At 45.3% G+C, this 72,089-nt stretch overlaps 1 long non-coding RNA gene across 1 annotated transcript; it reads right to left on the reverse strand.

Annotated features, from left to right (window-relative positions):
- Nucleotides 1-3,382: 3,382 nt before the first annotated feature.
- On the reverse strand, nt 3,383-53,229 carry LOC141165425 (uncharacterized). The gene is made up of 3 exons (XR_012251158.1): nt 53,175-53,229; nt 18,459-18,620; nt 3,383-5,370 (listed from the first exon to the last, which is right to left on the reverse strand). It is a non-coding gene; the product is annotated as an uncharacterized lncRNA (long non-coding RNA).
- Nucleotides 53,230-72,089: the final 18,860 nt, after the last annotated feature.

Below are 72,089 nucleotides of genomic sequence, written 5' to 3' on the forward strand. Positions count from 1 at the left end.
CATAGTTTTTCTCTTTTTCTTTTTAAGATCAGTTCATTGTCCAGTGTCTCCATACTCAGTAACCGAGTACTATACCCATCCTTCTTCAGGACTGTAGCTGTTGATAAGTTAGAATCTAAAGGACTATCTAAGCTTGTTTTGCATTTCGGCTGGACTTGGGTTGGATTGTTAGCTGCGGACAATGATTACGGTCAACAGGGGATTCTACCCATTAGGGAAGAGCTGATTAAATCTGGAGTGTGTGTGGCTTTTCTGGAATACATTCGTTTGGGACAACCAGATCGAAATGCTCCTTACATAGCCAAGATTATTAAAATGTCTTCAGCAAAGGTAATTATTGTATTTTCTACTGGGGTTGATTTTGCTTTTATTTTGAATGAGATGTTGAAACAAGACGTCAAAGGAAGGATGTTTGTTGCCAATTCTGGCTGGGCAATGTACTTACTTTTGCTATCAACCAAATATGTTCAGTTGCTCTCTGGCACAATTGGATCGACCATCTACAATACAATAATTCCAGGATACAATGAATTCCTCAGTAAAATCAATCCCTCCAAGTCCTTGAATAGTCACTGGACAACGTTGTATTGGGAGAAGATATTCAGCTGTAAATTTCCTAATGCCAATAGTACGATAAGTTCTGTATACTCATCTGTTAACACATGCACAGGAGATGAAAACTTTAACTACGTCAAGGACTGCTCCGCCTTCACCGCTACTTTAAAGTTCACATACACAATGCATGCTGCCATTCAATTTGCAGCTAAGTCTTTGCAAGATGTTGGAAGGTGCAGTGTGGGTCCATTCCCTGATGGAAAATGTCCAGATCTTTGGAACATCAAACACTGGCAGGTAACGTTTCTCTTCTTGTCACATATATAACTGCTCCATCAATCAGACAATCAATTCATCAACAACACAGATGAAGGACGCACCTAAGAGATAAGACATTTGGTTGGTGACTGCTTCATTACCAGTGGAAAAACCAAGTACCATTATAGTATGAAATCAGTCTTGTACAAAGTTAGGTTTCCCCAAATTCTTCCATTATCTACATCATAGTATAAAGCTGTAGTGACCAAAGTGTAGATAAAAAAAAAACAACTATTATCTCAACTCACCATTGCTTTGCGTGTTTCAGCAGTTTTTATGTTTGCACCCAATGCATTATTCTTTCTTGAAGTTTATGTTATTTGTGTTCACCTGTTTTGTCCTCCACCCTGGTATATATGTCCCTCATCCTGGCCCCATTCTGGCATATACAGTATATTCCCCCATCCTGGCTTATGCTCTTTTACCTGGGCCCCATCCTGATATATATCTCCCATACTGGTATATATCCCCATTCTACTGTTGTTCTTTCATGTATAGAATAAAATAAGCCATTATGCTTATCATAGAAGTCATGGGGCCCCATAGCAGAAGTATAATGGACGCATTGTCCTCCATATAGTATAATGCAAAGCCCATAGTACTCCCTGTAGTATAATGCACCTCATAGTCATCCATATAATATGATGCACACTGCTTCGTCCTTCATATATAATGCATAGCCCATAGTCCTATATATACTACTAGCTATTGATCCCGTTCTACTCCTGGGTGGCAAGCATTTTTATTGGTATATAGTCTCCCATCCTGGTATTTGTGCTTCCACCATCCTGGTATTTGTGCTCCCCAATCCTTTTCCCCCATCATGTTATGTGCTGCCCTCATCCCTAACCTGGTATGCATGGCACTCCTCACTAGTGATGAGCGAGCATGCTCGCCACTGCTTGGTACTCGCCCGAGCATCTCAGTACTCGAGATGCTCGGAGCTCACCGAGTACTTGTGCGATGCTCGGGTGGGAACTCGGGTCCCCGTCCTGCATGTTTGGCGCTCTTTAGAGCGCATACCATGCAGGGATTGTCTGCCACTCACTTTAACGCCACAGCCATGGTGGTTGTGGCATTACAGTGATTTCCCAAATCAATGGGAACAGTGCTCACAGTGAAACATGAAAAGCCGGCAATTAATCAGCAGCATACACCGGTACCCGACAATTTAGAACAGAAAGAATAGAGCATCGCACATAGATTAGATAGATAGAAACATGTCAGACACATATATAATAAGTACAGTGACAGTGTTGGATACTGTACTTGTCATTTTAGTGTTAAAATAAAGGATTTATTAAAAAAAAATGGCGTGGGGTCCCCAGTAATTTTAGTCTCTAGTGGAGGTTAAGCAGACGGCTGGGGCAGATGTTTGAAGCCTGGGAAGGTGGTAATACCCATGGAGCTTCCCAGGCTACTAATATCAGCCCTAAGCCTAATACGTAGCCTTTACTGGCTATTAAAATGGGGGACCCCAAAAAAAAATGAAGTGGGGTCCCACTATTTTAATAGCTAGCAAAGGCTAGGCAGACAGCTGGGGGCTGATATTAATAACCCAGAAAGGGTGCCATGAATATTGGCCCCCTCCCAGACTAGAAACACCAGCCCTCAGCCGCCCCAGAAATGGCGCATCCATAGGATGTGCCAATTCTGGCACTTAGCCTTCCTCTTCCCACTGCCCTGTAGAGGATCCCTGAAGGGGTAAAGATGAACTCCATAATGTATGTTGAGTTTCTCAAGTAGCACTTCCTGTAATGGTTCAAGAAGAAGAACCGTGCATTTCGCAGCAAGATCATTTTCATGCATGATAATGCACCGTCTCATGCTGCACATAACACATCTGCATCTCTGGCTGATATGGGCATAAAAGGGGACAAACTTATGGTGTGGAACCCATGCTCCCCTGACCTCAACCCCATTGAGAACCTCTGGAGCATCATCAAAAGGAGTGTCTATGATGGCGGGAGGCAGTTCACATCTAAGCAACAGCTCTGGGAGGGTATTCTGTCCTCATGCAAAACAATTGAAGCAGAAACCATCCAAAACCTGACAAATTCAATGGACGAGAGAGTTCAGAAGCTCCTTTCGAACAAGGGGTCCTATGTGCAAATGTAACATAGCCTAGAATAAAGTTTTGGTTTGAAAACTGTTTGATTTCAGTTTGTAATAACCTGCTAATGCTTATAATTTCAAAAATGACCATTTTTGTGTTCTTTATTAAAATGAAAAGGTTGAAAACTCTGCTGTGCATAATAATTTGAAACATGCATTTTGAGTGCAATTTGAGAGTTTTATTTTTAAAAAAATATACTGTTATCATAGGCAGTTTGTACAAAAACCTTTCAATTGTATTCTAATAGTTATTTGACTGTAAAATTACAATGACTGCAATTCATATAGGTAATTTGGGAAAATTTGAGAAAATATTACTTGCATAATAATTTGGAACACAGTGTAGTCCTCCATAAAGTATAATGCAGCTCCCATAGTCTTCCATATAGTATAATGCACTCCCCTTAGTCCTCCCTATAACATAATGCACCCTACAGTCCTCCATATAGTATAATGCAGCTCCCATAGTCCTCCATATATAATGCATAGCCCATAGTCTTCTGTTGAGGGAGGACAATAACCCTTCACGGTTGACCAAGTGAGTGTCAAATTATTATGTTGATTGCAATCCACAGGAAACCAAATGGAAACAATGTTCTGTATTGGGAGGATTCAAAGAATCTCTGATCCCGTTTATTTTGCTTAGCATTTTATATTGTTTTGAGTATTTTAATAGTCAATCAACTCTGCAGCCATACTACAGTACTATAGGCTAACTAATGTTAGTACAATTATTACGTTAACACATATATGGTCATATTATCATCGTTAGTTCGAAGCACTATGGAAATTTTACAAGGTCAAACCTGGCCAAAACAAGTTAGATAACAGAGTGTCTGACAAAATGTTCTCTTGAGAAAAAGTTAGTGTGAGAGAAGTTCCATGGGAAGAGAAATAAAGAATGTATGTTATGCAAGGAGTGATAATAACATGATTTTAAAGCAAGCAGACAAAATGGAGTTGGTCTAGCATGAGTATCAATATGTCCTTTACATTCCCCCCTAAAAATTATGCTATTATCAACAATAGAGGTGCTTTCGAAGGGTCATATTTTGAGCCTGAGGGACATTGGTCTTCACCCAATTAGTGCCTTGTTACCAATTGGGGCTGTCGCGGCATGTCCATCCCCCCTTGTTAGTTGATATAATCATAAGCTCAGATCTGAGGTTGGTTGGGGCAAGCGGGTAAAGGTCATCATTCCCTTGTCATCCAGGTCCTCAATGCTGGTTACATCTGGGAGGTCCGTGTACAGTAGCACTGGATGTCGGTTAACAGCGTCCTCCTTGCTCTCTATTGACTGACAGGTTTTCCTCATGCAAAATGGGATACAATAAAAGACTAGTTTTAGTAAAACATATATTAACAAGCAAGCAACAATATGCAACACTTTTTGGTCAATTCGTTATGTTTGTTATACTCTTCCCTGAGTTTCCTAATGTCTTCCATTTTAGTATTTAACCGTATGGTAGAGTCGGGATGAATATAGTGACAACAGGCTGGGCCAATAACCTGACACATCCCTTCTTGAGCTGCTGTCAAATAGTCCAGCACTAAAGTATTTTGATTAGCCACTATGATAAGCTGATTCTGCACTGCAACAGTAGTATTAATTACTTTCAAAATATTCCAAATCTGGTCATCTAAGTAGTCAGTGACTTCTTCACTAACTTGTCCCACATTTATGTAACCATAGGGTAGAGGAAGACAGTACTGGCTATCTTATCGGGTATACTCATTTGAACTAAATGAGGTCTTCCTGATGGGCGTGGGGTTTTGTCTTTGGCATGTTAAAAAATGGTATAAAGAGGGATGGCTCTCATATCTACTTTACTATGGGGAATAAGATAAGTGGCTGAAGTTAGCCGGGCCAATGTACAAGTCCCCCCTACTCCGACTGTGAGCGATTTATATGCATTATTCCCACAGACCCAATATGTGGCTGATGGTAGATCCCATAAAGCCAAATGCTGTAATACTAATTTATGCACCAAATCAATAAAAACGGTGTTATTTGATGACATACACCATGAGTGATTATGAATGTATCTTTCCAATAATGACGGTCTGGGACCGCCAGAAAGGGTGAGTGAGTACATATCCAACAGTCACTGATCTGGTTGTTTTCTAATTGTCTTAATTCTTGCACCAAAATCTGATGGTGAGTAATGAACTTATTATTAAAGTACTCTGTTGTAGGCTATTCCAGGTATTGACTAGTTTAACCATATATATTATCATAAAACAACTCAGCTGCTGGGATTGTCAGGAGCACTGGGTATGGTCCGTCATACAATGGTTTTAGTCCGTGTTTCCGAACATGCCTCTTCACATACACATAATCTCCAGGCCTGAGGGTATGACAACCTTCTGCATCAGCTGGATCTGGAATAGAAGATGATACTAATGCATGGGTGTTAGTTAGGGCTTTGGCAAGCTGAATCACATATTGCACAACATAATCTGTTTCTTCTGATAATTGTTGTGGGATAAATCTAGCTATGACTGGTTGTGACCCAAATAATATCTCATAGGGTGACAGTTTGTGTTTCCCTATGGGGATGGTGTGTATGTGATATAGTGCAATGGGAAGGAGCTCAGGCCACTGGGCCGTAGTCTCCTGCATCATTTTGGTTCATTGACCTTTTAGTGTGCCATTCAATCTCTCCACCTTGCCACTGGATGGTAACGAGTATGTAACGTCACTGTTGATCTGATCATGGTAAGTATTTCTTGATATACGCATGAGGAAAAGGCAGGCTTGTCCTTGATCACTTTTGATAACTTCTGGGACTCTATACCGGCAAACAACTTGAGAGACCAGCTTCTTGGCGGTAGTCTCGGCAGTCGTGTTTGGAATGGCGAATGCTTCTGGCCAACTGGAAAACATATCCACTACCACTAAGCAGTATTCATATCGTCCTGCTTTAGGGAGAGTGATGTGATCAACTTGCAAGGTTTGGCAAGGTGTTTTGTCAGTACATTCTGTAATCTACAGGTTTGGCATATTGTGCAACCTTTGTTCTGTGCACTCAACACGGTGGAAATTCCTGGAGCCCAATATAGTTTCTGTACCAGTAACAAAGCTTGATTCTTCCCTCGATGTACTGGTCCATGGGCCCAGGCTGTAACGGCTGGATACAGGAGTCGAGGCAAACAGTACAGTTGTTTCTTCTTCCATAGCCCATCTATCAACTTAGCACCCGCCTCCTTCCACGACTGGCGTTCTTCTTTAGAGACTTTTTGCTGTGTGGAGCGTAGCTTTGTGATTGGAGGGACCGGTTGATGCTCTTCTGCAGGTTGATCCTGGGTTGGCACGGAATTTAGCTGTTTGGCCTGTTGCCACGTAAGAGCCATGGACATGGATGTCAGAAGAAGAGCTGCTCACTTAGCATGGAGATCAGCAAGTGCATTACCTCTTGCTTCAGGGGCATCTGGTCGGGTATGAGCTTTTACCTTTACGACAGCCTACTGTCTTGGTAGTTGCACCGCTTCCATCAATTGTCTGACGCTTTCAGTATTTTTCACAGGAGAACCTGCAGTCAGAGCTTTGAGCTCTGTTTCCTGTGCTGACATACTGGGAGGTAAGACTGCAGCCTCTACCAATGTATCTTCAGTTGTGACAGCATACCCAGTATGAAACCTGCCAGAGGTGTCAACATATCTGGATCCATCCGTATGTAACGTAAGTTCTGGGTCATCCAAGGGTACTTCCCCCACTAGAACAAGTGGAGTTGACTCCGCAGTAACTTGTTCCAGACAATCATGCGGTGGAGCCTCTTTCCCCTCTCCTTCAGGTGCTGGTAGCAGGGTGGCTGGGCTGATGGTGGTGCACCGGTGTAATTTCACATTTTCTGGCAAAATCAACGAACACTGCAGCCGCAGGTGTCTCTGTGTAGACAGATGTTTAAGTTGCTGTGTGGCGTGAACCGCTCGTAGACAGCTGGGGGAGGCCTAGGCTACTGGGTCCAGATGCGCTGAGTAATACCTGACTGGGCGCTGCTTTGTACAGTGTCTCTGAGTGAGTACTCACTCCGGCTGCATGCCCTCCTGTCTCAGAGACATACAAATGGAAAGGTTGAGCATAGTCCGGATTTCCAAGGGCAGGGGCTGTCATTATCCTTGACTTTAGTTGCTCAAAGGCTTGTTACAGCAGTTCTTGGTGCTCCTTGTTGTTTACATCAGCCAGAGTGTCTTCTTTTAATGCATCATATAAGGGCTGCATCAGACGTGAGGCGTCTGTGTTCCATTGTCTGCAATATGTACATAGTCCGAGGAACCGTTGCAGCTCTATGAGATTCTTTTGGGAATGGTAGTGCGTAGATGGCTGTCTTCCTTTCTTCTGTGAGATGTCTGGCACCCTGAATAAGGCAATGGCCTAAGTAGACCACTTGACCAAGGCAAAACTGAAGTTTCGAGGCTGAGACTCGACCATTCAGTTTTGCTAGATGCTTGAGGAGGCTAACACTCACCCTGATGGACATTTGCTCCGTGGGGGCACACAAAAGAATATCATCCACGTATTGTAAAAGTACTACCTCAGAGTTGTCCAGCTGCCACGGCAGCAGACAGCTAGACATGTTCTTTGCAAACTGATTAGGGCTATTCTGCGCACCCTGCGGCATCACCGTCCAAGTCATTTGCCTGCCCTGATATGTAAATGCAAACAGAAACTGACAGTCTTTGTGTAGTGGAATGCTAATAAAAAAAAAAAGTTTGCTAAATCAATTACTTTAAACCAAACAACGGGTATGTGCATCTATTAGAAACTTAAGGATATATGACCATCTAGAAAATTAGTTCACATAAACACATATAATGCTCTGTCATACACTGATCATGATAATCTTCCTCATACACATTCTAGGATTCTGGGTGTAGTGTTTATTGCGGCCTGTATTCCGGGTTTGCTAAGATGGCTACCACCAGAAGGAAGCATACTACAGGAAGGGTGCACCAAGATGGCCACCACCAAAGGGACATGTGGTCAGAGGCTGGAGGTGATGCAATGGGTGTAGCAACATGGCTGCTACAGGAAGGGTTGGAACTTTGGGCGGACATAGGTATAACAGATGAGGATGGGGCACTAGGAGTGACTTGGGTAGTGGCAAGGGGTGTGTCTCCTGGACGGGGCACGTGACATGCAACACAATAATCTGCTGACAATGGATTCTGCTGGCCACAATTAGAACATTTCCATCAATTCATTACTCCGCCATTGTCGGAAAGCAGTATCTTTGTAATACACATAACATAGCGTTTTTCCCTGATTGTCTGAATTTTCTTCCTCCATTCACCCTTTTTTTTCTCTGCTCTGTATCAAGCCAAGGCCGTTTTGCTATGCTAGCAGCTGTAACTGGGTGCTTATCTGGCAGCGCGCATATTTCAGTTAACCATTTAAGTTCTTCCACATATCCACATACTTTTTCCTTCTGTCAAGGAAAGCACAACCTTCAGCGCAACTTTTCCCTCACATGCATTCACTTTTCAACATTTCAACATTCCATTATCTTCCTTGCTGCATTTAACATCTTGTACTGTAATCTTACACAATGACATTACTCTTTTTGGTTTTCTCTACATGTATAACAAACTGACATGATAGCTGTCCTGCTCTTGTAGCTATCACCTCTCCTTCTCTTAAAGGACCATGGTCATAGATGTAATCATTAGATGCAACATGTATTGTAGGTCCCCCAATACGACATATCTCTGCAGCTAGCCCCCACCAATGCAGCAGTTTTGCATTTGCGTTTACAATGCTCCCAACCTGCTGTTGTGGTATACTTCCCATACCTATTCTCAGTATAGTGGAGAAATTTTAAGGACTATTCAGTAAAACAGACGCCACCTCCTGATACTCGTGTCCATGTTCTATTTCCCCAGTTTGAGAGAAGGTGAATAGGGAAGAGTTCAGAGGACCCTGGGTCTCTCTGAATGGAGTATGGACCATGGTAAGGGCAGGTGGGGGTAGTGGTTTATAATGCCCGCCGTCAGAGTTAAGTAATGGGCAGGTTGGTGCTACAACACCAGGTTTACGTGCTCCACAATTATAGCACGTCTTGCACCATCCTGGATTAGTGACCCAACACACATTACAGAGCCAACCGTCTGGGTTATGTGATGGTGGCTGGCTCTCAGTGGGAAGTGCAGGGTATTTAATCTCATAAGGTATAAATTGCTCAGTTTCTGGATTCAGGGGTCTGGGGTACAGCTACATTTGTGGGGGTAGGGGATGCTTTTTTAGGGGCTTTAGATTCGGGTTGTGGACACATAAGTTGGGAAGGGGAATCTACTTCCTCCTGTACCTTTTCCCCATCAGATTCATTTTGTAACACAAAACAAACAGTTTTTGTCACAGTGCTAGATAATTTTCATTTCTTGACATAAAAGTAATTGAAATAACCAGGCTTCATCTCCTCCTCTATTTCAACATATCCTTCATCACAAATCTCATGTGCCACTTTCCTAAAGTTTTCAGCATCTTCCAACAATCCACAGCGGTCAACTAATCTACCCTTTTGCTGCCGGATGCCTTCATCCCACAACACAGGCTGAAGCCTCCCCTCCACAGGAAAATTTAACACCTTAAACACCTTTGGCACATTCTTAAAAGATCTTTTCCCTTCCCTACTGATCATGATATTCATCACATCCTCCCTCTCCTGCAGGGGAGACAAAATTCTTTCTGCTCCACGGAAAAATTGATTAATCACTACTGCCGCTTCACAACCAACAAAGATTATTAATTCTTGTGCACAGCGGAGTCTGGCAACAGCTCCCAGTTGTTCCACTACTACCTACCTACCTACTTCCTGCTAACTGCTACCTGCTAACTGCTAACTGCTAACTGCTAATTAACCCCACCCTTCGGGGGAATCTCACAGACGGCTGATGAAAGGGGGAGCACTTTTGCAGCTTCGCAGTGTTCCGGACACTCGATATATGTATATCTACGTGCATGCCCTACCCAGTCTTCGATCACCTGCCGCGACTGAAACTAACAATGTCCAGTCTTTTCTAAGAATCTTTGTTGGAAGTTAAGGAAGGGAAGATTCACACAATATTCACTTGTCAATCCGAGGAGATACTGCTTTGAAGTTAAATAATATCAGACCCCTAATGGGACTACACCCCTTATAGTCTCACCTTTGACTATATCCAACCAGGACATCCAAAGACACTGCAAACAACCACACACCACGTGGAAACCACGCCAAACGGTCAGTGTCACTAGTAAAGAACTGGTGCACTTACCGTGGCTTTTTGTGGGGGATGATCAGTCACAATTCCAGTGGGGGAGGCTGAAAGCAGGTCTCTCTTTGTGGACGTCCAGAGGTGGAGGGGCGTAGCTGGTTAGGGATCCGAGTCATGGCACCAACTGTTGAGGGAGGGCAATAACCCTTCACGGTTGACCAAGTGAGTGTCAAATTATTATGTTGATTGCAATCCGCAGGAAACCAAACGGTAACAATGTTCTGTATTGGTAGGATTCAAAGAATCTCTGATCCCGTTTATTTTGCTTAGCATTTTATATTGTTTTGAGTATTTTAATAGCCAATCAACTCTGCAGCCATACTACAGTACTATAGGCTAAATAATGTTAGTACAATTATTACGGAAACACATATATGGTCATATTATCATCGTTAGTTCGAAGCACTATGGAAATTTTACAAGGTCAAACCTGGCCAAAACAAGTTAGATAACAGAGTGTCTGACAAAATGTTCTCTTGAGAAAAAGTTAGTGTGAGAGAAGTTCCATGGGAAGAGAAAGAAAGAATATATTTTATGCAAGGAGTGATAACAACATGATTTTAAAGCAAGCAGACAAAATGGAGTTGCTCTAGCATGAGTATCAATATGTCCTTTACACCTCCATTGTAGTATAATGCACTCCCCATAGTCCTCCATATAGTATAATGCACAGCCCATAGTACTCCATATAGTACAATGCACCCTATAGTCCTCCATGTAGTATAATGCAGCTTCCATAGTCCTCCATTACAGTATAATGCACTCCCCATAGTCCTCCATATAGTATAATGCACAGCCCATATTCCCCCATATAGTAGAATGCACAGCCCATAGTTCTCCACATAGTATAATGCACTCCCCATAGTCCTCCATATAGTAAAATGCACAGCCCATAGTCATCCATATAGTGTAATGCACTCCCCATAGTCCTCAATATAGTATAATATACCCCATATTCATCCATGTAGTATAATGCACTACCCATAGTCCTCCATATAGTATAATGCACAGCCCATAGTCCTCCATATAGTATAATGCACTCCCCATAGTCCTCAATATAGTAAAATGCACCCCATAGTCATCCATGTAGTATAATGCACTCCCCATAGTCCTCCATATAGTATAATGCACAGCTCATAGTCCTCCATATATTACAATGCACAGCCCATAGTCCTCCATATAGTAGAATGCACAGCCCATAGTCTTTCATACAGTATAATGCACAGCCAATAGTCGTCAATATAGTAAAATGCACAGCCGATAGTCATCCAAGTATTAATATGGCCACTGGCACAGTGTACTCACTGATTTTAAAAAAATAAACCATTATACTCACCTCCCCTCCGCTCCCCCACCGCTTCTGAAGCCGGCTGCTGACTTCAGTGTGCAAGTGATGGAAGCGCATGTCATGACTGCCATGCGCCCCCAGTCATGTGGACGCCGACGTCAGCTGCTGGCCTCTGATTGGCGCTCATGGACCGATGGGTCTGTGCACGGTAATACCATTCAACTGAATGTGCGTCTGAGGATGAACATCCAGCTGAAGTATTTGCTGGTATTGGCGAGTGAGGAACCCCTCACCATGTATAGATGAAAAACCTAGATGGAATGTTTATGTAATTTATGACTCTTCTAGTCACTGTCTGATGGTAAAAACAAACATTTTTTCTTGATTTTGATATTTTTGCAGCTTACACACTACATGAAGAATGTCCGTCTTACTCTGAGCAATGGCAATGAAAACTACTTTAATGTTAATAGAGACCCACCAGCATTGTACAGCATTGTGAATTGGCAGAATAACCTAGAAGGATCCATGACACAGGTCAAGATTGGAAGCTATAATGCGGGAGCTCCTTCAGGCTCAGCTTTATCCATCAATTCAAGCCTGTTGCGCTGGTTCATGGGAGATCAACAGGTGATATTTTGTAGGATTTAATATGCATCTTACTCATACTGTATGAAAAACAAAACCCAAATTCATGGTTGCTGAAGGCACGTCAATACCAATTGGTAAGAACGTGCCGGGACAGCAGCATAGCTCCAAGATACATATAATAACAGGAGACAACAAGAGCTTTTAAATGAAAATACGAAAATTCTTAAGAATTTTCGTATTTGTATTTGCATTTAAAAGCTCTTGTTGTCTCCTGTTATTATATTACTAATACTGTATGTAGTAATCCTAACAAAATAAGATCCTTTCCCTCAAAAAAAATTGACCAAATTTTCAAATATAAAAAGAAATATTATAACGAGGCGCTATTGGTGATTCAAAAATATTCTTTTTTTTGTACATGAAAATTAATTTGCCGAGAAGTTACTATTTGCAAATTTAATTTCAATAGTTTTGTTCTGTAGTCTCTTCAGACCACAAAGTATAACAAACATAAGATGTGAAAGAAAAATAATGTATACTCACCTTCGGCTCAACTTTCTTGCCTCTCTGCTCCTCATTGTCACCCTTTTGGTTCTCGCCACATCTTCTCATCACCACCGTGAGCACTAAAATCCTTGTGTGTTCATGTGCAGAACTATCCTGGGCCTCGTTAGAGATGGAATTTTCGGCCTTGGGTGGGAAGCCCATCTATTACCAAAGTGGCCATTCGGAGAACTCATGCAAATTAGCCGGAAGAGATTATTATTGGTAGAAAGATCTCACCACCTTACTGAAGGACTTCATTTACAATGTGGTGAACAGGATCTTTCTTGCATACATTCTTTAAAACTGAAGGCCAAACAAGAACACTACAGATACTAGGCGAAGAAGATGAAGTCTCTTTGGCATTAACTCTATCTTCCATTAAAGACAAACTGCTCGTGCTGATGTTCATTTATTTCAACTCCTATGTGTTCATGGGACAAGCTTTCATTGATTCCGGAGTTCAGAAAAAACGTTATCAACTTCTCTCTGGCTGAATATTCCTTCTCTTTCTTTGCCGACACATCTAAATCAGATCTCAAGAAATGGCTCTGCAATTCCAGGTGGTCATATCAAATTCCAAACAGAAAAGTTGGCACTTCAGATTGGAGCGCTATATTTTGAGGTCATTTCTTTTTAAATTTGGCCATGCTCTTATGCCCCAATGCTTTTTTGTCTTCCATAGCTAAGACTAAATGCTTCAGTCATCGATTGGTTGTCCAACCAGATCACCCAGTCAGTATTATCTTGCTTTTGTATTTGCCTTTAAAGCCCTACTTCAACCCGTTTTCTGAAACTGTGCTCTGCCTCCATCTGTCTTCTTTATTATGGAAAAGAAAGATGGGTCTCTGAGACAATGCAAAGAATATTAGGATCTGAAGAATAATCAAACTGAAAGTTGCCTCTCATATCTGTATTAATTGACAGGGTTAAGGGTGCCACCATATTCATCAAATCAAACCTGTGTAGAGCTTATAACCTAGTCTGCACCAAGGAGGGCAATCAATAGAAGACACCCATGATGGTCACTATGAATATCTAGTAATGTCTTTCAGATCATGTAATGCATCAGCTGTGTTCCATAGCTTTGTGAATGAGATATTTCACAATATCCTGTATCAGTATGTTCTAATCTATCTGGATGCCATCATAATCTTCTTCAGAGACTTACATATCGCTGGCTTCATGTTTGCTTTGTCCGGATGAGTCTAATGAAACAATCTTAGTCTAAAGTTGGAGAAATGTCTCTGAGCTTGGATACAACACTTCTGAAATTCTTTGCACTGATCCTGAAACAGTTTATGCTATTTTGTATTGGCAACAAACTGTTGGCCTCAAAGCCCTCCAAAGCTTCCTCAGCTTTGCAATTTTTTACTACATTACTTCATGAAAAACTACTCTTAAGTGGTTGTTCTTCTTACCTCCCTAGCTTTAGAACATGCCACCTATTCTCACTGTGTTTTGATGTTGAACCAACTTCTTCATCAAGAGACCCACAATATTAAAATAGAGCATACCATGGCCAAACTTAATTAGTTTACAAGGTTGTAAACGATTTACGTTTGTCCATGGTATTTTCTATTTTAATATTGTGGTTCTCCTGATGAAGAAGTTGATTCAACTTCAAAACGCAGTGAGAATAAACCACATAGGGGATTAGACTATCACATCCTCTGGATTTCTTGAATCTAGCACAGCAGCGACGACTACTTCTTCTTTCCTCCACCAATTGTTTTACACAGCGGGATCTCCCGACTAGAGGGTACTGCAGCAGCTGTCATACCTCGATTCCTCAGTTGTAACAGCAATTATTATACATCTCACCTAGACAAATTTCTCCACTGGATAAAACCCTATTGCACTTTGTGTCTCCCCCTCTTTCCAGACTTAACTTTGGAAGAGCACTCATTTTTTAAACTAATCAAATCCCACCCTTCAAGCCTTTGAAGAACTTAAATCTTGTTTTTCCACTGCTCCTGTCCTACATTGTCCTGATTTTGATAGACCATTTTTACCTAGAAGTTAATGCCTGTGCTCTCAGTGTAGAAATTGTTCTCTCACAAAATTTTTCTGAAATCATTCTTGTGAATTCCTCTCATCCTTGATCATCTGCAAAAGGACTTGAAGTTGTTGGATGTAAATAATGTATTGAGGCAAAACAGCACAGCTCCATTCACTGTTACATTGGTGCTCCTAGGTTTTTACAAGTGAATAGGAGATAAGTTGCGGTAGCAGGCCAGCAGACACGTAACGAGTTACGGATCTATACTGATTTGGATCCATGTACTGTTCACAGTTGCACACACCAGACCACAATATTGGGTCACAAATGATTGGTTGTGGAGTCATTTGTCAGACCACCAATGATTTGCAATCTATGATCCTAGGGATAGGTCATTAATATCAAAGTAATGAATACTTTAAAAGATAACTTCATCCAAAATAGCAAAAAAAAAAAATTGGGGGAAATAGGTTGAGGAAAATACAGCTTTAACATAGTATTTTCTTTCCAGTGGACTTACAATCAAGACTTAAAAAAGAAGAGGGCTGTTACTGGAAAAATATATCTTTGCACCATGTTAGTCTGTAGATAGAGAAATAATCATAATTGAGCATCCAAATAACAACTAGCAAGCTTTCGAGGCTATCCAAGTCATTTCATCAGGCATAGTTGCTTTACCTGATGAAGAGAACTCGAAAGTTTGCTATTTGTTTTCATCTTTCATATAGCATATAAAATGTATTAACTATTAAGAAATCTCAATTTTGGCTATTTTTCTGAAGGAAAGGGGTGAAAATTCAATAAGAAGTAACCATTTAAGCAGTTTCTTCACGTATGCATGTTTCAATGCAGGTCTTGGTGGCTCAAGCTATCATTGGATACTGGTAGCATGAGAGTAATAATGCTAGGCTGGTTATTGCTAATACTGGATTTTGAATATACCTAGAAAAGTAAAAAATTATAGATTTAATATACCTGGACACTGCAGACATGATTTGATGCCTTGACATTGTTTTATGTGTGTCTTTAAGATTGATATATGAAAAGTAAAGTTAAAGTAGGCAAATTTGTATTATAAATATTTATTAATTCATTTGATTGATAAATAGTATTCATAATCATCAGGTCCCTCGTTCGGTCTGCAGTGAGAACTGTCCACTTGGGTTCAGGAAGGCCGTTCTACAAGGACAACCTGCTTGCTGCTTTGAATGTGTCCAGTGTCTTCAAGGAGAGATATCCAACCAGACAGGCAAGTATTATATACTGTTTTTATCTAAAAGAGATGTAATGTTCAGAACTCTATAGAATACTAAAAAGATCAAAAATTATTTGGTTTTAATGTACATATTGTGTTTACAAAATAGAAAATACTCAGTAAATAGTAACCTTTGTTTCAATAGAATGAGTGTAAGTCAGCACAATGGTTCTGGTTGAAATCCAAGTACTGTTTCAAACATATAGATATTAGTTGTCAAAATTCATTTGTATGTAAAGTTAATAAACTACAGTATATTATTTTTTATTTCCATTGTGATCATTGCATTCATAGGTCATATAGCTAAATATAGTAGGGATCCACTGCTCCAACAATGGGCCAACCAAGACTCACATAGGCATTATGTGGTTGCATACAGTATACAGTCTCTGGAGTAGTTGATAAAAGACATGTTCATCAAGTTCAACAATATTCCTTTTAAGGTTGGAAGGTGCCTTAAATTCAGCACCAAAAAGACATCGCAAAAAAACAGGCCAAGAGTCACATTGATGCCATGTTTCATAGAAAAATTTAGGGCACCAATCTTAGCTGCAATGGCTTAAATACATCACCAATAAGGCATCTAATAGAACATCTTACTTAAAGAAACTCGTCTTGATAATAATGAAAGGATATAACTAAAGTGCCTTAAGTTCTGTAAAAATGCATAGAAATATTCAGATATTAGTAACATTATTCATTTTTCAGATTCAATCCAATGTATAAAATGTCCTTGGGATCAGTGGCCAAATGATGAACAATCCAGATGCCTTCCAAAGTCAGTCGAGTTCTTCACATTTGAAGATGATCTTGGAAAGATCTTAGCAGCCACCAGTATCTTGTCCTCATTTGATCCTCTTTTTATATTGAGACTCTTCTATAACTACAAACAAAGTCCTATAGTTAAGGCCAACAATTATTCTGTAAGTTGTCTTCTTCTGCTGTCCTTAACCTTTTGCTTCCTCTGCTCCATAGTCTTCATTGGATATCCCCAACCGGAGAAATGTCTTTTTCGTCAAGCCGCTTTCAACATGTCATTTACTCTTTGTGTTTCTTGTGTTTTATCAAAGACCATCATGGTGGTGTTTGCTTTCCGAGCCACAAGACCTGGTAGCAATTTAAAAAAATGGACAAGCCCTCTAGTGTCCTTCTTTATAATTCTTTTCTGCTTGCTGTTACAGCTGATATTGTGTGTGGCTTGTCTGTCAACCTTTCCACCTTTCCCACAGTATAACACTCAAAGTAAACCTGGAGTCATCATTGTCGAATGTAATGAGGGTTCAGCCTTCACATTGTGGACCATGTTGGGTTACTTGTTTCTTCTGGCGACCATCAGTTTCATAGTGGCCTTCCTGGCTCGAATACTTCCCGACAGCTTTAATGAAGCCCAGTTTATCACATTCAGCATGTTGGCCTTCCTTAGTGTCTGGATATCTTTTATTCCAGCGTCACTCAGTGCCCAGGGTATATATGTTATAGCTATGGAGATTTTTGCTATCTTGGCATCTAGTTGGGCTTTGGTTATCTGTATGTTTCTTCCTAAATGTTTCATCATATTATTCAGACCAGATATGAACTCAAGGAATTATCTCATGCGAAGAGAGTGACTAGAAGAATGAAAAATGATGACCTTATTTATATGAACGCAAATATAAAAAAAGAAACCATACACTATATTAGAGATGAGAGAATATGTTAGAGGCAAATTGAATTCACCTCAAATAATACAAAAATTAAATTTCCATAGAATTAGAATTTTATTGTGATCTGCATTGCTCAAATTCAGAAATATCATAATTTCGCTGAATTGTAGTGAGTAAATTGGCAAAAAAAATAATAAGTAAATAATTTTCTCACCCTTTGCCGGCACACTGCCGCAACTCACCAGCAACTGTTCTATGCCTCCTCTTAGGTCTACTTCTTTGGTCTTCACTTGATGTTGGACTTCTTCAACTGAGAAGGCCTCATCAACGCACTCTGTGAGTTGCATCACCCAAGGCTCAAGTAATTGCCTTGGGTGACACGCATGGTGATGTCATGACAGAAGCTGTGATGCCACAATGACCAATATTATGTTATGCCAAAGTGATGCATTAGTTCTATTTTTAAGCATTGAAAACACTGACAGCCACTGAAGATCAAGGAAGAAAATGCAAGAGTTCACATGGAGCACTAAACAGTGGGTTGCATCAGCGGAAGATATAAATAGTAATGTTTTTGCTTTCTTAAGCTAATGATTTTCATGTTGTGGGGCATCAAATTGTTTAATTTTCAAAAGTCGTTTCATTGTCATATCTACTTTGTATGTTTGGATTAGATGTGAGCTAATTTTTAAAAATGAATCTCGGGCCCGATTTGTTTAAATTAGCTGAAAAATTTGATTCAGGCAGACTCTATTTTGACATGAATAAAAAGTTCACCCGCAAAAAGACCCCAAATCATAATAAATTATGGAAGGGAAGTGATTAAAAAATAATATAAGATAATACTCTCTTATTCTCCCTCTGCAACTACTCAACTGTTTCTCGGGCACTTACTTCCAATCTTCTGGACTCTGTAATGTTCTTGTCTTCTGCCACTGAGTAGAACTTGTCATGTAGGGAGTAGTCAGCATTAGAAGACCCAAAGATCGGAGAGCTGCTGCTGGCAGGACAGGCTGGTGAGCATAATATATTATTATTTTAATCCCCTTCTTGTCCCTAGGAAGAATCCAGGAAAATAGCATTCAACAAGTTTCCAATTTGATGGATTTATATTGATTGAATCATGAAAAAGTTGCATTCCCGTGAAATGAGTGAATAATGATAATATAAATTAATAGTGATAAAAAAAGTTCAATGTAACGCTGAGTCAACACTCACGGGCAAGCCGTGAGACAGAATAGTCAGAACGTCCCAGGCCAGATACCAAGAGGGCTCATAGTACAGAGGGGTAAGTCAAAAGCGTGGTCAGGAAACAGACCGGGGTCAAATACCAGGAGGGTACATCAAAATCATGGAGTTAAACAAATGGATAGTCTAAGGCCAAGTCCGTGGTCAGATACCTGAAGTCAGAGATCATCAAAAGCAGAAGGGAAGATTCACAAGAACAGGCACAACAAATCCTAGGTTTAGCTACAAGGTCAGAGGAAAGAGACACAGGGGTAAGCAAACAAATCTACCTTAAAGGGGTTGTCCAGTTCTATTAATAATTTTCCAATCTATTTTATGGTAAAAAGAAGCTTCTTTGTAATTACCTTATGTTGCTGTTACTGCCTGTGAGCGGCGCTACTGTAGCACCCCGAGGACTCGGCTGCTACAGGGGTATTGCACCTCGAACCAGAGGTGCGGTATTCCACTCCCGGGTAAGGAAGGAGTGTGGAATGGGGCTCAGTTAGCTGCATACACTACACTCACCCCATTTCCGGGGGACAGATCAACGGTACTCCCACCAGATAGATGTGCAGGTACGACAGCGTCTGTCCCTGGCTGGAGTGGGGAGGGGGGAGGAATATCCCAGTGGTGTAGGAGCAGACAGGGGAGGGACTCTGGGCATAGGTAGGAGCCCATTGGGTGCTGGTCACCTGGGCTCGGGTGTCAGAAGGGAGTATAAAAGGTGGGCACCATGATATAACGAGGGAGAGGTGCAGAGGAGTGCAGTCTGAGAGAGTTCAGCCAGAGAGGGCTGACAGGGAGCTGTGGCTCAGTCCGGGCCCAGCTCCAGAGCCAGGCCTGAAGTGGAGGCCTGAAGCAGAGAGAGAGAGAGAAGTAAGAGGAAGAAGGAACATAAACACCAGGAAAGGCCCAGAGACGCAAGAAAAGAGGGAACCGTAAGATCCCACAGAATAACGGGTGAAGGGTTGGCAGAACAGGGTACCGGATCCCAAACTGGTGGAGGCCAATTATCCTTAGCCAGGAACTGGAGGTCGTGGTCAAGTCTTGGCGCGACCCCTCACCATATCCACCAGGAAGGCATACTGTATAGGGTCAGGGAAACCGGGAAAGGCTTCGCCACCAGAAGGCCCGAGGGAGCCGGACAAAGGTGGGTCCCTGGTGGGGACGGCCAGTAGGAAGGAAGAGAGGGGAGCTCTGGACCACGCTCTGGAATTGCCTGGGAGTTGGCCGCGTCCCTGACCTGGTGGACGCAGCATGACTCGGGCGGTCTTGACTGTGCACAAGGGACCTGATAAAGAACTGTGAGTAAAGCATTGAAAACTGCAGCTGTACGTCTCACTGATTCCTTGTCACATTAGCACTATTAGGACGGGGACTACTATAACATCACTACCATCATCCCCTCTTCGCCTGCTGCCCTGGGGCCATACCCCTCCCGTTGGGGGTTATACTATCCACGCTGCACACCCGTACCACCGGCCTCAGCAGTCTGCCCTGCAGCGGCGGCTTCATAGCCGCAATCAACGGGTGGCGTAGTCGAACAATATAACATCTTATTCTAAGTTCTGCCACTTGGTTTGACACCCTGGGCACGGACCGGGTCACCGCCATGAGGACTACTACCCCTATCAGATCCGGCTCCGGGTATTCCCCGCATGTGCAACGCTGCACAACATGGCCCAGGGGGTGCGTCAACTTTGGCGTAGTCGGCAGGATCTTGTGCCCGCAACCACCGGGTACTGCGTGCCTGAAGAAAAGTTCACATGTACCTCAAAAAGAAGTCTCCCGCCAATTCCAGAGGATTCCCGCCATCCGTGGAGTTTTCCCGCCATCCGACGCCATCTTCTGCCTTCTTCCCGCCATCCGTGGAGTTTTCCCGCCATTGGACGCCATCTTGAGGACGCCGCGCGGGAAGAAGAGGGGCGTGGACTCCGAAAGCGCGCGAGAACTGAAGCTCCGCCTCACGTCCGGACGTTGCGTAAGGTCCTGGAAGGAGCCCAGCAGACGCCGACGTCACAGGAGCGCGACGGAAGGTCCTCAACCCTGACGATCCACTGCGGAGCCGCGGCCTACGGAAGAGGATCATCGCAAGGTAGGCTACGGTCCACTAGGGGGGAGGAGGATGTCGGATACAGAGGAGAGCTTCACTGCCACAGCCACCTGCCGGAGGGACACCGCGGACGTGATCTTTACCCGGGTGATGTGGTCACCTTCACCCGGCACAAGGGTGCCAAAGGACCATACGCCCTCCACGTTCACAGGCTCACGGAGGAGGAGCTACAGTACCACCAAGAAACAGAGTACATCGAGGGTCCGGACAGACCTGAAGACTACCCGGAAGAACAAGGAGGACACCATTATTAGAGAATGGTAAAGTGGAACTGTATATAGTTACTCGTCGGGGTACAAGGACTCTTGCTGATTGAAGTGTGGTCCCCGTTGGGACTAGTATGGAACTGTTAAAGAACTGTTACCTGTGTGCCCCTAATCCCTAACCAGACTGAGGACTGTGAGCAGCCATTCCCCTATTCCCACTGGCCGAGGACTGAAAGCGGCCATACCCTTGTACATAGTTGCGCTTCTTAAAGCGCCCCCTATTGGTTTTATAAGAACTGCCTTTCTACCTTGGAAGTAGTGTCTGTTGCACTTTACCTGGTCGTAAGTTGCACAGTGGCCGGAGCTCAAGGATATGTGTTGAAAATGTTTGTGTAAAAAAAAAAAAGTTTAATATGCTGCTAAAATGATAATGCCAAAAGTTTTATATAGTGTTTTACAAAAGAGTTCCGGTGGCATTAGTAGAATGTTTTAAAAATGTTTTATGCCAGTAACGTTAAGAAGAACAGAGTACCTCCCATAAAGGGGATGAGTTCATAGTTAATGTATTATATGCGAGTGCACTTTAAAAATATTTGTATGTTTAAAATGTTTTTATTCTATTCCAGCCCGAGGACGTGCTGTGATTTACCAGGGGGGAATGTAGCACCCCGAGGACTCGGCTGCTACAGGGGTATTGCACCTCGAACCAGAGGTGCGGTATTCCACTCCCGGGTAAGGAAGGAGTGTGGAACGGGGCTCAGTTAGCTGCATACACTACACTCACCCCATTTCCGGGGGACAGATCAACGGTACTCCCACCAGAGAGATGTGCAGGTACGACAGCGTCTGTCCCTGGCTGGAGTGGGGAGGGGGGAGGAATATCCCAGTGGTGTAGGAGCAGACAGGGGAGGGACTCTGGGCATAGGTAGGAGCCCATTGGGTGCTGGTCACCTGGGCTCGGGTGTCAGAAGGGAGTATAAAAGGTGGGCACCATGATAGAACGAGGGAGAGGTGCAGAGGAGTGCAGTCTGAGAGAGTTCAGCCAGAGAGGGCTGACAGGGAGCTGTGGCTCAGTCCGGGCCCAGCTCCAGAGCCAGGCCTGAAGTGAAGGCCTGAAGCAGAGAGAGAGAGAGAAGTAAGAGGAAGAAGGAACATAAACACCAGGAAAGGCCCAGAGATGCAAGAAAAGAGGGAACCCTAAGATCCCACGGAATAACGGGTGAAGGGTTGGCAGAACAGGGTACTGGATCCCAAACTGGTGGAGGCCAATTATCCTTAGCCAGGAACCGGAGGTCGTGGTCAAGTCTTGGCGCGACCCCTCACCATATCCACCAGGAAGGCATACCGTATAGGGTCAGGGAAACCGGGAAAGGCTTCGCCACCAGAAGGCCCAAGGGAGCCGGACAAAGGTGGGTCCCTGGTGGGGACGGCCAGTAGGAAGGAAGAGAGGGGAGCTCTGGACCACGCTCTGGAATTGCCTGGGAGTTGGCCGAGTCCCTGACCTGGTGGACGCAGCATGACTCGGGCGGTCTTGACTGCGCACAAGGGACCTGATAAAGAACTGTGAGTAAAGCATTGAAAACTGCAGCTGTACGTCTCACTGATTCCTTGTCGCATTAGCACTATTAGGACGGGGACTACTATAACATCATTACCATCATCCCCTCTTCGCCTGCTGCCCTGGGGCCATACCCCTCCCGTTGGGGGTTATACTATCCACGCTGCACACCCGTACCACCGGCCTCAGCGGTCTGCCCTGCAGCGGCGGCTTCATAGCCGCAATCAACGGGTGGCGTAGTCGAACAATATAACATCTTATTCTAAGTTCTGCCACTTGGTTTGACACCCTGGGCACGGACCGGGTCACCGCCACGAGGACTACTAACCCTATCAGATCCGGCTCCGGGTATTCCCCGCATGCGCAACGCTGCACAACATGGCCCAGGGGGTGCGTCACTACCGCGGACCGCTCACAGCCATCACGTGACTCAACGCTGATGTCACTTCAAGTGAGGTGTGACATCAGTGACGCAGTCTCCGCAATGGACGCTGGGCTATGGGCGGTGTTACCCATCACATCACACCCAGCATCCACTGCACGATTTCCCAATGAATTGGGAGAGGGAGAGCGCGCGGTGAATGCTGGGTGTGACGCACGGGGAATCCCTGCCCACAGCCCAGTATCCACCGTGGAACGCAGAAGTAAGTAACCCCCGGCTGAATCCGGAACCATGACGTGACATCAGCGGATGTCAGAGCCGCCTGCAGCCGGGGGTCACGTGATGCCTGTGAGCGGCCAAGGATAGCGCCGCCCACAGGCAGTAATGGCAACGTAAGGTAATTACAAAGAAACTTCTATTCTTCAGAAAAATAGATTTGCACATTATTAATAGTACTGGACAACCCCTTTAAGCAAAGCTACAACTGACACTGACTACTAATGCCCCGTCTCATGCTGAACATAACACATCTGCATCTCTGGCTGCTATGGGCATAAAAGGGGACAAACTTATGGTGTGGCACCCATGCTCCCCTGACCTCAACCCCATTGAGAACCTCTGGAGCATCATCAAAAGGAGTGTCTATGATGGCGGGAGGCAGTTCACATCTAAGCAACAGCTCTGGAAGGGTATTTTGTCCTCATGCAAAACAATTGAAGCAGAAACCATCCAAAACCTGACAAATTCAATGGACGAGAGAGTTCACAAGCTCCTTTCGAACAAGGGGTCCTATGTGCAAATGTAACATCACCTAGAATACAGTTTTGAGTTGAAAACTGTTTGATTTCAGTTTGTAATAACCTGCTAATGCTTATAATTTCAAAAATGACCATTTTTTTGTTCTTTATTAAAATGAAAAGGTTGAAAACTCTGCTGTGCATAATAATTTGGAACATGCATTTTGAGTGCAGTTTGAGCTTTTTATTTTTTAAAAAATATACTGTTATCATAGGCAGCTTGTACAAAAACCTTTCAATTGTACTCTAATAGTTATTTGACTGGAAAATTACAATGACTGCAATTCATATAGGTAATTTGGGAAAATCTGAGAAAATATTATTTGCATAATAATTTGGAACACAGTGTATTTAAATTGTAGAGAGAAGATTTTTTTGCCTGTGAGTGGCACTAACGCTGAATGTTCACAGGCATCACCTAGCCCGCGGCTGCAGCCGACTCTGTCATCCGTTGATGCTACGTCAAGTTCCGGCTGCAGCCGGGGGTCAGGTGATGCCTGTGAGCGATCAGCGATAGCGCCACTCATAGGCAATAAAGACAACGCAAGGTAATACAGTGGCTACAACAAAAATGTCATACAGCACCAACAGAATATGGCCATACAGTGCTTACAACAGGGATGTCAAAATCAAATACACGGAGGGCCAAAATTAAAAGTTTGGACAACATCGTGAGCCAACCTTGATATTTATTAAAAAGTGTCTACAATTGAGAGTTTTTTCTTGACAAATAGAGTGATGAATCTTTTCATATGGAAACAAACTTAAAAGGGTTGTCCCACGAACAAAGTACATTTTAATTAATAGATCTTAGCATAAAATTAGCACATAATCACAAATGGGGCATACTGAAATAATATATGTTATGTAAGAATAGTAAAAAGCATATGGCCCAAGGGCTTAATTTAAATATGTAACAACAAAGGATAATAAAACTTGAATTAATAAATAATACAGATATTAAAGTATGATTCCAACAAAAGTGCCCCCAAACACAGTATGATACCCCCACAGTGAATTACCCCCACAGTACCCTCCACACGCACGGTATGATGACCCCACTGTATTCCCCCTCCCTAAAACCCCCTGACAAAGAAAGGTGACCCCATCACAGTATGATTCTCTCACTTTAATCACCACACAGCCCTCCACACAAAATAATGAGCCCCACATAGTCCTCCATAAAGTTTAATGACTCCACATAGTTCTCCATACAAAATAATGGGCCCCACATTGTACTCCATACAGTATAATTGGCCCCACATAGTCCTCCATACAGAATAATTGGCCCCACATAGTCCTCCATACAGTATAATGGGCCCCACATAGTCCTCCATACAGTATAATGGGCCACACATAGTCCTCCATACAGTATAATGGGCCCCACATAGTCCTCCAAACAGTATAATGGGAACCACATAGTCCTCCATACAGTATAATGAGCCCCACATAGTCCTCCATACAGTATAATGGCTCCACATAGTTCTCCATACAAAATAATGGGCCCCACATAGTACTCCATGCAGTATAATGGGCCCCACATAGTCCTCCATACAGAATAATGGCCCCACATAGTCCTCCATACAGAATAATTGGCCCCACATAGTCCTCCATACAGTTTAATGGCCCCACATAGTCATCCATCCAGTATAATGGGCACCACATAGTCCTCCATACAGCAAAATGGGCACCACACAGTCCTCCATACAGTATAATGGCCCCACATAGTCCTCCATACAGAATAATGGCCCCACATAGTCCTCCATATAGTATAATGGGCCCCACAGGAATTAGAATTAATTTTGTTGGAAAATTATGACATGATTGGGATATCTGAGACATGGCTGAACGAGAGCCATGACAGGGCAGTTAATTTACAGGGCTATAGTCTGTATGTGTGTGTTTATACGTAAAATCATCCTTAAAACCCATCTTACGTGAGAATATATGTAAATATAATGAAAATGTAGAGTCCCTGTGGGTGGAGATAAGGGGAGGGGGAAAAAAATAATAAATTACTGATCGGGGTTTGTTATACGTCTCCAAAAATAATGAAAGCAGCGGAGAATATCCTCATAAAGCAAATAGATGAAGCAGTGAATCAAGGAGAAGTCATTATTATGGGGGACTTCAACTACCCTGAAATACATTGGGGAACAGAAACCTGTAGTTCCAGCAAAGATAATAGGTTTTTGACAACTATGAGAGACAATTACCTTTCACAACTGGTTCAGGACCCAACAAGAAGGGGGGCACTGCTAGACCAAATATTAACCAACAGGCCAGACCGCATATCAAATATACGAGTTGGGGGTCACTTGAGTAATAGTGATCACAAAATAATAAGTTTTCTTGTATCCTTTAATATGATGTGTAGTAGAGGAGTTACAAGGACACTAAACTTCAGGAAGGCAAATTTCCAACGGTTGAGAGATGATCTTATTGCAATAAACTGGAACGATATCCTGAGACAAAAAACTACACAAAGCAAATGGGAGACATTTATTAGCATCCTGAATAGGACCTGTGCACAATATATACCCCTTGGGAATAAACATGCTAGAAATAGGAGGAAACCACTATGGCTAAATAGAGCTGTAAGGGGCACAATAAGTGACAAAAGAAAGCATTTAGAGAACTAAAGCAAGTAGGTAGTGATGAGGCATTAAATAAATATAGAAAATTAAATAAATTCTTTAAAAAACAAATCAAGGCAGAAAAGATTGATACAGAGAGACTCATTTCCAAAGAAAGTAAAAATAATCCCAAAATATTCTTTAACTACATAAATAGTAAAAAACTGAAAAATGATAGTGTTGGCCCCCTTAAAAATAGTCAGGGTGAAATGGTGGATGAGGATGAGGAAAAAGCCAATATGCTAAATGATTTTTTTCAACAGTATTTACACAAGAAAATCGCATGACAAAAAGCATGATCAGTGATAACAAAAATTCTCCATTAAATGTCACTTGCTTAATCCAGCAGGAAGTACGGAGGCATTTAAAAATCACTAAAGTTGACAAATTTCCGAGCCCGGATGGGATATTTAATTCCTGCAGTACTCGCGGGTGTAACATCATATATAGACCATTATTTTTAATCTTTAAAGATTCCATAATAACAGGGTCTGTACCACAGGACTGGCGTATAGCAAATGTGGTGCCAATATTCAAAAAGGGGACAAAAACCGAACTTGGAAATTATAGGCCAGTAAGCTTAACCTCTACTGTGGGTAAAATCCTGGAGGGTTTTCTAAGAGATGCTATACTAGAGTATATAAGGAAGAATAACCTCATCACCCAATATCAACATGGGTTTATGGGTTTACGAGGGACCGTTCCTGTCAAACTAATCTGATCAGCTTTTATGAAGAGGTAAGTTCTGGACTGGACAAAGGAAATGCAGTGGATGTTGTGTATATGGACTTTCAAAAACTTTTGATACGGTTCCACACAAAAGGTAGATACATAAAATGAGAACAATGGAGATAGGGGAAAATATATGTAAGTGGGTTAAGAACTGGCTCAGTAATAGGAAACAAAGGGTGGTTATTAATGGAACACATTCCGACTGGGTCTCAGTTAGCAGTGGGGTAACACAGGGGTCAGTATTGGGCCCGCTTCTTTTTAACATATTTATTAACCCCCTGTAGGGGGCATACAGAGTATTATTTCAATATTTTCAGATGATACTAAACTCTGCAGGGTAATCAATACAGAGGAGGACAATTTTATATTACAGGAGGATCTATGTAAACTAGAAGCTTGGGCGGATAAATGGCAAATGAGCTTTAATGGGGATAAATGTAAGGTAATGCACTTGGGCAGAGGAAATAAAATGTATAACTATATGCTTAATTGTAAAACACTGGGCAAAACTGTCACTGAAAAAGACCTGGGTGTATTGGTGGACGTCAAGCTCACGTTTGGTGGCCAGTGTCAAACAGCTGCTGCAAAGGCAAATAGAATAATGGGATACATTAAAAGAGGCATAGATGCTCATGAGGAGAACATAATTTTACCTCTATACAAGTCACTAGTGCGACCACACTTAGAATACTGTGTACAGTTCTGGTCTCCGGTGTATAAGAAAGACTGAACTAGAGCGGGTGCAGAGAAGAGCGACCAAGATTATAAGAGGACTGGGGGTTCTGCAATACCAAGACAGGTTATTACACTTGGGGTTATTTAGTTTGGAAAACCGAAGGCTTAGGGGTGATCTTATTACTATGTTCAAGTATATGAGGGGACAATACAAAGACCTTTCTACTAGTGATGAGCGAGCACTAAAATGCTCGGGTACTCGTTGCTCGGGTTGAGCAAATTGGAATACTTGGGTGCTCGACCCAAGCAATTAGCCCAATGTAAGTCTATGGGAAACTCAAGCATTTTTCAGGTGGCTCCCCCCGGTGGTCTGCAGAGGGCCTAAAAATTGCCCAAATGGGAACAGTGCTCAAATGACATGGGGACAGAATGGGTAAGACCCCTGGAAGCATTTCTGACTCCCAGGTCACTGCTGTCAACAACGTTGTCAGAGGTAATATGCCACTTTTACGGACTCACAATAAAACATACCAAAAACAAAACCAAAATGCATTTTCCTGGGAAGTATGTTAAGGAACATCCTTTCCATGACATGTACATTGTATATAAAGCAAAATAAATAACCAAAAACAAAAATACTCCTCCACACCCTGGGCTATTTTCACACGTAGCGTTTTTGATGCATTTTTGCACTCTTGCATTGCTTTCAACAAAGACAAATGCGTTCACTAGGAAATGTCATTTTAACATTTTACAAACTTATCTGGCCACGTGATGTGTGACACATCATCAGACACATGCATACAGTGCTGAAAAGACAGGGGAACCGCATGGGGAAGACCTCTGGAAGCATTTCTGACTCCCAGGTCACTGCCTAAAAGTTACTTGGAATGCAAGTGCAAGTATGCAGCCAGCCACCCACCGACCTACAGGCCGCAACACTAAACTGCCAGATTACTGGGCAGCTGCTTGTACTTGAAATATGGCTTTTTAAGCTCGTGGAGGCGGAAGCTTTTCACAACCTTATGCCGCCGGCAGCCGGGTGTCCATACTCGGTCCCCAGCTGCCACTATTTCTCCCGGTATCGTCTCCGCCTTCCACAAGCACGGATCCCACAACATTACCCGTGCCCTCCCCAGTGCACTTACTGGGAAGGACCGCCTAACCACATACACGTGGACAGGTGAATGTGGCCAGGGACGGTACGGAGCCAGTCCACAACTTTTTTTGCTGAGAGTTGTATTTTGCTCGGTGAAAGAACTGGCATAGAGGGAAACCGTATCTACTCCGGCTGTCATTTCTCCGTCACCAGTTTCTGCCCATTGTCACACTCGACCATGCCTGGCTGTATTTTGAGCGGTGAGAGCCACAGATCAGGATGCTGTGTTACAGCTTTCAACAACTCTGCAGCGCTGGGCGGTTTGTCAATTAAGCATGTTATCTTCAGCACAGCCTGTTGCCGCTTGGCCAAGGCAGTGCTGCAGTACTTTCAGCTTGTGACTGATGTGGTCATTTCGGAGATGGAGGAGGAGGTGCATGAGCTGAACAATATGATTACATTGAGGTTAAATTGGTGACGCTGTTTTTTAAACTAAAGAAAGATCCTATTGTTTTGTTTTTTTTAAGTTATTTTTTAAGACAAATGCATTCACCGGGAACTGTAATTTTAACATTTTACAACCTTATCTGGCAATGTGGTGTGTGACACATCATCGGACACGTCCTGTTTTATTTATGATGGAGGGACTCTGAAAGTGATAAAGCCTATTTTTATAGGGCCATCAGACTGCCCTTACTATTCTTAAAAGGCCAGCAGTCGGCCCTTGCTATTGCAAGAGAGCCATCAGCCGGCTATGCTTTATTGTTCCCATTATTTACCAGTGGGTCTCCTATACTGTTATTGCGTTACCAGTGACTGCAAGGGCTGCCAAAAATTTGGATGCAACCCAATACCCCTTTGAAGAGACATAGAGGAGGGTCTCAGCAAAAAAATGTTCCCACTATAAAGGAGCGGGTCTCCTATAGTGGTAATGCCAATGCTGTGAATGCAAGGGCTGCCAAAATTTGGGAAAAACCCCACTAAGAATTTAAAGACACAGAGCAGGGCCACAGTAACAAGTATGACATGATCCCATTAGAAAGGAGAGAGTCTTCTATACAGTTATAGGGTATGCAGTGAGTCCAACGACTGACCAATTTTAGAAAAAACCCCACTAAGAATCTAAAGACACATAGAGAAGGGCCACAGTAACCACAAATTCCCATTAGAAAGGAGAGAGTCTCCCATAGTGTTGGCCTATGCAGTGAATGCAAGGGCTGCCAAAAATTTGGAGGCACTTCAATGCCCCTTGGAAGAGACGTGGAGGAGGGCCTCATAAAAAAATGTTACCATTAGAAAGGAGCGGGCCTCCTATACTTGGAATGCCCATGCACTAAGTGTATGGGCTGACAAACATTTACCCCTGGGGGGTATACATGAACATACTGTATAATTTTTTTTTTAAGAGCGTCATAAACACCCTTTAAAAAAATTATATGGGTGTTGCATCACGGACCACGGTCACACTGGTGATATGGTGGTGGAGGATGAGGAGAAGGAGGAGAACAAGATCAAATAGGCAAATTCAGGAAGCGTATACGTTCATGTTACGCTGCTATCATTTTATGGTGTTGAGAAGTCTGGCCCAATCCAGCCCTTGTTAATTTTTATAAGAGTCAGCCTGTCAGCATTTTCAGTTGACAGGTGGATGCGCTTATCAGTTATAATTCCACCAGCGGCACTAAAAACCCGCTCTGATAAAATGCTGGCGGCAGGGCAGGCCAGGACCTCCAAGGCATAGAGAGCCAGTTCATTGCACGTTTCCCGCTTGGATACCCAATAATTATAAGGCACAGTGGAATCACAGAGGACGTTGGTACGGTCGGCAAGGTACTCCCTCAGCATCTTCCCAAAATTTGCACTCCTAGTGAGAATACACCACGCCTCTGGGCCTGTGCTATGGGAGGGTCTGAGAACTCTCCCAGAACTTTGACAGTGTTCCCCTAGCTCTGCTGTATTAAAGTTGTGTCTCTCTCGCCTGTACTCATTGGTTGTCCAGCGAAGTGTGCCCTCTACTGCTAGTGTTTTGAGATGGGAATTATTTTAATAGTTCCGCAACAAGGGCCTTCTGGAACAGCCTCATTTTTGTAGACCTGTCCGCCTCAGGCAGGAATAAGAGATATAAAATTCTCCTTGTAACGTGGGTCTAGAAGTGTGACCAACCAATAATGACTGTCACCCAAAATTTTGAGAACGCGAGGGTCATGGGAAAGACAGCGTAACATAAACTCAGCCATGCGTGCCAGACTACTAACAGGCAAGACTTCCGTGTCCTCACCTAGAGGATGACAGGCCATGCTCTTCTCCTCCTCCTCTTTGTCCTCTGGCCATCAAAACTGAACAGACGGTATGACAGCTGTGTAGGCAGTACCGTCTATAGTGCATGAAACCAGGTCCTGTCCTTCCTCCTCCTCCTCCTCTTCCTCATTGTCACCCAATCCAAGTTGGGATGAGATGAGGCTTGGCTATGTGTAATCAGCCTGTATGGTTTCTTGCTCCATCTCATCGTGGTCCGCCTGCCTTGCATCCTCTTTGATTGTGAGCAGAGAGCATTTCAGAAGACAGAGAAACGGGATGGTGACGTTAATTATGGCATCATCGCCGCTCACCATCTTGGTGGAGTTCTCAAAGTTTTGGAGGATGGTAAATATGTATGACATCCATGTCCACTCCTGAGGTCTTACGTGTGGAGTCTGAACTGAATACCGATGGTCTTGTTGATGCTGGTACTCACCAACTACCCTCTTCTGCTCACAAATCCAACCCAAAATCTGCAATGTAGATTTCCAATGCGTGGGGACATAACACACCAGTCTGTGAGCCGGAAGCTGCAAATGCTGCTGAAACACTGAAGCTGTAGCTGACTTTCTAAAATGGGCACACAGTTGGCGTACTTTCACAAGCAGATCCGGCAGCTCCGGGTAGGATTTGAGAAACCGCTGAACCACGAGGTTAAGCACATGGGCCAGGCATAGTACGTGTGTGAGCTCGCCTCAGAGCTGCCACAAGGTTCCGGCCATTGTCACATACGACCATGCCTGCCTGTACGTTCAGCGGTGTGAGCCACAGTTCTTCCTGCTCTTTCAGAGCTGTCTACAACTCTTCAGCATTGTGCTATTTGGCACCTAAGCATATTAGCTTCAGCAAAGCCTGTTGCCGCTTGGCCAAGGCAGTGCTGCAAAGCTTCCAGCTTGTGACTGATGTGGTCATTTCAGAGATGGAGGCTGAAGAGGAGGAGGAGGCTGAGGAGGATGAGGTGCAGGAACTGTAGACCATGGGGGCAACCCTGATTGACCTAGGGCCCACAATGCTTGGCGTCGGGAGGACGTGTTACGTCCCAAGGTCCAACTGGGTCCCGGCTTCCACTATGTTAACCCAGTGTGCCATCAGCGAGATGTACCATCCCTGCCCAGAAGCACTTGTCCACGTGTCCATGGTTAGGTGGACTTTACCGGTAACTGCATTGCCGAGGGCACGTCTAATGTTTTGGGACACGTGCTTGTGTAATGCGGGGATGGCACACCGGGAGAAATAGTGGCGGCTGGGGACCAAGTACCGAGGGACGGCCACTGCCATCAGGTTGTGGAATGCTTCCGTCTCCACGAGCCTAAAAGGCAACATTTCGAGCGCAAGCAGTCGTGAAATGTGAGAATTTAGTAGTGTGGCCTGTGGGGAGTTGTCTGCGTTTGCATTCTAAGGACTGGGGTATGGACAACTGAACGCTGTGCTGGGACAAGGACATGGACGTGCTTCCTGATGCTGCTACTTGTGAATGTGCAACGACAGGTGCATGGCAGGAGGCATTTTCTCATGCACCATGGACAGGGGATTGGCTTGCATGCACAACAGCAGAAGAAGCAATGGTACCACCCGCAGACACTGTTCCTGGACCCTGGGGTTTGGCCCACAAAGTCGGGTGCTTTGCTGCCATGTGCCTGATCATGCTGGTGGTGGTCAGGCTGGTCGTTTTCCCACCCCTGCTGATGCTGGCCTGGCAGGTGGTGCAAGTGGCCTTTTTGGGGTAATCGGCAGAGTCTTTAAAAAACAACCACACTCGGGAAGACCTAACAGTTCTGTGTGCTGTTGTCCTCGCTCTGCATGTCCTCCTGCCAGGTTGGGTCAGTTACTATATCATCCACCACCTAGTCTTCCACTTCTGCACCCTGTTTCTCCTCCTGACTTTCTGGCAATTGTGTCTCATCATCGTCCACCTATTGTGACACTTTCCCACCGTCGCCTTCATGTGACCTTGGCTGCTCAAATACTTGGGCATCGCTACACGCGATCTCCTCTTGCCCCACTTCAAGTGGATCGGGCGAGAGGCCCGAATCTATAAATGGAAAGGTGAATAGCTCTTCAGAGTGTCCAAGTGTGGGATCAGTTGTCTCTGGGTACTCGGCATGGTGGGAGGAAGGAGGATCAGGGTGAGGATTATGCGGTCCAGTCTCACGGCTACTGAGACTTGACCGTGTGGAAGACAGGGTGGTGTTGGTGGTTGTGGCTAAGTGACTGGAAGAATTATCCGCTATCCAACCAACAACCTTTTGACACTGCTCTGGGTTCAATAGTGGTGTGCTGCGGTACCCTAGAAATTGGGACAGGAAGGTCAGGCGAGAAGATGTGGGTGTTTGTTGTGGCACGATTTTTGCTTGCCCGCAGCCATGTCATCGGCCTCTGCATGCACCATTAACATCACATCCAGTTCCCCGCCCCTTGCCAAGTGCCTTGCCCATTTTAAATGGAGGATAGTATCTTCCACGCTCACTACAAATAACTGAGTTTGGAGCGAACTTATATGTGATACATATGATGGACAAAACAGAGTTTTAAGTACCTGGCTTGTGGGTAAGTAGTTTGAACAGCAAACTGCGGTGAATTGCTTCACTGACACACTAAAGGAAATTTTTAATGGAGGCCAGAAATGGCAGTATTTTCTGACAATGTATGTGTGATCCATTTGACGGAGAAAACGCAGTTTTAAGTAGCTGGATTTGTAGCGCTGTAATATGGAAAGGACCTTGCTGAATTCTGCAGTGCCAACAAGCAAATGGCGCAGAAAAACAGTGTTCTATGGATTGCTTTTTAAGCAAATAATGAGGATTAAGATCCAAGGAAAAGAATTCCTGGCCCCTGAGACCTGGGTCTTTGTATAGAAATATCTAACAGCAGCAGAAGGCAGAATTGGAATGGAGCCTCTTGTGCTATGTGCACTGCAGTCTGCTATATACACTGCCTGCATATACACCCTGCCTGCCTGATATCTCTGCAGATGGATTAGGCCTCAGAAGGACTGTTTGTTAAGATGGATATGTGTAATGTACAGTTTTTCTCCCTACACTACCTAATACACAAGCAAATCTCTCCCTGACGCAGCAGCACCTCTCCCTACACTGTCTGATCCGGAGTGACTGTGACAAGCATGGCGGCGCCAGGTCTGATATACACCGCGTGCAGAATTATTAGGCAAATGAGTATTTTGATCACATGATGCTTTTTATACATGTTGCCATACTCCAAGCTGCATAGGCTTGAGAGCCAACTACCAATTAAGTAAATCTGGTGATGTGCATCTCGGTAATGAGGAGGGGTGTTGACTAATGACTAGAGATGAGCGTTGTTCGACTCGAACTGTTCGCCAATCTCAAATTCGAGCTGTTTTGGGCGGTGTTCGAGCCGTTCGGCGAACACGAACGATTTGAAAAAAATTCGGCTGTTCGAGGTTATGGTCGATAACTGTTCGTGCACCAAAATCATAACTGGATTTTTTCTCAGTAATGATGAAAATAATGTTAATACGCAGTTTGAGAGTACAGCGGGGCAGGGGGAGGGGCAGGAGATGGATCTCTGCAGGAATAATGAAGATCTCCATTTTTTTTTTCCCTTTCCCGCATTTACAGTGGGGAGGTGCAATCTGTCAGCCTATCAGCAGCGCACACACGGAGCGAAGTGCTTTTTTTCACACAAGCAAGGACATGTGTCATTGGCAGTGTATGTCACATGTTCTTGCCCAATAAGACCCAGCCATTTTCCCCGTCGCCACCATTTTCTCACTGCTGCAGCTGCGTGTTAGACGGCACCGCTGTTGCTGTGTGCGCTATACTTTGTTAATTTCAAGCCAATTTTCGCACAAATCTACAGATAGCTTGGGAGTAGGGAATAGTTGTGATTGCAGTCCTTTTAAGGACTAGGTTCAAACATTTCCTACGACTTTTATCAGGCAGGTCTGTGCTCTTAAATAGATAGGTTGGGAGTAAAGACTAATTGTAATTGCAGTCCTTTTCAGGACTAAGTTACATCAGTTCCTATCAGTTTTTGCCAGGCAGGTCTGTGCCAGTGCTGTGCAAGTTTTTTTCACAGCATTTGGCTAAATCTAGCAAAGCTAATCCTTTTTGGCCTTTTGCAGAGTGTGTTAGTCAGTGGATTAGCCTATCTGTGTTGCAAGATATACCACCTGTGTATAGAATACCAATTTTTTTACTGCACCTAGTGAAGTAAAACCTTTTGGGCATAGCATCATTCTATTAGTCCATCTATACTGACCTCCAAATGCAAATTGAATATATTTATTTTCTGCATCTAGCTCTGAAAAAATATTTGGGCTTCTAGCAGTGTGTGGGTGTCACACTGTCACAGAATACTGGAGGTAGGGGGCCTAAGCTGACCCTAAGCTGGGGCCCTGACTAATCCCTCAACCTGGAGGTACTGTTAAAGGTACAGAGGTCCAGGCCGCCAGCATAACCCCTACCTCCTGAGGATCCCTGCACCTCAGCAATCTAGTCCTGAGAAGGACCCCGATCACAACAATTGGGAACCAGAAATAATATGCCCACACACAGTATTTAGACGAACGAGACAGTACAAGGGAAAAACCAAAACCACCTTGCATACAACTTCTACACAACTACAACAGAGGGAACACCAACGGGAAAGGAGATAAATGATAAAGCGAGGAAAGGGAAAAAACACTTCCAAATACACTTATCTCAGCAACTCCAAACACCACGATCCGCTCTGTAAGTCTGAATGAAAAGCTTTCACCGACACCTCCCAAACAGACCTGCAGGGATATGAAGGAGTCTCACTAAAGAAGCATTGATTGCAGCTGGGCGAGGCTGGACCTCAGCTAGCCCAGAGAGAGAGAGAATTAACTCCTTCACTGCCGAAAAAACACAAAGCACCAACAAGTCAGCTGCGAGAAGTCAGGCTGTGTACTCGTGACGATCTTCGTGGCAACACACCCGTGACAGTACCCCCCCTTCTACGAGGGGCCTCCGGACCCTCAGGGCCAGGTTTATTCGGGTGAGTCGTGTGGAAAGCCCGAACTAATCGGTCTGCGTTAATATCCGACGCAGGAACCCACATCCTCTCCTCAGGACCATACCCCTTCCAATGAACCAAGTACTGAAGGGACCGGCGATTAAAGCGTGAATCAATGACCCTCGATACCTGGAACTCCAAGTTACCATTGACAACCACAGGAGGGGGAGGTAAAGGTGACGGTACCACCGGCGCCACATACCTCTTAAGCAATGATCTGTGAAACACGTTGTGAATTTTAAACGTAGGGGGGAGGTCAAGACGGAATGCCACCGGATTAATAACAGAACTGATTCTGTACGGCCCGATGAACCTGGGACCCAGTTTCCAGGAGGGAACCTTAAGTTTAATATTCCTGGTAGACAACCATACCTGATCGTTCACACTTAGGTCCGGACCAGACACTCTCCTCCTATCAGCCATACGTTTGTATCGGTTCCCCATAGTATTCAGATTCTTCAGCACCCCTCTCCATACTGAAGCGAGAGATGAGGAAAATCGTTCCTCCTCCGGAACCCCCGAAGAGCCCCCCCTACTGAAAGTACAAAACTGGGGGTGAAAACCATATGCCCCAAAAAACGGGGACTTACCAGTGGACTCGCTCCGCCTATTATTGAGAGCAAACTCTGCCAGAGGTAGGAAAGAAGCCCAGTCCTCCTGGTTCTCTGACACAAAACACCGAAGATATGTCTCCAAGCTCTGGTTCATACGTTCCGTCTGACCATTGGTCTGAGGATGAAAAGCCGACGAGAATGACAAATGCATCCCCCGCCGTGCACAAAACGCCTTCCAGAACTTGGACACAAACTGAGACCCCCGATCAGACACCACCTCGGAGGGTACCCCGTGAAGCCTCACAATCTCCCCAATGAACACCTGCGCAAGAGTTTTAGCATTAGGGAGAGCCGGAAGAGCGATAAAATGTGCCATCTTGCTGAACCTGTCCACTACAACGAGTATGACCGTTTTACCCGAAGACGGAGGGAGGTCCGTAATAAAGTCCATAGACAGATGAGTCCAAGGACGCTCCGGGATCTTCAAAGGTAAAAGGGCCCCAGACGGACGGGTATGTGAGGTCTTAGAGCGCGCACAAACCCCACAGGACGCGACAAAAGTTACCACCTCTTTATGTAAGTTAGGCCACCAAAACCGACGCGAGAGGAGATCCACAGTTGCTTTACTCCCCGGGTGTCCTGCAAAAACTGAGTTATGGTGTGCCTCGATCACCTTTTGTCGCAACTGATCTGGAACGAACAGTCTCCCCGGAGGTCCAACAGGGGCGTCCCCCTGAGCCTCCAATATCTCCTCCTCCAGCTCAGAGCATACTGCCGAAACCACCACCCCCTCCTGAAGAATAGGAATCGGGTCGTCCGTACTCCCGGCCCCAGGGAAACTACGAGATAAGGCATCCGCCTTTACATTTTTAGACCCAGGACGATATGTAACGACGAAATTAAACCTGGTAAAAAACAATGACCACCTAGCTTGTCTGGGATTCAGACGTTTAGCGGACTCCAGATATAGCAGGTTCTTGTGATCGGAGATGACGGTGACCGGATGAACTGCCCCCTCCAAAAAATGGTGCCACTCCTCAAAAGCTAACTTAATGGCCAAGAGTTCCCTATTGCCGACATCGTAATTCCTCTCAGCGGACGACAATTTTTTAGAGAAAAAGGCGCACGGATGCCACTTACCAGGGGACGAACCCTGTGACAATACTGCTCCCACCCCTACCTCGGAAGCGTCTACCTCTACAAAGAATGGCTGAGACGCATCAGGTTGAATGAGTATGGGTGCCGAGGCAAAACATTTTTTCAAGGAGGAGAATGCTTGACAAGCCTTGTCAGACCACCTAGAAAAATCCGTCCCCTTTTTAGTCATGTCTGTGAGAGGCTTAACCATGGACGAGAAATTACGAATGAACTTCCGGTAATAGTTAGCAAACCCCAGGAAACGTTGTAGTGCCTTAAGATTCTCCGGCCGATCCCACTCAAGAACTGCCCGCACTTTCCCAGGGTCCATACGAAAACCGGACGCTGAAACCAGGAAGCCTAAAAACTGGAGTTCCTGTACGGCGAACACACACTTTTCCCACTTGGCATACAGTTTATTATCCCGCAAGATCTGTAACACCTGTCTAACGTGCTCCTGATGAGACACCAGATCCGGCGAGTAAATTAAGATATCATCCAGATATATGACAACAAACTGTCCCACCAGGTGGCGAAAAATATCATTAACAAAGTGTTGAAACACCGCCGGGGCATTAGTCAGACCGAATGGCATGACAAGGTTCTCATAATGCCCCTCCGGAGTGTTAAAAGCCGTCTTCCACTCATCCCCCTCCTTCATCCTAATCAGATTGTACGCCCCCCTGAGATCCAACTTAGAGAACCATTTGGCGCCCACGATCTGATTAAAGAGATCGGGAATAAGTGGGAGCGGATACGGATCTCGGACCGTAATCCGATTAAGTTCACGGAAATCCAGGCAAGGGCGTAGGCCTCCATCTTTCTTCTTAACAAAGAAGAACCCCGCGGCCACCGGTGAAGATGAAGGTCTAATATGCCCCTTAGCCAGACTTTCAGAAATATAATCCTTCATGGCCTGCCTCTCAGGACCAGAAAGGTTATACAACCTAGCTTTAGGTAACTTGGCCTCAGGGAGCAGTTTTACAGAACAGTCATACTCGCGATGAGGAGGTAGTTCCTGACACCCATTCTCCGAGAATACATCCTCAAAGTCCGCCAGAAATGGAGGTAAGACCCAAGGAGTAACCGCACCGATGACCGTGTTCATGCAGTTTTTATTACAGAATTTACTCCATTGGCTTATCTCTCTGGTTTGCCAATTAATAACCGGGTTATGCTTAGCTAACCAAGGAAGGCCCAACACTATAGGAGTGGGAAGACCCTCCAACACGTAGCAAGACAACAGTTCTTTATGTATTGCCCCCACTTGAAGTTTTACGCCATGCACAGCTTGCAAAAAACTTCCCTGACCGAGAGGCCTGGCATCGATCGAGAATATGGGGATGGGTTTAGCCAACTCACTCAATCGCATACCTTGAACCCGGGCAAACCGAGCATCAACCAGATTAGCCCCGGCCCCACTATCCAGAAGAACAGATATCCTCTCAGTTCTCGCACCCACCACCACCTCCGCCGGTACGAGAAACTGAGACGAACCTAGGGACGAAATACCTACTCCCAGATTGCCGTCCACCACACAACCTGGGATCAACAGTTTTTTCGATGACTCTTTACTCTGCAAGGGACGGGATGGACACCCTCCAATAAAATGTCCCTTTTTCCCGCAGAGGAAACACCTTCCTGTCTTATGGCGCTCCACCGGTCCCCTTCCCCGAAATTATGTCCCTCCTAATTGCATAGGCTCCTCCGGACTGACCAGGGGAACCACCATATGAGGGGACCTTGTAGGAGGTGGAGACATTACAGGGGGTAGAGTTATCCCGCACCTCTCCCGAAGCCGTCTGTCAACGCGAATGGCAAGGGCCATAGCGGCTTCCAGTGACGCGGGAGAGTCATACTGTGCCAACACATCCTGTAATTTGTCGGATAAACCATGACAAAACTGGCTCCTAAGAGCCGGGTCATTCCACTGGGTGTCCGTGGCCCACCTACGGAACTCCGAACAGAATTCCTCCGCCGGACGATCTCCCTGCTGAATCCTACGTAACTTAGACTCAGCAAGGGAGATCCGATCTGGGTCATCATATACGAGTCCCAGAGCAGCGAAAAACCTATCCACTGACTGGAGAACCGGGGAGCTTGGGGGAAGAGAGAACGCCCAAGATTGTGGGTCCCCTTGTAGGAGCGAGATGACAATTCCCACCCTTTGTTCTTCGCTGCCCGATAACCGAGGCCGCAGCCGAAAGTACAATTTGCATGCCTCCCGGAAAACAAAAAACTTGTCCCGCCCCCCAGTGAACCTGTCAGGGAGAGCTACTTTAGGTTCTGGTCCAGCTTGCTCCAGAGGATGCAAAACCTTGGACCTAACCTCCGCCAGCCCCATGGACAAACTCTGCAACTGCCGAGCTAGACCGGCTACTGGATCCATGGTAGCTGGAGAAAAACTAAGTTGGTCGGTGAAAATGTCACACTGTCACAGAATACTGGAGGTAGGGGGCCTAAGCTGACCCTAAGCTGGGGCCCTGACTAATCCCTCAACCTGGAGGTACTGTTAAAGGTACAGAGGTCCAGGCCGCCAGCGTAACCCCTACCTCCTGAGGATCCCTGCACCTCAGCAATCTAGTCCTGAGAAGGACCCCGATCACAACAATTGGGAACCAGAAATAATATGCCCACACACAGTATTTAGACGAACGAGACAGTACAAGGGAAAAACCAAAACCACCTTGCATACAACTTCTACACAACTACAACAGAGGGAACACCAACGGGAAAGGAGATAAATGATAAAGCGAGGAAAGGGAAAAAACACTTCCAAATACACTTATCTCAGCAACTCCAAACACCACGATCCGCTCTGTAAGTCTGAATGAAAAGCTTTCACCGACACCTCCCAAACAGACCTGCAGGGATATGAAGGAGTCTCACTAAAGAAGCATTGATTGCAGCTGGGCGAGGCTGGACCTCAGCTAGCCCAGAGAGAGAGAGAATTAACTCCTTCACTGCCGAAAAAACACAAAGCACCAACAAGTCAGCTGCGAGAAGTCAGGCTGTGTACTCGTGACGATCTTCGTGGCAACACACCCGTGACAGTGGGACTTGGTCTATTAGTTCATCTATACTGACCTCTATCAGGTTGCAAATTAAAAATATTTGTTTTCTGCATCTAGCTCTGAAAAAATATTTGGGCTTCTAGCAGTGTGTATGACTTGTTCTATTAGTCCATCTATACTGACCTCCATCAGGTTGCAAATTGATTATAATTTTTTTCTGCATCTAGCTCTGAAAAAATATTTGGCCTTCTAGCAGTGTGTGGGATTTGGTCTATAAGTCCATCTATACTGACCTCCATCAGGTTGCAAATTAAAAATAATTTTTATCTGCATCTAGCTCTGAAAAAATATTTGGGCTTCTAGCAGTGTGTGGGACTTGGTCTATTAGTCCATATATACTGACCTCCATCAGGTTGCAAATTGAATATAATTTTTTTCTGCATCTAGCTCTGAAAAAATATTTGGGCTTCTAGCAGTGTGTGGGACTTGGTCTATTAGTCCATCTATACTGACCTCCATCAGGTTGCAAATTAAAAATAATTTTTTTCTTCATCTAGCTCTGAAAAAATATTTGGGCTTCTATCAGTGTGTGAGACTTGTTCTATTAGTCCATCTATACTGACCTCCATCAGGTTGCAAATTGAATATAATTTTTTCTACATCAAGCTCTGAAAAAATATTTGGGCTTCTAGCAGTGTGTGGGAATTGGTCTATTAGTCCATCTATACTGACCTCCATCAGGCTGCAAATGCAATATAATTTTTTTCTGCATCTAGCTCTGAAAAAATATTTGGGCTTCTAGCAGTGTGTGGGACTTGGTCTATTAGTCCATCTATACTGACCTCCATCAGGTTGCAAATTGAATATAATTTTTTTCTGCATCTAGCTCTGAAAAAATATTTGGGCTTCTAGCAGTGTGTGGGACTTGGTCTATTAGTCCATCTATACTGACCTCCATCAGGTAGCAAATTAAAAATATTTTTTTTCTTCATCTAACTCTGAAAAAATATTTGGGCTTCTAGCAGTGTGTGGGACTTGGTCTATTAGTCCATCTATACTGACCTCCATCAGGTTGCAAATTGAATATAATTTTTTTCTGCATCTAGCTCTGAAAAAATATTTGGGCTTCTAGCAGTGTGTGGGACTTGGTCTATTAGTCCATCTATACTGACCTCCATCAGGTTGCAAATTGAATATAATTTTTTTCTGCATCTAACCCAGCCAATAGTTCTGTCCTAATACCACAGTTTGGCCACTCAGCTCTGCTCGGTTCCCATCCATTGTTTTTTTGTGCAAACAACTCCAGAGTTGTTAATTAGTTAACCACCAAAATGAGTGGAAAAAGGCCTGCTGCTGGTGGAAAGGGGAATAGGCGTGTTGGGAAGGGGAAAAAAGGTTTTGTCCGTGGGGTAGGTGTTAAAGCAACAGTAACATCTGCAGTAGAAAGACCATCTTCCAGCAAAACTAAAATGTCTACTTCTTTTAGAGGACAATGTGATAAGATCCCTTTCTTACGGCCACGCCAATCGCTACAAATTCCAGATGAGGCACAAAAACAGCAGGTGCTTCAATGGATATCAAGTGCTCCTTTAAGTGGGCTCTCCTCCACATCAACTTCAACATCACAAATACTCCAGTCCTCAAAGGTGTCACCCCAATCGCACTTGCTTCCTCACAGCTCCCAAATCTCCAGCTGCCCGTCTGAATATGAGGTAGAACAGATGGTTGAGTCTGCAGAGCTGTTTACTCATACTATAGCCTGGGCATCAGCGCTTCAGTGAATCCAGACGAGGAAATGATCTGCACTGATGCCCAGAATCTTTATGAGTCGGATCCAGGACCAGACGCTGAAGATTCTGACCATAATGTACACCCTCATTCCCAAACTGTAACTCCTGTTGGTGGAGACAATGAGGAAGACGATGATGAGACTCAAATACCTGATTGGAGTGACAACTTTAGTTTTTTGTTAGGGCAGGAAGAGATTGGCTCTGAGGACGACGGGTGTGATAACGCACAGGGTGATGATGATGAGGTTGGAGATCCCACTTACTGTCAACCCACAGTCAGCCAAGAGATGAGGTCAGCAAAGGAGGTGGAGGAGAATGCTAGTGACGACGAGGTCAGGTTGCGCCTTCCTGGACAGAGATGTAGTACTGGAAGCACGTCAACAACTGCATCCTCAAACACAATTCTGCCTCTTACCACGAGTCGTGGTGGCTCTTCAGGTCGCATGGGTGCTAAGCCTTGCATAGCCTGGGCATTTTTTCAGATGGATAAAGATGACCCAACTCGTGTTATCTGTAACATTTGTCAGCAAAAGCTAAGTAGAGGCCAAAAAATACATAGTTTGAGTACTTCATGCATGAACCGGCACTTGGACATGAAGCATAAGTTGCAGTGGGAAGCTCACTGTGCTACAATGCGGCCTAGCCGGCCGGGCCAACCGCCGTCTGCCATATCTTGTGCATCCGCGGCCTCTTCATCCTCTGTGACTGGGGGGACAGCAGTCACACCTGTTTTGGGATGCAGACCTGCCACCTCTTTACCCGCAACAGCCAGCGTGATTGGCAGGTCATCATTTTCTTTGAAGGTGGTAACACCAGCTGGTGTTGAGCGCTGTCCGACATCGATAGCACCACCTTTGGATCAAGGCAACCTAACATGTCCCCCTGCATCTTCCTCACAGACCGTCAGTTTGCCGGGGACACCCTTATCAACCCCGTCTAAGCACAATAGCCAGCCCTCGGTCCCTCAGATGTGGACAAGTAAAAGACCATTTCCTCCTAGCCATGACAAAGCTAAGAGGTTGAATTTCACCATCTGCAAGCTCTTGGCTACAGAAATGCTGCCTTTCCGCCTGGTGGACACAGAGGAACTTTCCCTTTGCCTGGCCCTCACAGGGTATCAAATACTTAGGAATTCCTATTCATAGAGACCTCTCCCATCTATGTTATCTTAATTTTGGGCCCTTTATTGAACAATTCCATACAGACCACGGTTGGCAAGTTAGAACTGTAAGATTCACTACGTGAACCACTGGTGTTTTGTGGAAAAGCACATGTACACTGCGTTCCAAATTATTATGCAAAAAGTGTTTAGGAGTGATAAGGGAAGAATTTGTTTGTTTGTCAGTTAAACTCATTGATGGTGATGTGTGTCAGGGCTCTTTATATCACTGTAAGCAATTGCAGACACCTGTGCTAATTAGTTTGGCAGGTGTGTCCAATGAAAGGCAAGACTACTTAAGAAGGCTCTCTCACATTATTAAGCAGCCTACATTTTCTGCCAAAATGGGAAAGAAAAAGGATGTGTCGGCTGCTGAGAAGCAACAAATTGTGGAGTGTTTAGGTCAAGGCATGACTACAATCAACATTGTGCGATGATCAGGATGAAGTGTCTTGGCAATCAAGAAGTATGTAGCTGATTCACAGTACACACGTGTGCGTGCTGATAAGGGCAAATTGAGGAATCTTTCCTACAGGCAATTACGTCAGGTTGAAAGAGCAGCGGCAAAAAAAGCCTTGTCATAGCAGCAGACAAGTTTTTGAAGCTGCTTGTGCCTCCAACGTCCCCCGAACAACAAGATGCAGGGTCCTTCAGAGGTTTGCAGCTGTGCATACGCCATCCTGTCGACCTCCTCTATCCACTTCACACAAGCAGGAACGGCTCCAGTGGGCCAAACATTACATGAAGACTGATTTCAAAACTGTTTTGTTCACGGATGAGTGCCGTGCAGCGCTCGATGGTCCAGATGGATGGAGTGGAGGATGGCTGGTTGATGGACACCCCACGCAAACACGGCTACAGCGCCAACAAGGAGGAGGTGGAGTAATGTTTTGGGCTGGAATCATGGGGAGAGAGATTGTCGGCCCCTTTAGGATCCCTGAAGGCGCTAAAGATGAACTCCATAATGTATGTGGATTTTCTCAAACAGCACTTCCTGCCATGGTTCAAGAAGAAGAACCGTGTATTTCACAGCAAGATCATTTTTCTGCATGATAATGCACCATCTCATGCTGCACATAAAACATCTGCATCTCTGGCTGATATGGGCATAAAAGGGGACAAACTTATGGTGTGACCCCCATGCTCCCCTGACCTCTACCCCATTCAGAACCTTTGGAGCATCATTAAAAGGAGTGTCTATGATGGCGGGAGGCAGTTCACATCTAAGCAACAGCTCTGGGAGGGTATTCTGTCCTCATGCAAAACAATTGAAGCAGAAACCATCCAAAACCTGACAAATTCAATGGACGAGAGAGTTCAGAAGCTCCTTTCGAACAAGGGGTCCTATGTGAAAATGTAACATCACCTAGAATAAAGTTTTGAGTTGAAAACTGTTTGATTTCAGTTTCAAACAACCTGCTAATGCTTATAATTTCAAAAATGACCATTTTTTTGGTCTTTATTAAAATGAAAAGGTTGATCGAAAAGTTTGGGGGATCTATGAGTGTGGCAACCCAGTAGTCATGATTACTTCGAATTCTGACAATATGAGGGTCATGCTGCAGGTAGTGCAGCAAGAAGGCACTTATGTGTCTTACGCATCTCTGAGCCCCAAAATTATTTTCCGGGCTAGATGCAGCTAAAAATTATTTTTAATTTTAAATCTGGTGGAGCTTATTATAGATGGCCTAATAGGATCAGTGCTGCACACTGCTACAAAGCCCAAATTATTTTCAGTCAAGATACAGATAAACATGATTAGTAATTTGAAAGCTTAAAACGGTTGGTAGGGTGATTTTAACCAATCATCAAGCTTTTACTCTCCCCAGGATGACACAGGGGTAGAAAAGTCGTTTCGGATCCATGATTTGTTCATCTTTATGAACGCGAGTCTGTCTACATTATCAGTGGAGAGCCGCGTGCGCTTATCTGTCAGCACACCACCAGCAGCGCTGAACACACGTTCAGACAGAACGCTGGCTGCGGGGCATGACAAGATCTCCAAGGCGTAAGTGGCTAGCTCCGGCCATTTATCCAGATTGGAAGCCCAAAAAGAGCAAGGGTCCAGTGACACAGTCGTGGCTTCAATGTTTACTTGGAGATACTCCTGTACCATCGTCTCTAGGCGTTGACTATGTGTCAGACTTCTTGTCTCCTGTGGCCTTGCAAAGGATGGGCTAAAAAAGTGGTGAAATGATTCCGCAAAATTGATGTTACCAGCAGATACTGTGGTTCTGTTACGGTTTGAGTGCTGAACACTTGACGGTCCCACGGTTGGCAAGTTGGAACTGTGAGATTCACTACGTGCACCACTGGTGTTTTCTGGAAAAGCACATGTAAGATTCTGCAACAGTCTCTGCTGATACTCCTGCATGCGTGCATCCCTTTCTATGGCAGGAATAATTTCGGCAAATTTACTTTTGTACCGGGGATCTAACAGTGTGGCAACCCAGTAGTCAGGATTATTTCTAATTCTCACAATTCGAGGGTCATGTTGCAGGTAGTGCAGCAAGAAGGCACTCCTGTGTGTTGCGCATCCAGGAGCACAAAGTCCCTGTTGTGTTGGTGGCGAGGTAACAGTCATGCTTCCTTCCTCTGTCCTCTCCCCCCAACCTCGCACAACAGAAATGTGATCAAGGTCTCCCTCATCTGATGAGTCTTCCATCAGTTCGTCCTCCACTTCTTCCTGGGCTCCTGCACCTTCCTCACTAGTTTGGCTGCTACCATGCGCCCTGGTTAAACCATCTCCCCCACCCTCACATGCCTGCCGCCTTGGTGCTGCCGACCATCTGGACCTTGCAGATGTTAGCCCTTCCGCATACAACTCCTCCTCCTCTACTTCCTCCACCTCCTCTTGTGCCACCACCTGACTCCGAATTCTGTTTAACATGTGCTCCAGCATGTAAATCACCGGAATAGTCATGCTGATAATGGCATCATCAGCACTAAACATCTTCGTCGCCATTTCAAAACTGTGAAGAAGGGTGCATAGGTCCCTGATCTGAGACCACTCCTCCAGCGTGATTTGCCCCACCTCTGGTTCTCGTTGGCCCAGGCTATACATCAGAACGTATTGCACCAGGGCTTGTCGGTGCTGCCACAGTCGCTGCAACATGTGCAGAGTTGAATTGCACCGGGTAGGCACATCGCATTTTAGCCGGTGAAGTGGCAGGCCCAACGACTTCTGTAGAGATGTAAGTCGCTGAGCTGCGGGATGCGAACGGCGGAAGTGAGCACACAGCGACCGTGCCCTCTGCAGAAGGCCATCTAGTCTGGGATAGTGGGCTAAAAATTGCTGGACAACCAGGTTCAACACGTGAGCCATACAAGGCACGTGTGTGACATTGCCCCGGCGAAGGGCCGCACCCAGGTTTGCAGCATTGTCGCACACGGCCTTCCCTGGTTTCAGGTCCAGTGGAGACAGCCATTCATGAAATTGGTTCTCCAGAGCTGACCACAACTCCTCAGCTGTGTGACTCACATTTCCCAGACATTTCAAAGTAAAAACCGCCTGATGACGTTAAGCCCTACTGCCAGCATAGTACGGAGGTGTGCAGGATCCCTTCTGCGCAGTTAGAAAGCTTGTGGCATGACCAGACAGGCTTTGGGTGCAGGTGGAAGACCGAGAGGAGGTTGAGGAGGCAGAAGCAGTGGAGGAACTTTGACATAAAGAGGATTGACGCACAACTCGTGGGGACGGCAAGACTTGGACAGCAGCCCCTTGTCCTGCTGTCACCATAGTTACCCAGTGCCCAGTCAGCGACATGTAACGCCCCTGTCCATGCCTACTCGTCCAAGTGTCTGTGGTGAAATGCACCCTGTCACACACAGAGTTTCTCAAAGAAGCGGTGATGTTGTGTGCGACATGCTGGTGGAGCGCAGGCACACCTTTCTTTGAGAAGTAGTGCTGACTGGGCATCTGGTACTGGGGCACTTCGATGGACATAAGGTCTCGAAAATCCTCTGTGTCCACCAGGCGGAAAGGCAGCATTTCTGTAGCCAAGAGCTTGCAGATGGTGAAATTCAACATCTTAGCTTTCTCATGGCTAGGAGGAAATGGTCTTTTACTTGTCCACATCTGAGGGACCGAGGGCTGGCTATTGTGCTTAGACGGGGTTGATAAGGGTGTCCCCGGCAAACTGCTGGTCTGTGAGGAAGATGCAGGCGGACATGTTAGGTTGCCTTGATCCAAAGGTGGTGCTATCGATGTCGGACAGCGCTCAACACCAGCTGGTGTTACCACCTCCAAAGAAAATGATGACCTGCCAATCACGCTGGCTGTTGCGGGTAAAGAGGTGGCAGGTCTGCGCCCCAAAACAGGTGTGACTGCTGTCCCCCCAGTCACAGAGGATGAAGAGGCCACGGATGCACAAGATATGGCAGACGGTGGTTGGCCCGGCCGGCTAGGCCGCATTGTAGCACACTGAGCTTCCCACTGCAACTTATGCTTCATGTCCATGTGCCGGTTCATGCATGAAGTACTCAAACTATGTATTTTTTGGCCTCTACTTAGCTTTTGCTGACAAATGTTACAGATAACACGAGTTGGGTCATCTTTATCGATCTGAAAAAATGCCCAGGCTATGCAAGGCTTAGCACCCATGCGACCTGAAGAGCCACGACGACTTGTGGTGAGAGGCAGAGTTGTGTTTGAGGATGCAGTTGTTGACGTGCTTCCAGTACTTCGTCTCTGTCCAGGAAGGCGCAACCTGACCTCGTCGTCACTAGCATCTTCCTCCACCTCCTCTGCTGACCTCATCTCTTGGCTGACTGTGGGTTGACAGTAAGTGGGATCTCCAACCTCATCAATATCACCCTGTGTGTTATCACACCCGTCGTCCTCAGAGCCAACCTGTTCCTGCCCTGACAAAAAACTAAAGTTGTCGCTCCAATCAGGTATTTGAGTCTTATCATCGTCTTCCTCATTGTCTCCACCAACAGGAGTTACAGTTTGGGAATGAGGGTCTACATTATGGTCAGAACCTTCTGCGTCTGGTCCTGGATCCGACTCATAAAGATTCTGGGCATCAGTGCAGATCATTTCCTCGTCTGGATTCACAGAAGCGCTGGAGTCGACCTCTGATTCCCAGGCTATAGTATGAGTAAACAGCTCTGCAGACTCAACCATCTGTTCTACCTCATACTCAGACGGGCAGCTGGAGATTTGGGAGCTGTGAGGAAGCAAGTGCGATTTGGGTGACACCTTTGAGGACTGGAGTATTTGTGATGTTGAAGTTGATGTGGAGGAGAGCCCACTTAAAGGAGCACTTGATATCCGTTGAAGCACCTGCTGTTTTTGTGCCTCATCTGGAATTTGTAGCGATTGGCGTGGCCGTAAGAAAGGGATCTTATCACATTGTCTGCTAAAAGAAGTAGACATTTTAGTTTGGCTGGAAGATGGTCTTTCTTCTGCAGATGTTACTGTTGCTTTAACACCTACCCCACGGACACAACCTTTTTTCCCCTTCCCAACACGCCTATTTCCCTTTCCACCAGCAGCAGGCCTTTTTCCACTCATTTTGGTGGTTAACTAATTCACAACTCTGGAGTTGTTTGCACAAAAAAACAATGGATGGTAACCGAGCAGAGCTGAGTGGCCAAAATGTGGTATTAGGCCAAAACTATTGGCTGGGTTAGATGCAGAAAAAAATTATATTCAATTTGCAACCTGATGGAGGTCAGTATAGATGGACTAATACAACAAGTCCCACACACAGCTAGAAGCCCAATATTTTTTCAGAGGTAGATGCAGAAAAAAATATACTCAGTTTGCAACCTGATGGAGGTCAGTATATATGGACTAATACAACAAGTCCCACACACAGCTAGAAGCCCAATATTTTTTCAGAGGTAGATGCAGAAAAAAATATATTCAGTTTGCAACCTGATGGAGGTCAGTATAGATGGATTAATAGAACAAGTCCCACACACAGCTAGAAGCCCAATATTTTTTCAGAGGTAGATGCAGAAAAAAATATATTCAGTTTGCAACCTGATGGAGGTCAGTATAGATGGACTAATACAACAAGTCCCACACACAGCTAGAAGCCCAAATATTTTTTCAGAGGTACTGTAGATGCAGATAAAAATTATTTTTAATATGCAACCTGATGGAGGTCAGTATAGATGGACTAATAGAGAAAGTCCGACACACAGCTAGAAGGCCAAATATTTTTTCAGAGCTAGATGCAGAAAAAAATTATATTCAGTTTGCAACCTGATGGAGGTCAGTATAGATGGATTAATAGAACAAGTCCCACACACAGCTAGAAGCCCAATATTTTTTCAGAGGTAGATGCAGAAAAAAATATATTCAGTTTGCAACCTGATGGAGGTCAGTATTTTTGGACTAACAGAGAAAGTCCCACACACTACTAGAAGGCCAAATATTTTTTCAGAGCTAGATGCAGAAAAAAATTATATTCAGTTTGCAACCTGATGGAGGTCTGTATAGATGGATTAATAGAACAAGACCCACACACAGCTAGAAGCCCAATATTTTTTCAGAGGTAGATGCAGAAAAAAATATATTCAGTTTGCAACCTGATGGAGGTCAGTATAGATGGACTAATACAACAAGTCCCACACACAGCTAGAAGCCCAATATTTTTTCAGAGGTAGATGCAGAAAAAAATATATTCAGTTTGCAACCTGATGGAGGTCAGTATAGGTGGACTAATAGAACAAGTCCCACACACTGCTAAAAGGCCAAATATTTTTTCAGAGCTAGATGCAGAAAAAAATTAGATTCAGTTTGCAACCTGATGGATGTCAGTATAGATGGACTAATAGAATGATGCTATGCCCAAAAGATTTTACTTCACTAAGTGCAGTAAAAAAATTGGTATGCTATACACAGGTGGTATATCTTGCAACACAGATAGGCTACTCCACTGACTAACACACTCTGCAATAGGCCAAAAAGGATTAGCTTTGCTAGATTCAGCCAAATGCTGTGAAAAAACTTGCACAGCACTGGCACAGACCTGCCTGGCAAAAACTGATAGGAACTGATGTAACCTAGTCCTGAAAAGGACTCCATTTACAACTAGTCTTTACTCCCACAACCTATCTATTTAAGAGCACAGACCTGCCTGATAAAAGTCGTAGGAAATGCTGTAACCTAGTCCTTAAAAGGACTGCAATCACAACTATTCCCTACTCCCAAGCTATCTGTAGATTTGTGCGAAAATTGGCTTGAAATTAACAAGGTATAGCGCACACAGCAACAGCGGTGCCGTCTAACACGCAGCTGCAGCAGTGAGAAAATGGTGACGACGGGGAAAATGGCTTGGTCTTATAGGGCAAGGACATGTGACATACACTGCCAATGACACATGCCCTTGCTTGTGTGAAAAAAAGCACTTCGCTCCGTGTGTGCGCTGCTGATAGGCTGACAGATTGCACCTCCCCACTGTAAATGCGGTAAAGAGAAAAAAAAATGGAGATCTTCATTGTTCCTGCAGAGATCCATCCCCTGCCCCTCCCCCCACCCCGCTGTACACTCAAACTGCGTATTAACATTAATTTTCATCATTACTGAGAAAAAATCCAGTTATGATTTTGGTGCACGAACAGTTATCGAACATAACCTCGAACAGCCGAATTTTTCTCAAATTGTTCGTGTTCGCCGAACGGCTCGAACACCGCCCAAAACAGCTCGAATTTGAGATTGGCGAACAGTTCGAGTAGAACAACGCTCATCTCTATTGTTGATCAATAATAAAAATAATCCTCTAAAATACAACTTGCCTAATAATTCTGCACACAGTGTAGACCTGATGACGCTGTGAGGCCAGCCAATCACTGTAATGCCCACAACCAACATGGCTACCGCATTACAGTGCATGACAGGCAATCCCTGCATGTTCATTGGCTCTCTAAAGAGCACCAAACATGCAGGGAGGGGACCCAAGTTCCCGCCCGACAACCCGAAAATACTTGGCGAGCGCCGAGCATCTCGAACAGTGAGATGCTCGGGCGCGCACTGAGCAGTAGCGAGCATGCTCGCTCATCACTACTTTCTACTAATCTTTTTACTCTGAGGCCTGAGATGGGGGCAAGGGGGCATCTTCTGGAGGAAAGAAGGTTTAATCATAATCACAGACGCGGATTCTTTACTGTAAGAGCAGTGAGACTATGGAACTCTCTGCCGCATGATGTTGTACTGAGTGATTCACTAAAATTTAAGAAGGGCATGGATGCCTTTCTTGAAAAGTATAATATTACAGGTTATATATACTTGATTCCTAGATAGGGCATTGATCCAGGGAACTAGTCTGATTGTAGTATGGAGTCAGGAAGGAATTGTTTTCCCCAATGTGGAGCTTAGTGTTTGCCACATGGGTTTTTTTTTTGCCTTCCTCTGAATCAACATGTTAGGCTATGGGTTGTACTAGATGGACTTAGTCTTCCTTCAACTTTAAAATCTATGATACTAAATTACATAGTCTTCCATAAAGTATAATGGGCACCACATAGTCCTCCATACAGAATAATAGGTCCCACATAGTCCTCCATACAGAATAATGACCCCACATTGTGCTCCATAGAGTATAAGGCCCCATATAGTCCACCATACAGTATAATGGGCCTCAAATTGTGCTCCATGCAGTTTAATGGGCCCCACATTGTGCTCCATGCAGTATAATGGGCCCCACATTGTGCTCCATACAGTATAATGGGCTCCACATAGTACTCCATACAGTATAATGGGCCCCACATAGTCCTCCATACAGTATAATGGACCCCACATAGTCCTCCATACAGTGTAATGGGCCCCACATAGTCCTCCATACAGTATAATGGCTCCACATAGTACCCGATATTACAGACCAAATATAACCACCCTGAAAGCCATATTATGCCCACGGGCCAGAGTTTGACATGAGTGGCTTACAACAAAGAGTATAAAAAAATGCATATTAGAATAGTATCACTCAGCACATGCAACAAATAGTGCTAAATGCTGAATATAAAACGCATAGTGGCACAAAGTGCCCACAGAAATAGTGTCATGAAATGAGCACAACAAATCATTCCATAGAGTCCTTACCACAGTGCGATACAGCACCTACAAGAAATAGTGCCATAAGGTACATTTAACAAATCCAGTAAGGTATCACATCATAACTATAAGGGCTTGGCAACTACTTGCCATGTCCTTTTCATGTGAATGCTCTCCCTCAGATAAGCATTTCACTAAATACCTTACTTTGCCAATTTTTGCTGTTACCGTTGCTCCACTTCTGGTCACGTGATCTCCAACTGAGAATCTCCGGCTTCCTGTGATGTCAGATTCTCCCTCACTTCAGGGCTCTGGAAATGGACAGGTGATAGGAGCTTGCAGCACGTTTGGGTGGGGATACATTCAGCAGTCCTCACCCTGTGTCTGTTAATGCTGCCATTTCTCTCCTATCTGTTTGTAAAGAGCAGGGTGTATATATACTGTATATATGCACTCACTGCTGGATATCCTGTATAATGTGAATACATTCAGATCTTACTACCATAAATACTGCACATACCAGTGTCCCAAATCACAGAACTCCAAATGCAATGATGACTCACTGCTGCTGGAAAGAAATTATGGCTCTGCGCATCCTGTAATAGTATAACAATAACCAGTATAAAGCAAAGAATTACTGCGCTTCTAGTAAAATAAGGACAACTGCATAACAGTTAATGCCATCCACCAAAGACAACTGCTTATTAGGCAATGCCATACACCAAAAACTACTGCTGAACAGGAAATTCCATGCACAAAAGACAACTGCCTAATAGGCAATGCCATATATCAAAGACAACTGCCTAAAAGGCAATGACATACATGTGCCATTCTACTTATCACCTTTGACATTCAATATAAATATCTGGCAGGACAGCAACCTCTTCACACTTTCCCTTAAGAAAGCATATATGTGAAACGCGCGTCGAGGCAGCGTGGTGGACTCATCTATTCTCCCTCATCATGGGTAAGCAACATACCGCATATTAAGCAGCATGTGTCTTTTCAGGTCGAGGTTACATTGATCTTACATTTGAATTATTTTTCATAACGACTGTTCGTGTGATTTATGCTGGCAGTTGCTACGTGAATTTTTGGATATTGATGCTATCCATAGTATGTAAACCTGTAGCTCCTTTCTAGACCTGTATGTGCATAATTGACAGCACTTTTTAATAATTTGAAATAAAATGTTATTGTAATTACTTTATTAGTGGTTTGTGGCTATTCATCAGTTTTTTCTTTGGTTTCCATGAATTTATAGGAGTATTCCACCATGTGTCCACATTTGGTTCCTTATAAATAAATAGGGGGGCGTTTATACCTTTGTTCTCAGCCTGGATATGTAACATGTTCCTTCCAAATATCTGTATAGTGCTGCTGACACTGCCAGCAGACAGTCACACGTTTTCTGCTTGACCATTGTGTTCTATATCTATACTGCACCGCTGCGGCTGGGATGCTTAATTTTTCAAAGAAAAAAATTGTTGCTGATTAGTGTTGAGCCACCCCAGTAGTGTTCGAGTTTGGTTCGGTTCGTCGAACACCCATATGTTCGCCGAACTGTTCGTTGAACACCTTCGAACACCGTTAAAACCAATGACAAAAAATGGTGTCCAAAAGCTGAAAAACTGCTCAGAAAACACAACTAACACATGGAAAAGTGACAAGTACATATAGTCATGCGAAAAGAAAAGAGGTGGAGGAGTAAAAGGAGGGGGAGACACAGATATAGGCATGTCATGCCCTTCTTAAATCAAGAAAGGCTAGAGTAAAAATCTAAAATCAGCCTACCAACACCCAGACGTCATGACAAGAAAATTAAAAAAAGAAATATCTTTAGGTAGAATGGCGGTTCCATTCAGAACACTTTCCTTACAAGATGTAGTGGTATCCCCGTTGTGAGTTGTGCAAAAAACCGAACCTAATACATTCTGACTAATCCACCATTTGTCATATCCAAGGGGCAGGTCCGTAAATGACAACATTGACGCGGAACCAAGTATAGTAGTATATACTGTACATCCTTTGACAAGGCAATGAGGCAGATCAAGAAGTTGGGAAGGGTCACCCTAATGGCCAAAACAGACATTGATGCGGCCATCCGGTTACTTACTACCTGTGCATCTGAATAGTGTCCACCTATTGGGCTGCTTCTGGGAAGAAGCATACTATATAGATCGCTGTTTGCCCATGGGGTGCTCCAGATCCTGCTCAATATTTGAGGCGTTTAGTTGCTTCATCGAATGGGTTGTAATGGACGTTTCTAAGGGGGCACATATTATCCATTACCTCAACAACTTCTTATGCCTGGGCCCAAAAGATTTGCCACAGTGTGAATACACGCGTTAGTCCACCTGTGAGAAGGAGAGAGCTGGAGGGAGAGTGGACACAACAGAGCCGAGGGGTTAGATGGAGAACGGAAGAAGGAAAGAGGGCGAGGGAGGTAAGGGAGTACAGTAGAAGGCTGACCTGAGCTCCCCCACATTCCTGCTGGGCGGGGAACAGCCCTGGGAAGAAAAGCCGCTTGCGCATCCCTTTGAGGTTACGGGCGCGAGAGGTCAGAGGGACTACGCTGGAGTGTGAAGCCGACACGGCCAGTCCGTTCCTGCCCGTGCAACCTCCGTGTCGCCGGGTTTGTGCCAGAGCCGCGGTGGACCCTGACGGCCAGCCCCCCTCCCCCAATACTGGTGCCTGTCCAGTGGTGGATTGAGCCCCCCCACGGTGGGGGAGGAGTAACATCTGCAGAAGAAAGACCATCTTCCAGCCAAACTAAGATGTCTACTTCTTTTCGTGGACAATGTGATGCGATCCCTTTTTTACGGACACGCCCATTGCTACAAATTCCTGATGAGGCACAAAAACAGCAGGTGCTTCAATGGTTATCAAGTGCTCCTTCAAGTGGGCTCTCCTCCACCTCAACTTCAACATCACAAATACTCCAGTCCTCAGAGGTGTCACCCCAATCGCACTTGCTTCCTCACAGCTCCCAAGTCTCCAGCTGCCTGTTTGAGTATGGGGAAACACAGATGGTTGAGTCTGCACAGCTGTTTTCTCATACTATAGCCGAGGAAACAGAGGTCTGCTCCAGAGCTTCTGTGAATCCAGACGAAGAGATGATCTGCACTGATGCCCAGAATCTTTATGAGTCGGATCCAGGACCAGATGAAGAAGGGTTCTGAGCATAATGTAGACCCTCGTTGCCAAACTGTAACTCCTGTTGGTGGAGACAATGATGAAGACGATGATGAGACTCAAATACCTGATTGGAGCGACAACTTGACTTTTCGGTCAGGGCAGGAAGAGGTTGGCTCTGAGGACGACGGGTGTGAGAACACACAGGGTGATGATGACGAGGTTGGAGATGCCACTTACTGTCAACCCACAGTCAGCCAGTCGATGAGGTCAGGAGAGGAGGTGGAGGAGGATGTGACTAGCCCAGGGGATGGGGTTGACTCGGTACCCAGGCTTTTGCCTGGCCTTGGGGATGTCGCGGTGGTCAGCTCCCGGGCCCGTACCCTGGGGTCACTCTTTAAAAGGGTGGATAATTGTTAATTTTATAAGAGTTCGTGACGCCACCTGTGGTATCTGGTGAGAAGCACCAGCGCTGCAGCAGTCCAATGAGGCCGGTGATAAGGCAGCTTGATGGTTTAGCTCCCCACAGGTGGAGCTAGGCCTCAGAAAAGCGTATGCAGGGGGAATGCAGGACAGGCGAGACCCAGCTGGGTCAAAGCAAGAACGAGAACGGACACAGTAGTCACTTCAGTACCTTTTACTGGGGGAAATTCAGGCACATCTCAGAGCACAGTAGGGTGAAGGGTGCATATCAGGATCCTCCCCAATGAGCGGGTGTAGGGCCTCTTGTTTCTTGCCTCTGCGTAGTAAGTTTCTGACCTGTCTAGAGCTAGGCCTAACTTTGTCTCTGTCCTGCGCTGGCTGACCTTGTGGTAGGGACTTGTCTTGGAGTTCACGCTCCCTGTATGTGGGGCCTAAGCGTCTCCTGGCTCTGTTACATATCAGCACCTTAGCGATCCTGGGACTTCTAGTTCTCCAGGGATTCCCGTTATGCCTTATTGGGTCATAGAGATCCCGGTAAGCTCGGATCCGGTGTCCGGTAAATGCTTCGGGGTGAGCTGGTTAAGCTCCTCTGCCCCCTATGTACTAACTCTCCACTCGCCTTCGGTCTACTCGGGCCCTCACTAGGCTATACACACTAATGGCAGCTTGCAGCGCTTCACCGATCTTATGGCGCCGGCACACCTTAAGGTCTAACTGGGCTCCCTGAATCTAGCTAGCAGGAGCCTCGTGCACCACTGCTTTACTATTAACTGAGTTCTCTAGACTAGACTGAGCTCCACTGCAGACTGACCTCTCTTAGGCTTCTCTACTGCAGGAACTCTTCAGAGGAACTGAACTGCCTAGCTCCACCTTCCCTATTTATATCCCTAATGGCCTCCCTCTGCTGGTCTGAGGTGGAAGGTGGAGATGTGTGAATGTTTATAGGGGCCTCTTGTGGAGGATTCCATCAATGCACTCTTCTAGGATCTGTGATACCAAGCGCAGCTGGGCGTCACAGATGCTATTGACGACGAGGTTAGGTTATGCCTTCTTGGACAGAGATGGAGTACTGGAAGCACGTCAATAACTGCATCCTCAACCACAACTCTGCCTCTGACCACAAGTCGTAGTGGCTCTTCAGGTCGCATGGGCTCTAAGCCTTGCAAAGCCTGGGCATTTTTTAAGATCGATAAGGATGACCCAACTCGTGTTATCTGTAATATTTGTCAGCAAAAGCTAAGTAGAGGCCAAAAAATCCATAGTTTGAGTACTTCATGCATGAACCGTCACATGGATATGAAGCATAAGTTGCAGTGGGAAGCTCACTGTGCTACAATGTGGCGTAGCGGGCCGGGCCAACCACCGTCTGCCCCATCTTTTGCATCCGCAGCCTCTTCATCCTTTGTTACTGGGGGGACAGCAGTCACTCATGTTTTTGGACGCAGACCTGCCACCACTTTTCCCGCAACAGCCAGTGTGATTGGCAGGTCATCATTTCATTTGGAAGTGGAAACACCAGCTGGTGTTGAGCGCTCTCCGACATCGAGAGCACCACCTTTGGATAAAGGCAACCTAACTTTTCCGCCTGCATCTTCCTCACAGACCGTCTGTTTGCCGGGGACACCCTACTCAACTCTGTCTAAGCACAACAGCCAGCTCTCGGTCCCGCAGATGTGGACAAGTAAAAGACCATTTCCTCCTAGCCATGACAAAGCTAAGAGGTTGAATTTCACCATCTGCAAGCTCTTGGCTACAGAAATGCTGCCTTTCCGCCTGGTGGACACAGAGGATTTTTGTGACCTTATCTCTGTCGCAGTGCCCCAGTACCAGATGCCCAGTCGGCACTACTTCTCAAAGAAAGGTGTGCCTGCGCTGCACCAGCATGTCGCACACAAGATCACCGCTTCTTTGAGAAACTCTGTGTGTGACAGGGTGCATTTCACCACAGACACTTGGACGAGTAGGCATTGACAGGGGCGTTACATGTCGCTGACTGGGCACTGGGTAACTATAGTGACAGCAGGACAAGGGGCTGCTGTCCAAGTCTTGCCATCCACACGATTTGTGCATCAATCTTCTTTATCTAGAAGTTCCTCCACTGTTTCTGCCTCCTCAACCTCCTCTCAGTCCTCCACCTTCACCCAAAGCCTGTCTGTAATGCCACCCGCTTTCTAACTGCGCAGAAGGAATCCTGCACACCTCCTTACTATGCTTTCAGCAGGGCTCAAAGGCATCAGGCGGTGTTTACTTTGAAATGGCTGGGAAATGTGAGTCACACAGCTGAGGAGTTGTGGTCAGCTCTGGAGAACCAGTTTCAAGAATGGTTGTCTCCACTGGACCTGAAACCAGGGAAGGCCGTGTGCGACAATGCTGCAAACCTGGGTGCGGCCCTTCACCGGGGCAATGTCACACACGTGCCTTGTATGGCTCACGTGTTGAACCTTGTTGTCCAGCAATTTTTAGCCCACTCTCCCGGACTAGATGGCCTTATGCCGAGGGCACGGTCGCTGTGTGCTCACTTCTGCCGTTTGCATCCCGCAGCTCAACAACTTACATCTCTACAGAACTCGTTGGGCCTGAAATGCGATGTGCCGACACGGTGGAATTCAACTCTGCACATGTTGCAGCGACTGTGGCAGCACCGACAAGCCCTGGTGCAATACGTTCTGACGTATAGCCTGGGCCAACGAGATCCAGAGGTGGGGCAAATCACGCTGCAGGAGTGGTCTCAGTTCAGGGACCTATGAAGTTGATGTGCCCCCTGGGCCGTGGGGTACCCGAAGCTGGGCTGGTAGACACTGGGGGTTGTAGTCACTGTGGCGGTGACCCGGTCCGTGACCCAGGGCAGTCAATCCAAGGGTAATTTGTATATATGGGTTTTATAATGTCCAAATACACCACCTGTGGAGTGCGGCCAAAGGGGCCGTCGCTCCGGAACAGTCCTCTGAAGCTGGTGGTTTTGCAGCAATGGTATTATTACTCCTCACAGGAAGAGTGTAGCCTCAGGGCTGTGTGGGTGGATGATGGTGGTTGTAGTGCAGGGAGTCAGTAATGAACACAGAGTCCGTGTGATGCAGTCCCAAGATCTTTACTCACAGTTGTTGCAGTCCAGATTACAGGTACCAGAGCAATCTCCCCCGTCGTGCTGTGCGTACTCAGTGAGGGGCTCAGTCCACCCCCATATAGCTCCGGAGTACTTAGCAGGACCCCCTTCTGTGTGTCCTTTCTCTGGCCTTCTCCCTGCACCTCACACCCAGTGACACTTCTATCCGGTGTCCTCGGGCCTTGGCAGGCGATGTGTGTTCCGTCCCCTGGGTCCTATGTGGCTACCTTCTTAGTGAGACTGGTGTGGACTTTGGCCTGCAATACATGAAATGCTGCAGCCTCCGGTTTCTAGTTGAGCCTTGCTGCTTCTCTGCTAGTTGAGGGACCGGTTCCCCTTATCTGGCCTGACCCCTCTATCTCCCGGAAGCAGCGGGCATACGGATGGCCTTCTGCACGGCCCATACCCCTAGGGTTCCTTCGGTTCCTGGAGCCTTCCTGCTCCCACTCCTCTCTTCTCTCCTTCAGTCCTGGGCCTCACAGGCTAGGCCCACCTCTGGAGCAGAGCCTCTGCTCCTGTCACTTCTCCTCTGACTGGCTTGCTCTTTCTAAGATGGCTTCGTATTTATACTCTCCCTGTCATGTGCTCCCCTAAGCTGCTTTCTCCACCCACACCCACTACATAGGACCCTCCCGCCAGCTAGGGACCTGGGACTGTGCTCTCCCTTTGGAGCAATCTCGCCCTACCCCCACTGCGGGCATGTGTTGGATGCAGGTGTTAGGGTCCCGATCCATACTTCTTCCTTACCTGAGGGTGAGATACCACACCTCTGGGTGAGATACAGTACCTCTGTGGCGACTGAACCCTCAGGGGCGCCACACACCCTTCTGCACAGTTTTGAAATGGCGACGAAGATGTTTAGTGCTGACGATGCCATTATCAGCATGACTATTCCGGTGATGTGCATGCTGGAGCACACGTTAAATAGAATTCAGAGTCAGGTGGTGGGACAAGAGGAGGTGGAGGAAGTAGAGGAGGAATCGTATGCGGAAGGGATAACATCTCCAAGGTCCAGACGGTCGGCAGCACAAAGGCGGCAGGCAAGGGAGGGTGGGGGAGAGGGATTAACCAGGGTGCATGGTAGCAGCCAAACTTTTGAGGAAGGTGCAGGAGCAGAGGGAGAAGTGGAGGACGAACTGGAAATGGGGATGTAAGACTGATCAGATGAGGGAAACCTTGATCACATTTCTGTTGTGTGAGGTTGGGGGGAGAGGGCAGAGGAAGGAAGCATGATTCTTACCTCGCTACCAACACAACAAGGACTTGGTCCTCCTGAATGCGCAAGACACATGAGTGCCTTCTTGCTGCACTACCTGCAACATGACCCTTGGATTGCCAGAATTCGAAGTAATCCCGACTACTGGGTTGCCACACTCTTAGATCCCCGGTACAAAAGTAATTTTGCCGAAATAATTCCTGCCATAGAAAGGGATTCACGCATGCAGGAGTATCAGCAGAGGCTGTTGCAGAATCTTACATGTGCTTTTCCACAAAACACCAGTGGTGCACGTAGTAAATCTCACAGTTCTAACATGCAAACCTTGGGACTGTCGAGTCTTCATCACTCAAACCGTAACAGTAACACCGTTTCTGCAGGTAACAGCAATTTTGTGCAATCATTTCACCACTTTTTTAGACCATCCTTTGCAAGGCCACAGGAGACAAGAAGTCAGACTCATAGTCAACGTCTAGAGAGGATGGTACAGGAGTATCTCCAAGTGAACATCGAAGCCATGACTGTGTCATTGGACCCTTGCTCATTTTGGGATTCCAATCTGGAAAAATGGCCGGAGATCGCCACTCATGCCTTGGAGATCTTGTCATGCCCTGCAGCCAGCGTTCTCTCTGAATGTGTGTTCAGCGCTGCTGGTGGTGTGCTGACAGATAAGCGCACGCGGCTGTCCACTGAGAATGTAGACAGACTTACGTTCATAAAGATGAACAAATCATGGATCCGCAAGGACTTTTCTACCCCTGTGTCATTCTGGGGAGACTAAAAGCTTGAGGATTTGGTAAAATCACCTCAACAACCGTTTTAAGCAACTCTGGGGCAATTGATGCCACTTAAGTGGTGTCTGTGCCACAATTTTTGGAAAAAATGGAGAATCTTTTTGGAGTCCCCTTGCTGTGTTTAACGTGACGTTGGCATCGTCAATTCCACGTTGGTTGGGTCGCCCCCCCCCTTTTAACTGTAAGAAACTACATACACTATGGCTTGGGGTAACACAGATGGTTGAGTTTGAAGAGCTGTTTACTCAGAGGTCTGATCCAAAGCTTCAGTGTCTGCTAGTCAGTGTAGAATTTTTAACTGCATCTAGCCTAGGCAATACTTTGGGCATAGTAGCCCAGCTGCGAAGCAAGCTGCACAGCCTGTGTATCTAATAATAATTTTTAAATGTATCTAGCCTAGGCAGACTGTGGAGACCCCCAACAAAACCCAGACGCTCAGCCCCCCTACCGTCCCCCTTTCCTTGAAAATACAATAACGTAACTCTTACAACTGGATGGGTGAGGATCGGTCACAGCTTTATTAACTCTTTATATTCATTCCATTAGAAAGGCATTTTATTTCTAAAATAATTCAGCTTGTTGCAGCATGCCCTGGGTCTCCACACAGGCACGTTGGCCAACAAGTGTTACTCTCCAACATGTCCTTTCTATTTCCAGGCCACGGAAGATCCTGCGTACTCGTATGCAGGACTCTGACCCCCATACATCACTCTTAAAGCTTGTTCCACTCAGTCCTGGAGTCCTGACAGGAATATGTCCAGTCCAATATCCATTAAGTGAACACCGTCGGGCCATATGAGGCCTGCTTTATCTCCTTCCAGTTGTCGGTGTTGTATCACTACACCGCCTCTCTATCTTCTAAATTTTGCCATCCGAATATTTATTACCCGCCTTGTCCGTTCGATGGCCGTGATGTCTCGCGCACCTTGCCATACCGCAATCGGCACAATCTCTGTCCATACTATAGTTAGTATTGTGAAAAATTCTCTGAAGCGCTCAGTGTCTAGTTTCATTATTGCCATTAGTTATGCGCTCTTGTGATGACCTAGGTCGTTTCCCCCGGCCAGTATAACTAAGATGACCGGACCTCTTGCCTCTCTCCCTACCTTGATTACCTCCATTAGTACCTGTGGCCATAGCAGGCCTCTAATACCTCTCCAGTTGAAATATGTGTTATAAACCTCTAATTTACTGCCACCTGGGTGGACTTTCGCCCTTTTTTCTGCCCAATATATATACGAGTGGCCTATCACCCACACTGTTGGCTTAGCATCACCTGTAAAAGAAAAAAAACACGTTAGGATAATAAGTCCGGTCTTATGTATCTCGCCAAACACGTGGATCGCCATCTCCCTATCCTCTGAACTTCCATTTCTAACAGTCCTGCTCTTGCTGCTTCTGTGGCCGCGCTTATGTGGAATGAGTGTGTCCCAAAATCTTTGGGGTGGTTCCCTGCTGATGTTATGCATTTATTAAATATAGCTTGGAACTGGTATCTTGATAATGCCATTCCATCAATGTGTGATAGGAAGAAATTACTTTGTGATCTGATGGTTATAAATGTTTTTACTATTGTTACCCAACTCAGTGTACCGTTTGTGGGTTGTAGAAGTACCCAAGTGCCCCTGCCTGCTGGAACCGTTTTCGATTGGCGTATGCGTAGACGTATTGCATTATTGGCTATGACTACGTCCTGGTGTAATTAGCCTCCACTGGTGGTAATTTTGGATTGAGGGACTAATTTGCTTATGCACAGCGCCCCAAAGAAGGCGATTGCAAATGCAGTAGACAGTAGTGTTGCTTCAAATTGTGAGTGTCATGTTAATGGTGTTAGGGATATGATGTGAGAAATCAGTTTTACTGACACGGGACGTCTACACTCCTGACTTGGCTGACCCCTTTTCCACCCTTTTATGGATTGTCTGATGATGAAACTCTTTGTCACATCTCCCCAATTCAGTAGTTGGAAATGAAATGCTACTCCGGTCAGACACCGCTGCCCTGACGCCCCGGATATGCCCCTCATCATTAGCTGGTGGAGAAATTCTATGGTGACTTGTAATCTGGCTTGTTCACTTTGGTCAACCCGTCTGCCTGCTACTAGTCGTGTCCACTCTTCCCATGCCTTACCGTATGCTTGCCACGTCGACGGGGCAACTGACGCTCTGATTAATGGCATCAACTATTCGCCACTAGATCCCATAGGAAGGGTGGGCAACTGTTGCCCGATGGGTGGGCGTTGGGGAGGAGCTCTGAGAAAATCTGCCAATTGAATTGTGATAAAGCGTTAGCTGCAATTTTAGACCCCTCAGCATCGTGGCTAGCGCGGACCCATACATTTTGTTTTAGGCAGAGGAATGCTAGCCAGCGTAGTAGGCCTAGCACTGGGAGAGACGATGATGCCATCTTATTAATGCAGTGCGCTAGTCTGGTGTTTTTTGTTATGAAGCGTATATTTTTGATAGCCAGGCGCGCGCCCCATATTTCTATTGCTACCACTATTGGGAAGAAAAATTATTTTCCGGGCTAGATGCAGCAAAAAATTATTATTAATTTCAAAGCTGGTGGAGCTTGGTATAGATGGACTAATACAATGAGTACCACACACTGCTACTATGCCCAAAAATTTTTTCCAGGCAAGATGCAGCTAAAAATTATTACTAATTTGGAGCTTAGTATAGATGGCCTAATAGAATGAGTACCACACAATGCTAATATGGCCAAAATTATTTTACCGGCAAGATGAAGCTAAAAATTATTATTAATTTCAAAGCTGGTGAAGCTTGGTATAGATGGCATAATACAATGAGTAGCACACACTGCTACTACGCCCAAAATAATTTTCCAGGCAAGATGCAGCTAAAAATTATTATTAATTTCAAAGCTGGTGGAGCTTGGTATAGATGGCCTAATAGAATGAGTACCACACACTGCTACTATGCCCAAAATTATTTTACAGGCAAGATGCAGCTAAAAATTATTAATAATTTCAAATCTGGTGGAGCTTGGTATAGATGGCCTAATACAATGAGTACCACACACTGCTACAGGCCCAAAAGGTTTTACGTGGCTAGGTGCAGTAAAAAATTTGTTTTACATACACAGTTGGTGTAGCTTGCAACACAGATAGGCTACTCCGCTGACTAACACACACTTCAAGAGGCCCAAAAGTATTTGCTTAGCTAGATTTAGCAAAATGCTGTAAAAAACACTTGCACAGCACTAAAACAGACCAGTCTAGCAAAAAGTGATAGGAACTGATGTAACCTAGCCCTCAAAAGGGCTGGAATTACAACTAGTCACTACTCCCAACCTATCTGTCGATTTAAGTGCACAGACGTGCCTGCTAAAAGTGCTAGGAACTGCTGTAACTTAGCCCTCAAAAGGGCTGCAATTACAAACTAGTCCCTACTCCCTAAACCTTTCTGTCTATTTAAGAGAAAATTTGCTTGCTATTCAGTTACACAACATAGCGCTAACAGCAGCAGTGCCGTCTAACACTCAGCTGCAGCAGTGAGAAAATGGTGGCGACGGGGAAAATGGCTGGGTCTTATAGGGCAAGGACATGTGACATACACTGCCAATGACACATGCCCTTGCTTGTGTGAAAAAAAGCAGTTCGCTCCATGTGCGCACTGCTGATAGGCTGACAGACTGCACCTCCCCACTGTAAATGCGGGAAAGAGAAAAAAAAATGGAGATCTTCATTATTCCTGCAGAGATCCATCCCCTGCCCCTCCCCCCGCCCCGCTGTACACTCAAACTGTGTATTAAAATTGAGTATCAGCATCACTGTGAAAAAATCCAGTTACAATTTGGGTGTACGAACAGTTATCGAACATAACCTCGAACAGCCGGATTTTTTTCAAATCGTTCGGGTTCGTCGACCGGCTCGAACACCGCCCAAAACAGCTCGAATTTGAGATTGGCGAACAGTTCGATTCGAACACCGCTCATCTCTATTGCTGATCTCAAAATAGGTTATAACTTTTAGAAAGTTTGTTAAAAACTTTTTGCGTTTTCATTTTCCCAACAACTAACCTAATGCTACTCCCCAAAGTCGGGTAATTTTTGGGCCAACGCTTGTCAAAAGTTTTATACACAGGCAACACCTGATATGTACAAACTTCAGCATGGCAGGAATTTGCCCTCCCCACAAAAAAACAAATAATTTTAAAAGCAGTTTCGTATTTTAAAAACAAAGTGTGCCAAAGAGCATTGAGTTATGACCCCCTTCCCAACATATGTCCGATTTCTGTGTATGATCTGTGCTCAGAAAATGAGTTTACATCACACCCAGCAGGTGATTGCCATGTTACATAACCTCTAACAGTATCTTCCTGGAACATCAGCAAGTGGTGAGGAGCTTTTTCTGCTGCTGTGAACTGTGTAAGTGCCTCGGTCAATCTCACAGTTCATTAAGCATGCAGTACAGGAACACACTGTTTCTTGCGCCTTTCCACCCCTTAGTGATGCAATTGCAGGTTGACAATTGTTTGCCATGGGAGTCAGTCCAATATCAAACCCATGCATACACCACCTAAACACAACAGCATGTGGCAGCGATTTTTTTTTCCTTTTTCAACTTAAATCTGGAAAAAAAAAAGTTCACACATTAGATTTGAATACCTGCTTTAATTGTCCAGTTTATGAACTGTATGCCCCATGACCATACTGCATGCTGTTGCAGCACGTTTATTTCTGTTCATCTAGCTACTTCGAAACATAGCCTGTTAGGGTAACGAAACTAACATTGATGCATTTTTATATGAAACGCAATATAGCGAAATAAAAAATAAGTAAATCTAGAAAACAGTTAAGGTTTTGCAAGTGTTTGACTAGTTGCATTTAACAATTGTAGAAACCATAGCAATACTGCTGTCTGTTGCTGCAAATTAAGTTCCATGCTTGTACCAACCTTGGCAGCCAAATTACAGCATAGCTGGTCAGCTTGTCAGTAGTGATGAGTGAGCACTAAATTGCTTAGCTAGCATAGTTCAAGTCGAGCACATTGGAATACTCGGGTGTTCGGACCGAGTAAAAGAGCTCAATGTAAGTCTATGGGAAACTCGAGCATTTTTTTGGCGGCTCCCCCCAGCAGTCTGCAGAGGGCCTTAAAATTGCCCATATTGATAGAAACAGTGCTCAAATGACATGGGAACTAGTGTTGAGCCACCCCCGTAGTGTTCGGGTTCGGTTCGGTTCGTCGAACACCGGGATGTTCGAGGAACTGTTCGTCGAACTGTTCGTCGAACACCTTAGAACACCGTCGAACACCGTTAAAACCAATGGCAGGCAAACAAAAACACATAGAAACACATAGAAAACACCTGCAAAGGTGTCCAAAAGCTGACAAACTGCTCAGAAGACACTCTCTTTAAAAAAGCCGGCCGGCAAATTCAGCAGCGGCATACACCGGTACCCGACAATTTAGACAAGAAGGAATAGAGCATCACACATAGATTAGATAGATAGAAACATGTCAGTCACACATATAAGAAGCACAGTGACAGTGTTGGTTACTGCACTTGTCATTTAGTGTAAAGGATTTATTAAAAAAAATATTAGTGTTTTCACGCACCGTCTCTTTAAAAAAGCCGGCCGGCAATTCAGCATCTGTACCCGACAATTTAGAACAGAAAGAATAGAGCTTCACACATAGATTAGATAGATAGAAACATGTCAGTCACATATATAATAAGTACAGTGATAGTGTTGCTTACTGTACTTGTCATTTAGTGTAAAGGATTTATTTAAAAAAATAATAGTGTTTTCATGCACTGTCTCTTTAAAAAAGCCGGCCGGCAATTCAGCAGCGGTACCCGACAATTTAGAACAGAAAGATAGAGCATCACACATAGATTAGATAGATAGAAACATGTCAGTCACATATATATGAAGTACAGTGATAGTGTTGGTTACTGTACTTGTCATTTAGTATTAAAATAAAGGATTTATTATTAAAAAAATTGGCGTGTGGTTCCCCTTAATTTTAGGCTCTAGCGGAGGTTAAGCAGACGGCTGGGGCAGATGTTTGAAGCCTGGGAAGGGGGTAATACCCACGGAGCTTCCCAGGCTACTAATATCAGCCCCCAGCTGAATACATAGCCTTTACTAGCTATTAAAATGGGGGACCCCCCAAAAAAAATGACGTGGGGTCCCCCCTAATTTAATAGCTAGCAAAGGCTAGGCAGACAGCTGGGGGCTGATATTAATAGCCCAGGAAGGGAGCCATGAATATTGGCCCCCTCCCAGGCTAGAAACACCAGCCGTCAGCCGCCCCAGAAATGGCGCATTCATAGGATGCGCCAATTCTGGCACTTAGCCTCGCTCTTCCACGCTGCCCTGGTGCGGTGGCAGGGGGTAATAGGGTTGGGGTTGATGTCAGCTTATAATGCCAGCTGACATCAAGCCCAGGTTAGTAATGGAGAGGCGTCTATAAGACACCCCCATTACTAACCCCATAGTCAAAGTTAAAAAAAACACAAACACCCAGAATAAAGTCCTTTAATTGAAATAAAGACACAGTCCTTTATTGTTCTAAATTAAACCATACTTACCGTCACGCCCATTCCAGCTGAAGCCAACGATCTCCTGCAATAAAAGAAAAATAATAAAGCAACCTCATCCTTACCTTTCCATGGTTCCCACGACAGCTTCAGCTCTGCTACATCGAGATGACAGGCTGGACCGCAGCAGAACGCGGCCATCCAGCCTGTCATCCCGCAGACACTGAGAAGCGCAGGCTTGCTTGCGCTGCTCAGCGTCTCTCTGTGACGACATCCAGATGAGCCGAGTTCATGTCCAATGAACTCGGCTCACCTCATTCACGTCACTGACAGCGTGGGAAAATTCTCACGCTGAAGCGCTGATTGCAGGAGAATTTTCCCACGCTGTCAGTGACGTGCAGGAGGTGAGCTGAGTTCATTGGACATGAGCTCACCTCATGCACATCACTGACAGCGTGGGAGAATTCTCCTGCACTCAGCACTTCAGCGTGAGAATTTTCCCACGCTGTCAGTGACGTGCATGAGGTGAGCCGAGTTCATTGGACATGACCTCGGCTCATCTGGATGCCGTCACAGCGAGACACTGAGGAGCGCAAGCATGCCTGCGCTTCTCAGTGTCTGCGGGATGACAGACTGGATGGCAGCGTTCTGCTGCGGTCCAGCCAGTCATCTCGATGTAGCAGAGCTGAAGCTGTCGTGGGAACCATGGAAAGGTAAGGATGAGGTTGGTTTATTATTTTTCTTTTATTGCAGGAGATCGTTGGCTTCAGCTGGAATGGGTGTGATGGTAAGTATGGTTTAATTTAGAACAATAAAGAATTGTGTCTTTATTTCAATTAAAGGACTTTATTCTGGGTGTTGTGTTTTTTTTAAATACTTTACTAGAAATTCATGGCGGTCATGTCTAATACTGGCGTGACCCCATGAATTTTGGGCTTGGGGCCAGCTGATAATACCAAGCTGGCCCTAACCCCTTTATTACCCAGTGAGCCACCGCACCAGGGCCCTGGATGAGTTGGGTACAGCGCCAGAAGATGGCGCTTCTATGAACGCGCCATTTTCCGGGGTGGCTGCGGACTGCAATTTGTAGCGGGGGGGGGCCCAGAAAGCTTGGGCCTCCCTGCGCTGCAGATTCCAGCCCCCAGCTGCCTAGTTGTACCTGGCTGGACACAAAAATAGGGCGAAGCCCCACGTACTTTTTTTTAAATTATTTCATGAAATTCATGAAATAATTAAGAAAAAAAGGCCTTCCCTATATTGTTGTGTCCGGCCAGGTACAAATAGGCAGCTGGTGGTTGGGGGCAGCCCGTTCCTGCCTGCTGTACCTGGCTGGACACAAATATTGTGCGAAGCCCCACTTCAATTTTTTTTAATTATTTCATGAAATTCATGAAATAATTAAGAAAAAAAGGGCTTCCCTATATTGTTGTGTCCGGCCAGGTACAAATAGGCAGCTGGTGGATGGGGGCAGCCCGTTCCTGCCTGCTGTACCTGGCTGGACACAAATATAGTGCGAAGCCCCACTTAAATTTTTTTAAATTATTTCAGGAAATTCATGAAATAATTTTAAAAAAATTGACGTGGGGCTTCGCACTATATTTGTGTCCAGCCAGGTACAGCAGGCAGGAACGGGCTGCCCCCAACCACCAGCTGCCTATTTGTACCTGGCCGGACACAACAATATAGGGAAGCCCTTTTTTCTTAATTATTTCATGAAATAATTTAAAGAAAATTGACGTGGGGCTTCGCCCTGTTTTTGTGTCCAGCCAGGTACAACTAGGCAGCTGGGGGCTGGAATCCGCAGCGCAGGGAGGCCCAAGCTTTCTGGGCCACCCCCGCTGCAAATTGCAGTCCGCAGCCACCCCGGAAAATGGCGCGTTCATAGAAGCGCCATCTTCTGGCGCTGTACCCAACTCATCCAGGGCCCTGATGCGGTGGCTCACTGGGTAATAAAGGGGTTAGGGCCAGCTTGGCATTATCAGCTGGCCCTAAGCCCGAAATTCATGGGGTCACGCCAATATTAGACATGACCACCATGAATTTCTAGTAAAGAATTTAAAAAAAACACAACACCCAGAAAAAAGTCCTTTAATTGAAATAAACACACAATTCTTTATTGTTCTAAATTAAACCATACTTACCATCACGCCCATTCCAGCTGAAGCCAACGATCTCCTGAAATAAAAGAAAAATAATAAAGCAACATCATCCTTACCTTTCCATGGTTCCCATGACAGCTTCAGCTCTGCTACATCGAGATGACTGGCTGGACCGCAGCAGAACGCTGCCATCCAGCCTGTCATCCCGCAGACACTGAGAAGCGCAGGCTTGCTTGCGCTCCACAGTGTCTCTCTGTGAGGGCATCCAGATGAGCCGAGTTAATGTCCAATGAACTCGGCTCACCTCATGCACGTCACTGACAGCGTGGGAAAATTCTCCTGCACTCAGCGCTTCAGCGTGGGAGAATTCTCACACTGAAGCGCTGAGTGCAGGAGAATTCTCCCACGCTGTCAGTGACGTGCAGGAGGTGAGCTGAGTTCATTGGACATGAGCTCACCTTATGCACGTCACTGACAGCGTGGGAAAATTCTCCTGCACTCAGCGCTTCAGCTTGAGAATTTTCCCACGCTGTCAGTGACGTGCATGAGGTGAGCCGAGTTCATTGGACATGAACTCGGCTCATCTGGATGTCGTCACAGAGAGACGCTGAGCAGCGCAAGCAAGCCTGCGCTTCTCAGTGTCTGCGGGATGAGAGGCTGGATGGCAGCGTTCTGCTGCGGTCCAGCCTGTCATCTCGATGTAGCAGAGCTGAAGCTGTCGTGGGAACCATGGAAAGGTAAGGATGAGGTTGCTTTATTATTTTTCTTTTATTGCAGGAGATCGTTGGCTTCAGCTGGAATGGGCGTGACGGTAAGTATGGTTTAATTTAGAACAATAAAGGATTGTGTCTTTATTTCAATTAAAGGACTTTATTCTGGGTGTTTGTGTTTTTTTTAACTTTGACTATGGGGTTAGTAATGGGGGTGTCTTATAGACGCCTCTCCATTACTAACCTGGGCTTGATGTCAGCTGGCATTATAAGCTGACATCAACCCCAACCCTATTACCCCCTGCCACCGCACCAGGGCAGCGTGGAAGAGCGAGGCTAAGTGCCAGAATTGGCGCATCCTATGAATGCGCCATTTCTGGGGCGGCTGACGGCTGGTGTTTCTAGCCTGGGAGGGGGCCAATATTCATGGCTCCCTTCCTGGGCTATTAATATCAGCCCCCAGCTGTCTGCCTAGCCTTTGCTAGCTATTAAATTAGGGGGGACCCCACGTCATTTTTTTGGGGGGGTCCCCCATTTTAATAGCTAGTAAAGGCTATGTATTCAGCTGGGGGCTGATATTAGTAGCCTGGGAAGCTCCGTGGGTATTACCCCCTTCCCAGGCTTCAAACATCTGCCCCAGCCGTCTGCTTAACCTCCGCTAGAGCCTAAAATTAAGGGGAACCCCACGCCAATTTTTTTAATAATAAATCCTTTATTTTAATACTAAATGACAAGTACAGTAACCAACACTATCACTGTACTTCATATATATGTGACTGACATGTTTCTATCTATCTAATCTATGTGTGAAGCTCTATTCTGTCTGTTATAAATTGTCGGGTACCGCTGCTGAATTGCCGGCCGGCTTTTTTAAAGAGACAGTGCATGAAAACACTATTATTTTTTTTGATAAATCCTTTACGCTAAATGACAAGTACAGTAAGCAGCACTTTCACTGTACTTCGTATATATGTGGCTGACATGTTTCTATCTATCTAATCTATGTGTGATTCTCTATTCTTTCGGTTCTAAATTGTCGGGTACAGGTGTATGCCGCTGCTGAATTGCCGGCCGGCTTTCTTAAAGAGACGGTGCATGAAAATACTATTATTTTTTTTGATAAATCCTTTACA

This window comes from Phyllobates terribilis, unplaced genomic scaffold (assembly GCF_046119375.1).
Source record: "Phyllobates terribilis strain yellow unplaced genomic scaffold, ASM4611937v1 Scaffold_11__3_contigs__length_659146591, whole genome shotgun sequence".
Classification (NCBI taxonomy): domain Eukaryota; kingdom Metazoa; phylum Chordata; class Amphibia; order Anura; family Dendrobatidae; genus Phyllobates; species Phyllobates terribilis.